General features: G+C 41.2%; 2 protein-coding genes across 3 annotated transcripts in view; both read left to right on the top strand.

Annotated features, from left to right (window-relative positions):
- Nucleotides 1-9,603, top strand: part of LOC119735125 (post-GPI attachment to proteins factor 4-like) — a 10,632-nt gene extending 1,029 nt beyond the window's left edge. Inside the window, exons 1-2 of one of the 2 annotated variants that reach the window (XM_038208819.1) lie at nt 3,716-3,777; nt 7,756-9,603. In XM_038208819.1, the coding sequence (XP_038064747.1) occupies nt 8,164-9,399 (1,236 nt within the window). In that variant the 5' untranslated portion in view covers nt 3,716-3,777; nt 7,756-8,163 and the 3' untranslated portion in view covers nt 9,400-9,603. Of the gene's footprint in view, nt 1-3,715; nt 3,778-7,755 lie in introns of those variants that run through there. The other variant, XM_038208818.1, reaches the window with a different exon arrangement.
- Nucleotides 9,604-15,058: 5,455 nt separating this feature from the next.
- On the top strand, nt 15,059-56,904 carry LOC119735972. Its single transcript, XM_038209951.1, has 18 exons — nt 15,059-15,225; nt 29,086-29,223; nt 30,685-30,780; nt 34,241-34,454; nt 35,493-35,598; nt 37,367-37,538; nt 39,660-39,771; nt 41,275-41,383; nt 43,461-43,605; nt 45,417-45,632; nt 48,086-48,259; nt 49,204-49,378; nt 51,752-51,909; nt 52,431-52,508; nt 53,359-53,459; nt 54,720-54,867; nt 55,215-55,276; nt 56,518-56,904. The coding sequence occupies exons 1-18, from the start codon at nt 15,175-15,177 to the stop codon at nt 56,681-56,683; spliced, it is 2,421 nt and encodes an 806-aa protein (XP_038065879.1). The 5' UTR covers nt 15,059-15,174; the 3' UTR covers nt 56,684-56,904.
- Nucleotides 56,905-72,089: the final 15,185 nt, after the last annotated feature.

Here is a 72,089-nt window from a genome sequence, read left to right as displayed (position 1 = left end):
ATATTGATATGTCTAAACAAGTGTCTAAATCTCCCCATGCACCCTCACACCCATCACAAAGGAGTTTACAGGTTCCTATAATACCCATCATCCACAAAACTCAATAAATTGATAAACGCTTTTGAAAAAAATTGTTTTGAATCAGTGATTTAAGAAAATCACTTAATTTCTTCTACATGTAGTCTACATCATTGGTTCAATGGTACATTAATACTGAAGACACTTTAAAGGTGCATTGCTTGATTGATACAGCTGAGATACGTTGTGTGTGGATATGAATAAAACTTGAATTATGGCACCTGTATATGGTATACAAAAAAAATACGACAGTTCTCCATGGGCATGTTGATTTCATAAAAAATGCTTCTAATTTCAAAACCGGAGGCAGTGATCCTTGTGTAACTGGTGGAGGACAGAAATCAGACCTCGCACCTTTAAAAAGTTTTATATAAATCTCAATCTAAATTTGTAGGGAGAAACGTTAGGAATAAGACTATCAATACGGGCGATTCCCAATAGTGCGCCTCCAAGAGTTTGCAACGCGTTGGCCAATCACAATGCGCAAAATCTGTCGACCCAACGCCCGTTTGGAAAAGGTCGACTGATTTCGCGCATTGTGATTGGCCAACGCGCTGCAAACTCTTGGAGGCGCACTATTTGGAATCGCCCGTATTGGGACTTTTTATACACCTTTTGATGGTTCATTTAAGCCTACACCGGCACAGTTGATTCACAATATTAGTGTAAACAGATCAAGGAACGATTAAGGCAAACGTGAGTGTGCTCTCTTTAAATTAAAAACCTTGAAGAAAAACTTTTAAACTCAGATCTGGACTTAATCAAAACAACAATTTTGTGTAATTATGCAAAACCTTAATTGAGTCGATGGTGATGAAGTAGGGGTATTTGAATGTGTTAACAACATATTACACTTTGTAATTAAGTGGAATCAGTTGATTTAAATGTTGAAATTACCCTCAATCAATTGATTTTGCCAAAAATAAGATTTTTACAAAAACGTGATTTAAATCAGTGATTTTTATAAAGAAAATCATTTGATTTAAATCGCGATTTCAATCAGTGATTTAAATCAGCCAACCCTGGTTAGAAAACGTGTATGAGAGCTGAGTATAAATAAAGAAAAAGGGGAAGAGGTACAATAGAAAATCCTCGATTTGCACCATAAACAAACGTGGGTGCACATGATTGTGCATGCCTACTCACCTTGTTCGTATACACGAAAATAAAACACATTATTTCTCCATGGTAAATATATACGGCATGAGGCTACTACTTATGCTTTGTCGTGCGTGCACATTCAACAGCGACTCTCAGACTAGTGATAGATCAAGAAACGGCCACTGCAAAAACTGTAGTGTAAATTTAACACCATTCGGTATCTATATAGGACAACACCAGTAAAATTTAACACCAGATGGTCCTATATAGATACCAATGGTGTAAATTTAACACTCCAGTGTTTGCAGTGCATGGTTGTATGATAACACCACAGGAATTTCTCCTGATCAAAATGCAATAGGCCGACATTCATTATAAAATAAGCTGCATAATATAATCATATGGAGGTAGATATAATATTTCCAGAGAGTCCACCCAGTAACTCGGGCGCCAAAATGCCTTTTCTTCGAATTTTATCCGGTCAGTTGTGCTAACTGCCCACCAAAGACAAATTGGAAAAGGGGACTTCTCTAGCGCCCCAGTACGTTATACTGGGTCAAAATGAGAAAGCAAAGTACTTAATGGATGAATTCATAAATCATAATAATAGCCGGTAGAAATAATGCATACTGCTAAAAGTGCCAAAATATTGAGACTGCATACAAACCCAACACAACAAAATAAGGTTCAATAGGAACAATCGACCTTTTTTCTCAGGGCACTGGCCAACTAAAATATATAACCCAATAATAACCCACAAAAACCAAACAGTCACCAAAAGAAAGTGGCGAAATGAAAAAAAAAAAACAGGTTAAAACGGTTTGGGGTTAGATGGGGTTAAAAAAAGAAGAAGATTGTTTGAAAAACCTACATTGTATGGGCCCTTAATTGGCCATTACCCTGCCAAATGCAACAGGATGCACCAATAGTAAGACGTTGTTGCAAGTTGTTGCATTTAGCAGTGTCCGGATCTGCATGCATTCCATGCCTGCATTCCGTTGCATTTGGCAGGGTAGGTACTTGGTACCAAGGCTGGCACTGCATCCTGTTGCATTTGGCAGGGTGCCTAGTGAATACCCCGTGGGGGTTGATTTTGCACAATAAAGCATTGTTATGCCCCAACTATGGCATCGTCCCATAGAGTTTTCGTTCCAATTATAGTTGGGAATTCCCCTAACTATTGTTCGGACTGTCCCAGCTATGATTGGGAACATTGCCGTACTTTCATCGTCATACTGTTTCATATAATATATTATGTCAGGGTGCAGACCGATAAATCGACTCCCGTTATATAAAAAACTTATTTACAAATACGCACAACTGTGTAAGGTGTTTGAGACGCCCATAACATCCATCTACATTTACATCTGGATTCTCTAGCAAAACGGTTGATTTGCATCCCACTAGAGTTGGTGTGTCGCGGAGCTATAAACAAAAATAAATTCTATAAATAATTTTTTTTTTTTCAATTTTCAAAGTTTCATAATCCCCATCATGAAGAGTGTGGTCAGCAACGGCGGTCTTGAAGTGGTCTGTTTTGGTATTGTTGATGATCGATTCAGGTAGAGCATTCCAGAGAGGTACGGTTGATGGGAAGAAGCTGGTGCTGTACATTTTTGCATGAAGACGATGGTATGAATACTGCTGTGATCTGCGATAGATTCTTCTCTGTAGGGTCAAGTTGTGGTGGATGTCAACAAGTCCACGGGTGATTTTATATAACATTATTGATTTGGATGTACTTCTTCTATGGGCCTTATTCACGAGTCGGCTATATTGAATTGAAAGTGAGGTAAATTCTTAATTGTTGGCACTTGCGCAGAGAAATTAAATTACTAGATAATTCCAGTCTGCTTCAATGAATAATTTAAGTTTGTAATTAAACATTCCCAAAATGTTTAAAGCAGATGAAAAAAAGACAGTAAAATAAGGCCGCATTATGAGTGCATAAACAGTCTGGCGCCATCCCATTAAACAGTTAACACTTAAGGAAATATGTTCAGGGAACTCGACGAAAATGGCCAACTCGTGAATAAGCTTAAGGCCCATTCGTTCAGTGGCCAACCTACAGTTCCTGTTACATTGCGGTGACGCTTGAATCTCTGGTATACATGTAGTTGTTGCAGCACATTCTTGCAGCAAATCTCTGGATACCCTTTAGCTTTTGCTTTTCTTCTTCTGTAAACGGGGCCCAGCCGCAAACACCATATTCAAGCTTAGGGCAAACCAAAGACTGGTACAGGCGAGATGTTAGTTCTTTGCTGCATGATTTGAGCTCCACCGGATGATACCCGTTGTCTGCTTGGCACTATACATGTACAATGTAGTTGTGATTTTGCTTATGTGAGACGACCAGCTGCAATCACTGCTGAAGATGAGTCCTATGTCAAAAGGTTGGATCTTGTTTGGAGTGACTCTCCATTGATATACTTACATGTATAGATCTGGGTGTTTTTGTTGGTTGTCATGTGCATGATGAAGCATAATTTATCTGCATCGAATTTCATTTCCCACTTAATAAACTTTCCCATCTCCAGAGAGCATTGAGGTCACTTTGAAGCGAGGCAGCACCGAATGGTGAATTTGTTTCCCGATACAGTAAGTCATCGTCTGCAAAGAATCTGGTTTTTGAAGACACGTAAAATGGAATATCGTTCACATAATAGGAGGAACAAAAGTGGTCCCGGAACCGTGCCTTGGCGTATATACGCCACGTTAGAAAGTTTGAAATCCAATTGTAAATGTTGCCAATAATCCCGAAGTGCTTTAGTTAAAGAAGAAGCCTTTGATGAGATACACTGCAAAAACTGTAGTGTTAATTTAACACCATTCGGTATCTATGTAGGACAACACCAGTAAAATTTAACACCAGATGGTCGTATATAGATACCAATGGTGTAAATTTAACACTGCAGTTTTTACAGTGTACGTGATAGAACGCTTTTGGGAAGTCAATTAATACAGCGTCGATCTGTTTACCTTTTGTCCGCTGATTTTGCAATGCCATCCTCTGTGATGAGCGATTGGGTGTCACAGCCTCTATTGTTTCCTAAAACCGTGTTAGCAGTCGGTATAATTATGTGGTGATGTTCAAGGTAAAACAGGGTACGTGTTCCAAAACTTTGCACAGAACGGACGTTAGTGCAATGGGGCGATAATTACTTGGGTCGCTCTTTATGCTCATGCCCTTCTTATAAACAAACACCGCAGTAACATTGGCAGTAATCCAATCAGGAGTTGGCCCCGAGATGAAAGATTGAAGAGAGCTGTCAGTAATGGTGCCAGTTCACAACCGCATTCAATGAGATTTCTGTTAGGTATATTATCTGGACCTGCTGCCTTTGATGGACTTAATTCATGCAGATGTTTCTGGATACCTTCAGATGTTGTATCAAGTGTTATGGCTCAATATCTGGGAAGATCTTCTGAAGATTGGCAAGCGTTGTGGTGTCCTGCGTGAAGACCGACTTTAAAAAAATATGAATATAAGATGTTAAAGCTAGAAATTAAAGCTTGCTTCATCATCTTTCATAAGCCGTTCACTTTTCGGGGGAAAAGCTTATGGGAGAATTTTCCATACAAAGATGATCACCCCTAAAAGTATAGCCATGTGGCCCATCGCCATTTTGAAATTGTGATGCCTGCGCTCCATTACAAAATAGAGCAAGTTCTTTAGGGCTCAATTTCATTCGAATTTCACAGAAGTACAAGTTCGCGTTCCGTCTTACATCCTTTTTGCAAACCTTTAAGTTCGTGGCCCAATAAAAACACTTGAGGGCGTAGACAAATCGCGAAGTTTGGCCCGCGTACTAATATTATGGTTGCAGACCAGTAAATAAACTGCCATAGACCCCAGTGATAAATACCTTCTCTTAAAAAATCAGGAAAAATACTCACAACTTTCCAGAGTATTCGAGACCAGTGATGTAGTGCCTTGATGCTGGGCCTTGGCCTTAAGGCTGCCTTAAGGCTGGATTTTAGGGCCTTGGCCTTGGCCTCGAGGCTTGAGGGCAAAAGCCTTGGCCTTGGCCTTGGCCTTGAGGGTTCAGGGCCTTGCAATTTTGAGTCAAGGCTCTTCAAGGCCCATAGATTTTTGCATTTTCCAGATAAATCTGTTCGAAATTTTGCTGTTACCATTTTAATCGTATAACCATGGAGGGGGGAAGCACCCTATAGATTTGTGTGTTGGGCACACTTCCACTTTTGTAGCATCACATTTTGTTACCATTGTAGTAGATTTGCTGCAAAAATATTCCGTACACTTGTGGGGCTAATGAGATGATCACTTTAATTGCATATAACTATGGAATATATCTGATTGGTTGTATATGTCTCCCTGATAAGTGTTAAAGATTTGCATGTATCTGTTTTAGATAATGCTGATATTTCTGACCATGTTGGGCCAGCAAATAAAAATTTCCCAAATCAGTTTCTTGGATCCCCCTTTTGTTACACTTGGGAGAATTGTGTGTCAATATAGAAGTAAATCATTATTTTGTTTAGTTAAACCATATTGAAGACCTGAACTTGTACTTTAATAGATACAGTGCAGTCATAAAACGGTGTAGGCCTATGCGAGCATGTTGATTGCAATTAAAGAAATGTTGTTCTTCGTAACGAGCAATTCGTGATGATAAGGGCGGATCCAGGGGGGCCAAAAGGGGCCATGCCCCCCCCCCCCCCAAAAAAAAAAACGAAACCATTTTTTGTGTGTGACGTCGTAATAAAGGCAGGCAATGAGTACACCACCATCTTTTCCTCAAAAAACATCGGTTAAAATGGTCAGAAATTGCCTTAAATCGCACCACAGAGCATCTCGAATCCAACATTTTTTCGGGGCCCTTAAGCGGGCCCCGAAGCCCAAGCCGTAATTTTTTGACCCACTTTTGTTTGGGTGGCAAAATTTCTTTGTCCCCCCCCCCCAAATTGTGTTCTGGATCCGCCCTTGCGTGATGATGTGTCACTCATGTGACTATAATTAGTTCTATATCAGTGGTCATTTCATAAAACAGGGCCTTGGCCTTGGCCTTGGCCTTGAGGGTTAAGCCTTGGCCTTGGCCTCGAGGCTTGAGGGTCAAAGCCTTGGCCTTGGCCTTGGCCTTGAGGGTCAAAGCCTTGGCCTTGGCCTTGGCCTTGAGGGTCAAAGCCTTTGCTCCAACACTGTTCGAGACACACATCAAATTAAAGCTAATTTCATCATCTTTCATTTTCTTTTCAATTTTTTTTGGGGGGTTAACTCATGACTTTTAGGAGAAATTTCCATCCGACGATAATCACCCCTTAAAATGATCTGAAGCCCATCGCCATTTTGAAAAAACGACGCCTACACTCCATTCTAAAATAGAGCGCTTTTAGGGCTCCAATTTCATCCAAATTGCACAGAACTTCAAGCTCACAGTCCTGTGCACAGCTTCCACCCATATTGTTTTTACAAACCCTTAAGTTCATGGCCCACAATATGCTCAAATGACGAAGAATGTGAGGGCATGCAAATTATGATTTAGCTGGCGTAGGCGATTTTGGACCGATTTACTGGCCTGCAACCTTATGGGCTTGTAGTTACTGGTCTGCACCTGTCAACGATTGAAGGAAGAGCGTTAGGCCAACAGGCAATTGCGTTCCCATTCAGCCACCACAACTACAGTTGTATACAGCTAGTGTTAACCACAACGACGTAAACGACAATGGGTGCGTTCCTTTGATTCAACCGGGTTGACACGGGTCGCCAAACTTTCGCAATAACAACAGCTGTACTGCAAAGCCTGTGCTCGTGGAGCAGAGTCAGTGGTGGAAATACGGCACACGCATGTGTTTGTTCATTCCCTAGAAACGGACAAATAATGGCGGCCGGACGGCGGAAATCTCAAGTGGGCTTAGAAATAAATTTTATTTGAAGTCTAAAGATAATCATTTATTGAGTTCATTGCGACTTGTGAAGCTATGATTTCATCCTAACTTTGACTGAAAAGCGCTTAATTTCAAACTAAAGCCCAGTCCGAAATGGGCGTTTTATCACTGGCTACGGCCATTGCTACGTTGTCGTTGCTTGGGGCGTAACGTGATGATGATGGCCCGCGGTTTAGCGTTCGATTAGCCCAGCTGTCGTTGCTAACCCGTCTGCCTTTACCCGAGTCGATCCGGATGAGCTACTCAAACGCACCCATTGCTCAACCCTCCCATGCAAGCACATATTCTGTACCTATTTTTTTCTTTCAGTCAAAATCAATCGAGTAACCGTTTTCAACAGTTAAGAGTTCCCAGCCTACATAAAGCAGGATAATTGCTTGACGTGATCTGACTGTATAAGAGACATGGTAGGGGAAGTGAATTGATATTTTGATGGTCCGTGACTGTTTCAATAGCAGGAAGGTGACCCCTGATCAGTTACGACAATCCGAACCAGGAGACAATTCAAGTTCATTCAGAATTTTTATTTAGGCTCTCGAGATATATCTTCTGTAGGACGCAGATTATTCAGTGTATACGTATATAGATTTCCCAAACAAACCTGTACAAAAGAAGAGGTTTCAATAATTAAAGATGCATCTCAACATTAATTTTCTCTTCTTGTTTCAGGTAACAGCCAGCCAGTTATAAGTTCTGTCATCGATGCGCCAAGTAGCTCTGTGTCAACACAAGACATCTCCATGGGTTTCCTTTAGTTGGATGCACGGAAAGTTACCTTCTATCTGATGTCTTTCGGAGGCGCGTGCACGTTTTTCAAAATAGGCAACACGTTCACTTATGACAATATTCCAAGTATTCATTGACAGATCACTGCTATTGTTCAAATGTTGAGATTTTACGGACATTTCCATGTACGCTCGTAGCGTGCTTTTTGCCAATGTCGTTTGCATGCCTCCCCCAAAAAATGTCACATCGTCCATAGACTGTGTGGGGTACGCCAGTAAGTCTATAACACAACTCGGTGTTTCTCTAATGTAGAGAACATGACACTAAAACTGGTGTCAAAAGTTGTCTAAAATGGCCATGTGTGGGTCAGCCAAGAGAACCCACAGACTTCAGTTTCGAACCGTACTGTGGCTCATAGTGCTCTTGTACATCTGTACCTTCTGCGTCATTCTTCCGCTCTCTTGCTGGAACCGACCATTCTCCCGCTTCTATTTGAAGTCTAGCCGCACCGTTGAGGGAGCCATATTTAATGACGTCACCCAAGGTCAAAGGGCAGATGACTATTTCGAGCGTCTCGATTCAGAGTCGTCGCTAGTGTTTCACACCAAACCTCTGGTGCAGAGGCAGCAGAACCCGCCCAAGTACGCCATCGGGGTCATCACTGTCAAGCGAAAATCGTCACAATATAAGAAGTACGACCCGAGATATCTGACCCGAGTCGTTGCCGAGTTCGACAGATTACTAAAGGCAGTTGAGCGGAGAGACGTTGTGTTACTCGTGTGCAACGCGGAGAGCGTGCCAGGCCACCACAAGGAGGCAGAGCGTCTCGCGAAATACGTGCACGTCGTGAGCAAGAGAGGACACGACCCACACCCGTCTGATGACGCCCGCGAGCAGGAAAAACGCGACTACGTCTTCTGCATGAGTCAGATGGAGACCTTCAACGCAGAGTACACCATACTAGTTCAGGACGATGCCTTGCCCTACCCACAATTCTTAGCGTCCCTGGATCGGCTCCTGGACACCCGCGTCGAAAATAAGATGATACATGGTAGGTTGGTGCCGAACCCGGAAACTTGGGCGGCGGTGAAATTTTACTTCCCTGAAAAGTGGCAGGGGTACGGAAACGAAGCCTTCCTCATCACTGAATTATTATCGGCCGCCATTTTTGGAGGCGGAATTTTACACGGACTTTTAAGACTCCTCGTTGGCTCGGATCTCAACTGGATTCAAACTTTCTGTATTTTTACCCTCTTGTGCATTTTCTGTGGTGCTTTAATGTTCGTTATTGGACGGCCGTACTTATTGATGCTACGTCGGCTTTCGGTCGATTTGTACTCCACGCGCGGCGCTCCCGAGTGTTGTATACCCGCTGTCCTGTACAGGACTCAATCGCTACCTCGCATCCGGGAACATCTCGGGGGCATCACATGCAGTAACAAGCGCCCCCTCGATATTGAAATCAGTCGGTTTTTACGCAGTGTCGGGGTGAGGCAGTATCTTGTCATGCCGAATTTGTTCAACCACATTGGCATGGTTTCATCTTTACACAATGATGTTAACAGTCCGCACTCATTTCTGGGTTGAATGCATGGCCTTGGAAAATCATGTGATGTCGTCTGCTGGATCCCTAAATAATGCCACACCCAAAACATCATTATCCTTTTTTTAGAAAGTGGATGCAGTAGAAGGATAACAAATGCTTAAGGGTGACAAGGTGGCACCCGTCGGAATATTGATCTGAAAGGTCCAAATGACAAGAAAATGCAAAAGGGCAATTCCACGGTTACTCACGTTACATTTTTTGATGTACTTTTGAGTTTCCTTGGGCTGTAATTAAAAAGGTTTAATAACTGTAATCCCCATGATAGATAGCGTAGACCTAGACCTACCTAAGCAATGAAGATGACGCCCAGAAATATGTGTTACGTATGATAAACAAGATGCACAAAATCGGTTACTCGCGTTACATGTTCATAACGTGAGTAACCGATTCTATGCATCTTGTTTATCATACATAACACATTTTTCTGGATGTCATCTTTGGTGCTTAGGTAGGTCTAGGTCTACGCTATCTACCATGGGGATTACAGTTATTAAACTTTTTAGTAAGGTAATTACAGCCCAAGGAAACTCAAAAGTACATCAAAAATGTAACGTGAGTAACAATGGAATTGCCCAAAACCATTTTGTGCAGACCCTAATTCACGGTCCACCTCCAAATTGGGGTTTGACACGCGGACTACACCTAAATCCAACCTAGGACATGGTAGGGCGGAGAGTGGTTGATTTTAGCTGCTTTGCGCCGAAATGGCAGCTTCGAGCTGTAGACTCCCAGGGAGATGGTATTACCAGACGTCTGGTGGATAGCTCCGAGATGAGCTATAGATACAAAGATCCCTGGTTCGAATCCACGTCGTCGCTGCTCATTTTCATTGCCAGACTATTTTTCTTCTCTGAATTTGTCGTAGAGATAATTATATTTTGAGGGGAGGGGGAGAGAACCAGAACCTAAGTGTCTTGCGACGATTCACCAAAGCAAAACTGAATTATGCATGATATTCTTTTGAGTAACCCACCTACGAAAAAAAAAAGTCGAACGCTGCGCTCATGCTCACAGAACTTTAATGTTGCATTTACCAACATAGTTGTACACTTGCTTCCAAAAAAAGGAAATGTGTGATGTAGACATTATGCCACAAGGCAGAGCCAGAGGGCAATGACTTTGCATTGCTAGGATCAGCATGAGTAAATCTTATGTGAATTATTTATCGTTGCTAGATTATTATAACAAATAGTAGCCGCTGAGACACCTGCAACCATAATCATCTATAAACCGTTCCAGCTTGGTGGAAATCGCCTTACTTGAAAAACTTCCTTTTTTTAAGGACAATGCTTAAGGATCAGTCATGGATCGTTAATTGACATGCATCAAGTCGCGGAACTGGTTGTTTAAATTTTCGAAAAGATTGAAAATCATGTTTCAGATTGTGATTAATAATTTATTTTTGCACTTCTAGGACGAGCTGCACTATTGAAATCAATGTCTATGATTGAGTTTAATAAAAGGAAAAAGTCCCAGAAATTAGAGCACATTGTGAGTGTTATTATTACGTCTATTTTTTGAGACGCAATTGGCCTTTTGAGATGTGGCAGACACAAAACGGAGCTCACTTTGGAGTCGAGTAGGTGACAATAAGGTCAGGCAGGCCCACTCTAAATTGCGCCCTCCTTTTATACTTTGGCTACCATTAATTTTCTTTAAAAAAACAAAATCATAGCATGTTGCCATAAACCATATATATTTTTATTCTATATCTATGCTGGTGACCAAGCCGGGCACGCAATGTTCTTTCATGGGACACAATAGATGTTAGACAATAGATGGCGCTATTCCATTTCCGCGGGACGTGCAGCGCACCAAGCCTCATTGAAAATAGTGTAGAATCAACAAAGTTCAGGGCAAAATAATGTGCAAGCCGACATCACTGGTGTTTCCCAAACAAAAATTAAATTAGAGTCTTGTCCTTCATTTTTCCATTTATTTTCAAATTTGGGTAGACTATAGCTAATTACATTATTTTTTTTAATATTCACTCCAAAACAAAATCACCCCCCGAAAATTAAGTGATAGTTCCCGGCCAAGCATCAGAGTGCATGTAGCCATTTTAAGTGGCATCCCTCCACTTTCTTAGGCAAATAGGACCCATTTTCAACCGTAATTCTATCAAGCCTGCCCTCAGATGGAAGCCCCAAAAGCAGGGAGTTGATCCTTGGGTATATTTACACAATTCCACCGTTTTTAAAGCCAAATTTCGACTCCCTTTTCAAAAGAAGTTGTAACGGCACTCGCATATAAATTCTCACTGTGGCTAAGATATACAGGCATTCGCGAAAAAAACCCTCAGTTTTCGTGAAAAAAAATAAACAGAAAACGTGACAAAATGAACAATTTAGCTTACACCATGGAGTCCCCCCGTAGCTATACGCCTCTGTTTATTACTATGATTGGTCATTGATGGTGTATCACCGAATTTTATAGGGCAATTTTCGCAAGATAAGTGTTCATGATCTGCATGCAGCTATACAGGGTGATCACACACAAAAACGACACCTGAATGTCGGGACTATTGTTTTAGTGAAGTTCTGCATGTAGCGCTTTCCAACACACATCCAGGCGATTTGTTTCTGTTTTGCTGAAAGGACACTTACTTTTGTGTGATCGCCGGCGTTGACACTGAGACGGTGGTTGTGTTTAAAATTCCTTGAAATTCCTTGAAAACTTGAAAAGAACATGAGTGATTTGAATGATTCTTGTACTAAAAGAAAGCTTATGAATAGGGCTAGCTTTCACATCCTAGATTTTGAAAATCCAGAACTTCAATAAAACAATGGTCCCAACCATGGGCGTCGCCAGGTTATTTCTTGAGGGGGGCCAAACTTCCCCCCTCCCCCGCAAAAAAATCCTGTATTTCTTATCATATTCTCGATTTATCAGTTTTCTACCCCCCCCCCCAACCCATTCTATTCTTTTTGTTTATCTCTTTTTTTTGTTCCCTTTTTTTTGTGTTGCTTTTCCGGGGGGAAGCGCCCCCCCCCCCCCCCCCTGTCGCGACGCCCATATGGTCCCAAGCATTGGGGTTTCGGGTTTTTTTTACTCACCCTGTATGAGCTAGTCAAATATATAGGCCATAATTATACAGATTCATTTAAAAAGGTCTAACGTCTAAAAAATAACACAAGGAGGGGATACGAGTTGCTACGGAGCTTTTAAAGGGACATAGATGAAAAAAAAAAATTGAAAACATCTTCGTTAGAAAGAAAAAAATCTGCGTTCGAACGAAAAAAAATCTGCGTTCGAACGAAAAAAATCTGCGTTCGAACGAAAAAAATCTGCGTTCGAACGAAAAAAATCTGCGTTCGAACGAAAAAAATCTGCGTTCGAACGAAAAAAATCTGCGTTCGAACGAAAAAAAATCTGCGTTCGAACGAAAAAAATCTGCGTTCGAACGAAAAAAATCTGCGTTCGAACGAAAAAAAATCTGCGTTCGAACGAAAAAAATCTGCGTTCGAACGAAAAAAATCTGCGTTCGAACGAAAAAAATCTGCGTTCGAACGAAAAAAATCTGCGTTCGAACGAAAAAAAATCTGCGTTCGAACGAAAAAAATCTTCGTTCGAACGAAAAAAATCTGCGTTCGAACGAAAAAAAATCTGCGTTCGAACGAAAAAAATCTGCGTTCGAACGAAAAAGCTGTTTGCTGTTTGCTGTTTGTCCTCCCTGTGCTGCCCCACCACTTATGTGGGTGATTTTTGTGCGTCAAAACATTCTTTGCCCTGAAAACTGTTGTACCAAACATGTAAAACGTATCAATCATGATGTGACTCATATCATGCTCTTGTAAGTGCAACAGTTTCTCCACATTTAACTGGTTATCCATGGGCCACCAAAAAACATGTCGGGCTAGCCATGGCTATCAGAATAGCCCGACATGTTTGTCGATTGCTATGAGTATGAGTAGAAATCAGCTAATTAGTGAATCCCGTATCTGAAAGTTAGGAAGCAGAAAGTACATGTACATGTACAAGTGTTAGACTAGTAAAATAGGATTATTGAAAGCCAGAAATGATCATATCAACAATATATACATGTCAGTCGCTTCTAAAGTTTGGAACTATTACAAGGATTAGGAATGAAAATTTATACTGTAAAGGATTTGTGGATAGACAAATTTCTGAAAATCACAATGACGACCAGTTATATTTTTTTAACTGAAAAATTTGAAAGATAATTATATAGCCTTTTTTAATTATTTTTTAAAAACTTGCCTCACTTTATAAAAAGAAACCAAAAAGGCAAATTACTTTTAAAAATGTCTCATAAGTGTGTTGCCTCAGGGGGGGGGGGGGGGTGTGTTGTAGCTAGTATTGTAACAGGATAGGAACTCTTAAAAAAAGGACAATTAGCTAGATCTTCATTGCAATGGTTAAACTTCATGACCAACTAACAGCAAGCCCTAGTAAGACCGTTTGAAAGCTCATAGACTGCTTTAAGACCAGTTATTGAAATTCCTGTACTTGGGCCACGGACCTACATTGGGCACATATGTCATGCATGTAGGACCTGAAAAAACATGACCAAATCACCCACATAAGTGGTGGGGCAGCACAGGGAGGGCAAACAGCTTACAGCAAACAGCAAACAGCTTTTTCGTTCGAACGCAGATTTTTTTCGTTCGAACGCAGATTTTTTTTCGTTCGAACGCAGATTTTTTTCGTTCGAACGCAGATTTTTTTTCGTTCGAACGCAGATTTTTTTCGTTCGAACGCAGATTTTTTTCGTTCGAACGCAGATTTTTTTCGTTCGAACGCAGATTTTTTTTCGTTCGAACGCAGATTGTTTTCGTTCGAACGCAGATTTTTTTCGTTCGAACGCAGATTTTTTTCGTTCGAACGCAGATTTTTTTCGTTCGAACGCAGATTTTTTTCGTTCGAACGCAGATTTTTTTCGTTCGAACGCAGATTTTTTTCGTTCGAACGCAGATTTTTTTCGTTCGAACGCAGATTTTTTTCGTTCGAACGCAGATTTTTTTCGTTCGAACGCAGATTTTTTTCGTTCGAACGCAGATTTTTTTCATTCTTACGATGATTTTTTCAATTTTTTTTTCCACCTATGTCCCTTTAAAAGCTCCGTAAGTTGCCGCGTTCTTGTTTTAGTCCAATTAGTTCCCTGACGATTTGCCCGTCATCATCGCCATAGGCCTATTGCCCATGGCCAGACCTAGCGGAGACTAGCCTAAAGCTCGGAACATCGCCCTCACATATTATTTATTGCTTTAAATTTTGGACTGCCAAGCTGAGTAGATGAAATTCGAAGAATCTGTGTAATTTTTCCGCACCCCGACCCCTCTCCGTTAACTGCACTGATGGTGGTTGGTTATTCATGAATGACCCGGGTTTTTTTTATCAAACGTCGGCTTTGTTTTCGTTTAGGCTATATATGATTGGAGGCCTTTAATTGGAGCGGCTCCAGCTTAAATAATACTGATCGATGTTCTGCTCCAGAAACATCAAATAAGAGTATGATAACGACGTTTTTATGTGGTCAGGTCAGAAAAGCTTTTTAAATGACTCTGGAACTAGAAATGCATATGGAGCATAAGCTGGTATGAGGCCTGGGTTTAAACATACCTAGTATATTTGGTACCCAGACGCACATTATTATTTGTTGGAGCAAAGATGGAATTGGCACCACGCTGAAGGTGACATTGTACACCGGGCGTACACGCAGGTTGTGGGCAGTGTTTTTTTTTGCTGGAAATTGCGACCACAAAAGCTGGTAGATTTTGCGCATTAATCAAACAATGTTCTCCATTGTAGCTCTGCAGTCTGTTCTACCACTTGAAAAAGAAAAGGTAAGTTGAAACTCTGGCTTGAAATGTGTTTTCTTAGGGTCGTTGGAACTTGGAATCGGAGGAGCGCTCAGAAATCTAGGCTGGGGTCACACGCCGGACTTGTAGTAACTAGTATGTTCAAATGAATTGTCCGCCTCAACACAACACTGTATCATGCACGGCTGCCGGGGAGCTCCGGAGAAGAGCGCAATTAAAACTCGGGTCTTTGGGACCTTGAAAATGTCGTTGTTGAAAAGCTTTAACTTTTTGTGTAATGACCTGTCAGCCATCAGAAAGCGATAATAATATGTCCTAAAAAGTCAAATTTAGCAGGGAAAATATTGAAGCACACCTTTCAATACTGAGAAAACTTAGGAGAATTATTCAGACCATTCTCATACTAATTTGCTTGACTCTCCATGTATTTATACTACTACTACTACTACTACTAGTACTAGTAGACTTTGTACACAACCGCTGAAGTGGCGTCAGGTTGCAACATTTTTTTCACACAGGGTGTGAATTGAATAGTGATGTTAAGATATGGAATTCTTTCCTATTTTACAAATATATTTTCAATGTATGTATTGTCTTTTTGTAAAAAAAATGTTGCAACCTGACGCCACTTGTTTCTTCATACGCCCTATCATCTCAATCATTGTCAATGAAGGTCAGTCATTGCCAAGATGATATGGATATTAAGACATGAATCTGGGACTGAGAAACATTTCCAGTTTTGTTTGGAAATACTTTACAAATTTGCTCGACTCGACATGTTTTACTAGACTTTGTACACAACCGCTGAAGTGGCGTCGGGTTGCAACATTTTTTCCGTCTGTTTTATTTGTTTCAAAACAAACTGGGAAAGAATGTTGCATCCTGAAGCTACTTTTTTTGGATAAAATGTTGCAACCTGTTGCAAAAAATGTGAAAAAGACATGAATCTTGGACTGAGAAACGTTTCCAATTTTGTTAGGAAATACTTAGAAAATGTTCTTGACTCTCCATAGTCTTTGTACACAACCGCTGAAGTGGATACTACATTTTTTCCCTTTTGTTCTTCATGTATTAATTATTTGTTATCTCAATGAAGGTCTGTCATTGCAAAAATGTTGAAAAGACATGAATTTGGGACCGCATTTCCAGTTTTGTTTGGAAATACTTTGAAAATGCACTCAATCATAAACTTTGCACATAACCACAGACATGACAGAAGTGGCGTCAGGATAGCCTTCACTTTCTTTCCTAAAATTGTTGCTACATGTAGGTCATATGTGAAGGCTTATACATCATTTTTTTACGGCTTCTTTGGACACAATTTGTTATCAGCAAAAGAGTTCGAGAAAATGGAAAAATCCACAATGTCTTAAAAAATCTGCCATGCATCTTAGGGAAAGAATGGGAGGGGGCTGCCTCAATCATTTTTAAAAAAAATGCAGACATTTTTTTTTTTAAACTCGGCTTACACTGTACCTACAGCCTGCACACAACTGCATAAATTTGAAGCTAAATTAGTATTACCGGCAATCGTGTAGTTAAGGACCCCGTTCCATGTAAGCGGATGAAAAGAATCCTCTATGATTTGGGACTTAATACCTAAACATTTGGCAATGATACAAGGAAGAAGTTGTCACTTTACATGGACATATACATGGAATCATCTAAATAGGTCGCTAAGATACGGTACCATGCTGAATATCAGCTAGCTTAAAATATTGTGGAAAGCTGCAGGGTTTCCATTAACCCTTACCCTACTAGACCCTCCAACGCATGCCAATATGTGCCTCAAGAAAATCTCCTATGTTTTTTGCATGGCCCTCCAATATCTGCCATGTCATTTCAAGGGTAACTGGACATGCTGGACAGGCACTCCAATACATGCCACAGAGAACAATGAGAGTCCTCTGATAACAAAGTGAGTGCCCCCAGCTGGTCAGTATCAGGCACCCTCCAGGGCCTCCAACTCCTGCCAATTGGAGCCTTCACTGTTAAGACAAACTATCTGCCAATAAACTGCAGCTGGAGGGCATTGGCATAACCAACTGACATGCAGTAAACTACCCTCAGAGAGTAAGGGTTAATTAACCTGAAGTTGTAAGGAAACAGTGAGGTGTTCTAAACTAAATGACTACAGAATCTGTACATGCTGTATATCGTAATTAAACCTACATGTACATGTATCTCTTTTTACTGGACCAAGTCCGCCAAAATCATTTGCTTTAGGCTAAAAAAAAATAATAAGTCGGTCTCTGGTCAGCGCGCGCGTCGATCTTTTTTTTTTTACAAAATGCTCCGCGGTAGCTCCAACAGCGCACTCTATTTCCGCACCTCAATTTTATTTTTACCAAAGAGCACCAAGGAATGGGAAATTGCACCAAGGCAAATGATCGAAAGCACCAAGGCAAATTATGGAGGACACCAATGTACATGAGGACACCAAAAAAGCAAAAAAGTTCCCCACCTTGTCTGTACAATCCAAGCTTGAAGAAAAAAAAAAAAAAGCGAAAAAAAAAGCTGCGTGGCCGTGTCAATTCCGGAACTTTGGTCTGACCAGAGACCGAATATTTTTTTTTTTTTGGCCTTACATGTAGGTCTCAGGCCCAAGTCCATCATACTCCATCAATTGATATTTACATGTAGTCAAAGCAGGCATGCAGGACCAAGTCCCCCAAACTCAACCAAAATGGATTTTGATGGAGTTGGGGAGGTAATGTTTAAAGTACTTGACAAAATGTATGTAGTATTTAGAGCAACAGTTGGTGTAAAATTCCAGTGTTGTACATGTAGTCGAGACCCTGCAAGACCATCGCAAGACCATCACAAGACCTTCAGGCTCAATTCAAGTCACAAGCTATGCAAATGAACAACAACAAAGGCATTCCTATGTCACTGTTAAGTCAGTTGCTGATCCAGGGGGTGCAGAGAGATGTCCCTCCTCCCTCCCCGCCCCCTTTCAGTGACCAAAATTATTGTGAACTAAGGTAATTTTCCACTTGAGAGAGCCCCTCTGCTCCCTCTCCCATGTAGATGTACATGCATCTATCCATAGATAAATCTATCTAAGTTTATTCCAGCCTTACTCCTGTCGTTTACTTTCCCAACACCAGTTCATTTGAGAAAATCAGTCACCAGCATGGCGATGGGGAAACCGACAGATGCGGCAGCGAAGAGCGCCCTCTATGTGTCCGCACCAGGGAAGGTGATACTCCACGGAGAGCACGCCGTCGTCTACGGTAAGACGGCACTGGCGTCGAGTCTGAACCTACGGACATTCCTGAAGCTGAGGCGAGTCGTCAATGGGGCCTCCGCCTCCTTCAACCTACCGGACATCGGTCTGGAGCGGACTTGGAGCACTGAAGACCTCGCCAAGACCTTTTCAGATCATCTGCGAGGGAGAGCACCTCTGGATGCCAGTCCACCCACTGCTGCACTGTTCAGTAAGATGAAGGAGTTTGCGAGCATCTCTGAAGACGGGAGCACCCGGGATCTTGCAGTGCTGGCAGTCTTGTACCTGTACTTATCCATCTTTGGCACGGGTCCCCCGTCCCCTCTTCCTTCTGTCGAGGTTCAGGTGACCTCTGAGCTCCCGACCGGAGCAGGATTGGGATCCTCTGCTGCCTTCTCTGTGTGTCTGTCAGCGGCTTTCTTACTCCAAGGAGGAATGGTTGCGTCTCTGGATGAAAACGGATCCGGGTCGCCTTTATGGAATAAAGACGATTTGGACCTCATCAATCGTTGGGCGTTTGAAGCCGAACGGATAATCCACGGTAATCCGTCTGGGATCGACAATGCCGTCAGCACCTACGGTGGCGCTCTTCGTTACCAAGGCAAGGTCATCCATCCCCTATCCAAAGTCCCCCTCCTACGCATCCTGCTGATTAACACGAAGGTACCGCGCAGTACCAAAACTCTGGTTGCCGGTGTGCGCGACAAATACGAGAAGTTCCCAGCAGTCATTGGACCGGTGCTGGACTCGATCGAGGGGATTTCTCAAATGTGCCAGTCCCTTTTTGAAAAATTTGCCCTGCCAAATGAAAAAGAGGCGGGCACAGCAGAAGTAAGCAACCAACCAGATCCTCCACAGCTGTCAGGTGATCAGGCCGCTCCAATTGGAGAAGGGACTGGGGTCGCAGCAGACCAATCGTCCGCCTTGTACCCTCAACTGGAAGAGTTGATTGATATGAATCAGAAGTTTCTGGAGATCATCGGGGTTTCGCATCCCTCCCTGGAGCGCCTTTGCTCCCTGACGTCCAAGTACGGCCTCCACTCCAAGCTTACAGGTGCGGGAGGGGGCGGGTGTGCCCTGACCCTGCTGAGGCCAGACACGGAGACGGACACGGTGAGGCGTGTCAGAGAGGAGGTGGCAGCAGTGGGATACGACATGTGGGAGACCAGCATCGGTGGAGTTGGTGTGGCTGTGCATTCCGATTTGGAGCAAGCCAAGGATATGGGATTTAATGTGCCTGAGATATTTCTTAAGGAATAGAAGGCACAAAAACGTAGACCAGGGCCCAATTTCACGGCGCTGCTAAGCACAAACATTTGTAGAAAAGCAGGTTATCAGCCAAAACTCCATGTGTTTTAATGCTAAGCAAACAACAGGTGAATACTAATCACGAGCAATATAAACGTCACGTGGAGTTTTGGCTGGTAACCTGCTTTTATAAGCCAGACTTTTTTTGTGCTAAGCAAATTTTGTGCTTAGCAGCACCGTGAAATTGGCCCCAGAACTGTGCTTGTATATTTCAGCTTGAATATGGACTGCTAAAAACTGGCACACTTGCGCACAAAATCTATGAGTTATTGTATAAACATGTATGTTGGGTGAATCCACAAACCTACATGTACATGTATGGTGAAAAATTGGGGAAAAAACACAGGAAGTCCTCGGCCAAAATGTAATGTGTTCATTTAGAAACAAACAGTTCTCAGCTGTTTCATGTGAGTGTAGTATGCACTACCAGTGCAAATTTTGAATTTAACCCTAATTCCCTAGGCCTTTTTGCTAGGATGTAACCTCAATCCTGCAAAATCCTCCAACTGCCTCCTTGTAGCAAAAGCATATTTTGTACATCTGCAGCCCTAATCCTGCAAAATCCTCCATTATTTCTTGAATGTGGTCCTTGGAAAGGATGGCCAAAATGCCCCTAACATGCCAAAGGGGGGATGGATTTTGATGGAGTTGGAAAGGTAAGGGTTAATTTGAAAAAAAAAAAGGAATTGAAAACACTTTATAATTGGGTTTAATGTAGCTTACCGTACATTTGAAAAATACAATTACGGTATGCTGACCCAAGGCAAAGTCAGTTATTGAGGTTTGAGTAAAATTCATCTGATGTTATTAAAATATACAATGTACTTCATTGTATATTTTAATCTATTCTAATTTTAATCTATATTTTCATACATATACACATTGAATGTATGTATGATGTACATATACATGTATGAATTAATTACATTCACATAAGGCCAAAAAAAAAAAAATATTCGGTCTCTGGTCAGACCAAAGTTCCGGAATTGACGCGGCCACGCGGCTTTTTTTTTTTTCAAGCTTAGATTGTACAGACAAGGTGGGTACTATATTGCTGTTTTGGTGTCCTCATGTACATTGGTGTCCTCCATAATTTGCCTTGGTGCTTTCGATCATTTGCCTTGGTGCAATTTCCCATTCCTTGGTGCTCTTTGGTAAAAAAAAACCAGGAGGTGCGGAAATAGAGGGCGCTGTTGGAGCTACCGCGGAACATTTTTGAAAAAAAAAAGATCGACGCGCATGATTAAAATCGATGCGCATGATTAAAATCGACGCGCGCGCTGACCAGAGACCGACTAATTAATTTTTCGGCCTAATATTCATGTTATATGTACATGTTGTGTACTTGTACAAGTACAAGTACATGTATGTACATGTACATGTACATGTACCTTACATAAAGTTTGCTTTTTGATGAGAAAATGTTTCAACTGTTATACTGTACGACTGTAAACCTGGGCATGGTATACAGTATTAATGTACATATGTACATGTACCACTGACTACATATTTAGTCTCCATGAAAGCATCGGAATTGTGTATGTATTGGGAGTAATTGCAGAGTACCCCGCCACTCGGAAATACACCCTAAAATCTCTGGCTACGCGGTTCGAATCACTGGAAAAGAAACAATTTAGTACATTGCCAGCTACGCAGATACGGAGTGGGGGTCCATTATGTGAGAACGAAGCAACACAAAAGGAATGGGAGTTGCTGAAAATTTTAAGTCCAAACCAACCACCCTGTTGCCGGCTACACGGTTACGGTGTGGGAGTCCCCTTGAATATGCATGAGAACGAAGCAACACAAAAGGAATGGGAGTTGCTGAAAGAAATTGTAAGTCCAAACCAACTACCCTGTTGGCGGCTACGCGGATATGGAGTTGGAGTGCAGTGGAGCATGACACATACAAGTAGCGCTGAGAATGTTTATTGAGGGCAATCAACCGTGACTCGGTAGCCAGCTACGAGGTGGATAGATCGAGTGGCGGGGTATTCTGCAATTGTGCCATTTATTGTGTTCTTTTTGTGCACCTCAATTTACCGGCAGTATCCACTTGAAAATAAAATCTGATAGTTAAATTAAAGGGAATATACATGTACATCATTTACTTTTGCTGTAATTTTCAGAAATGGATGGAATTGGGGGGTTGGAAGTATATAGCAAATATAGTTATATGTACACTGACTTTTTTGAGGTTTTGGGTTCGAAAATGCTATAAAAACCAAGAAAAACAATCGTTTTCCTGTAGTCTGGTTCCCTGACTCCATTTAAGAAGAAACAGAGCAGTTTACATTTTTTTGGGAATTGTAAGGTCAGGGAACCAGTCTAGCCGGCTTGTACCCGTTCATACATGTAGGTGTGTAATCGATTGCAAACAAGTGCGATGGTCAACTGGGGCCAGTATTTGAAAAAAAAGCCAGTGTTTTCCAACGCTGATCGGCCGATCAGCATTGGAAATTGATACAAAAATACCACTTTTCTTGAAAATGACAGTATACCAGGTGACATGATTTTACAGGATGCTTTACACTGTCATTCACTAACAGTCCAGCAAGGTATTTCAAAATGATTTGGTAGTTTTATTGTTGATGTTTGCAAATGTTGTATTTTCCCTTTAAAATAGTAAATCAACCGATAGGTTATCTGGTGGACTTTGTTTTTTTTTTTCCCTGAAAATAACTTTCTGCATTGAGGCCACCAGGTCATTCTATAAATTTAGAGACTTGACTCCATAAGATACACATATCATACAATGTATGTATGTTTATAACACCTCACCCACAGATTCTGTGTCTTGATTGGCCGAGAGCGAGTCACATGATACTTTCTATTTTTGCTATCTTTCAGTGCACGACCAAAAGTACTATACCCATAGCAACCAAAGTACTATTAGCAACCAAAGTACTATTTCCACGGCACAGTATTTGTGTGTAAATGCATGCTGGTGTGCGCGTTGTGCGTAGCGCATATTGTTCCAAAGAGAGCGCGTCGCAGAGTTGGGTTCAAACATTTCGTGAAGGGGTAGTTTGGAAGAGAGAAATCCATTTTCCACCAATTTTGTATTGAAATAGAAGTTATTTCAACTGTGTTCAGATTTAGATAATTTAAATTATAACACCTCACCCACAGATTCTGTGTCTTGATTGGCCGAGAGCGAGTCACATGTTACTTTCTAATTTTGCTATCTTTCTGTGCACGGCCAAAAGTACTATACCCATAGCAACCAAAGTACTATACCATTAGCAACCAAAGTACTATTTCCACGGCGCGGTATTTGTGTGTAAATGCATGCTGGTGTGCGCGTTGCACGTAGCACGTATTGTTCCAAAGAGAGCGCGTTGCAGAGTTGGGTTCAAACATTTCGTGAAGGGGTAGTTTGGAAGAGAGAAATCCATTTTCCACCAATTTTGTATTGAAATTGAAGTTATTTCAACTGTGTTCAGATTTAGATAATTTAAATTATAACACCTCACCCACAGATTCTGTGTCTTGATTGGCCGAGAGTGATTCACATGTTACTTTCTAATTTTGCTATCTTTCTGTGCACGGCCAAAGTACTATGCGCATACATGTAGCAACCAAAGTACATGTACCACTATACCATTAGCAACCAAAGTACTATTTCCACGGCGCGGTATTTGTGTGCAAATGCATGCTGGTGTGCGCCTTGCGCGTTGTGCGTAGCGCGTATTATTCCAAAGAGAGCACGCCGCAGACTTGGGTTCAAACATTTCGTGAAGGGGTAGTTTTTAAGAGAGAAATACATTTTCCACCAATTTTGTATTGAAATTGAAGTTTATTTCAACTGTGTTCAGATTTAAATAATTTAAAATATTAAAATCAAGCAGAATCTGTGGGTGAAGTGTTATAAAACAAATACTGAATGCTTTATCTCGTGGTGAAGTAAAACTAGCCTCCCTCAGTGATCCATAGACCATTCTATTTTCCCTCGGCTTCGCCTCGGGAAAATAGAATGTCCATGGATCACCTCGGGAGGCTAGTTTTACTACACCACTCGAAGCATTCAATATTTGTATAATATCATAGCCAAGCAGAATCTGTGGTTGAAGTGTTATAAAACAAATATTGAATGCTTTATCTCGCTGTGAAGTAAAATTAGCCTCCCTTGGTGATCCATGGAACATTCTATTTTCCCTCGGCTTCGCCCCCGGGAAATAGAATGGTCCATGGATCACCTCGGGAGGCTAATTTTACTACACCACTCGAAGCATTCGATATTTGTATTTATAGCTCTAGGCATGCAACTTTTCCTCGGATCCGTTGATTTCCTCCTTTTTTTTTACTCATGAATGCCCTAACAAATTGAAAAATACTGTTCAAAGTCTTGTTTGGTTTGGAGTTTACTCATTTTTTCTAAATTCCCAGTTGCATGCCTGTGTAAATGGTACAAAGATTATCAGGGGCAGTGTTAAAGATATAGTCCATCATTTGTAATTTGTGCATTTTGTTCGTTAAAAGCAACAAAAGTGCTCAAAATCTCATGAAAGATACTAAACAACTACATGTAACCTGATGAAGTTTCAGCTCAGCTTCAGCTGTATATTCCGAGAAAAATAGCATTCTACGATCTCAATTTCAAATCAAAAGTTGCTGAATCATGTTTTGAATTCGTTTTGAATTGTAGCTATACGCGATGTCGCGCACTGATCCGACGAATTATAGCAACCGCGTGCGCCTATGCGTCATTCCAATGCTTGCGCGCGCTGCGCCGAATAACAAAACGAACTACTTATTTACATTTTCCTACGGTGCGCCTTAAGACGCACCGTTGGAAAGGCCTTCTTTCGTTGATTACATGTACTTCAAAATGACAGCTTGCCAGAAAGATTAATTTCACAGGGAGTTTAGTCCACAAGTTTACTATCTTTCAACCAAGTATGTTTTTCAACACTAATACGCCAGTTACTTTTTCGGATGGCTGCAAATGATGGACTTTATAGCTTTAATTTTTTTCTAAATTCCCAGTCGAATGCCTGTGTAAATGGTACAAAGATTATCAGGGGCAGAGTTAAAATCTATTAACCTAACCGCCCTGAATCCTCCAAAATCATTTTTGCAAATTGGAGGAATTTGCAGGATTGAGGTTACATGGCAAAAGTGCGTCGGAGTACGCAATGTGTCAAGGTCTTGGGCCGGACCTTGTGTTGTTTATGCTCAGCCGTGCACACATTTAGTCCTTGATTATACTCGACATCCTCCACACTGCTCCAGGATGTCACTGCCTCTGCCTCAGCCTATCGACAGTCATCATGGTCATACATGTAGCTGGAGGATTTTGCAGGATTCAGGCAGTGGTCACCCCTCCATTGACCATATTCAAGAAATAACGGAGGAATTTGCAGGATTGAGGCTACATGTACATGTGCTATTTTTCCATGAGGCCAATTGGAGGATTTTGCAGGATTGAGTACATCCTACGTACATCCTAGCAAAAAGGCCTAGGGAGTTAGGGTTAAAGTCCATGAGATGAACTTCATTTTGTGCAACTTTCTATCATCAGCGACACCATGAAGTAACGCCCAAGTGGACTTGAGTGCCCATATTTTACAGAACCGACTGATTTTCTTTTTCACAACGTTTACACTCATACATGTACCGGTACACTGTGCGCCCAATCAGTCATTTTTGTTTTCACGAAGTAACACTCATCTTTATTTCACCAGTTTGGAGGCTTTTTATTAAAATTTTCTGTAATCCTACAAGAATACGGATTAACCCTAACTATCCCAAATCCTCCAAAATCCTTTTTGCAAATTGGAGGAATTTGCAGGATTGAGGTTACATGGCAAAAGTGTGTTGCTGATTTCAGAGGATGCACTGTGTCAAGGTCTTGGGCCGGACCTTGTGTTGTTTATGCTCAGCCTAGCATAAATTTAGTCCTTGATTATGCTTGAAATCCTCCGCACTGCTCCAGGATGTCACTGCCTCTGCCTCAGCCTATTGACAGTCATAGCCGGAGGATTTTGCAGGATTCAGGCAGTGGTCACCCCTCCATTGACCATATTCAAGAAATAACGGAGGAATTTGCAGGATTGAGGCTACATGTGCTATTTTTCCATGAGGCCAATTGGAGGATTTTGCAGGATTTAGGCTACATCCTAGCAAAAAGGCCTAGGGAGTTAGGGTTAATTACATTCCTGTCAAACGATTTAGACTTTGTGAAACCAACATTTGTGGCGATTTTCACAAAGTAACACTGAAGTGGACTTGCGTCAGTGGGTGTTACTTCATGGTGTCAGTGACGAAATGTATGAGAATTATTTGACTTCCTTTTTGGGTTAATTTTATTGAAAAAAAAGTGCACTTTTTTAAACATTTCAAACTTTCCACGCTCTTTCCGACAACTGAGGGTGCCATTGCTGTGATGTCATTTCAGGAAGACACTGTTTAGTTTATGGGTTTTCTGCTCAAATTGGGAACCCAAACATGTATGACATGCCATGTACATGACACAACAATGAATCACCAAAGAAAAGACAATTTACGACAGAAAAATATCCAAAATTCTGCCAAAGTTTGGTGCTGCAATAGCTGTAACATTGCCTGAAAAGACATTTTATTTCTTTCTGGTAATGAAACCAAGGGTCCCTCAAAAGTGCCTTAAGCACTGTAGCCCAGAAGCCTGAAGAAACCTGTAGAGAGAAGACAATGAGAAGAAATTACAGTTTTAGAGGTGGGAGGAAAAGCCCAGAGGAATATTCTGAGGAAAACCCACGGAATCAGGTATAGGGACTGAAAACCCAATCCACATATTGGCCCAGGCGGGATTGGAACCCGGGTCACAGCGATGGAAGGCGAGGAAAGTACCGCTACGCCAACCTGACTCCCCTGTCAAACGTTTTTTTCAAGGACTGCATTTTAAAATTTACATTGCATTTAACTGTTCACATCACACATTTGCTCATGAAATTGGAATTGACATAAAATTTAAAAAGGCACCAAAACACACTTGAAAATGACAAAATGAAAATTGGCAACAAGGTTACCATGGTTACATTAACATTGTAAATGGGACACAAAAGTGCGTTTTCAAGGACTGCATTTTAAAATTTACATTGCATTTAACTGTTCAAAATACATTGTACATTGCACATCGTACTGGTATGTACATGTACGGTAGTCTGAAATGAAGGATGGAGACTGCAGCTCAGTTTTTAAATCTCGGACAAATTTAAAACCATTAATTTCATACCTTGTGTACTATGTTTAAAAATGTATGTCTGTCCAAAAATAATAAACAAATAACTACCACATCCTTGTGATTCCTAATCCTGGAAATGGAATGAAGAAGATAAGGAATATCTGGCCCCTTGGAACATTTTTCATGGCATACAATGTAGCACCATCAATATATCGTTATTATTGGATTACCGGTATTCGATATTATTATTTATATCAGGCTTCCAAGTTCCAATGTTGAAAATACATGTAAATCAGCGCATTGTATGTTTTCGTAAAGAGTACCCGGATGACTGCAACATTACATGTATGTCAATAAAAGTACCCAGACATGCCAGATGACTGCAATAATATTACCAATCTTAAAGGGAAAATACAACATTTGCAAACATCAAAAAATAAAACTACCAAATCTTTTTAAAATACCTTGCTGGACTGTTACTGTTAGTGAATGACAGTGTAAAGCATCCTGTAAAATCATGGCACCTAGTATTCTGTTATTTTCAAGAAAAGTGGTATTTTTGTATCAATTTCCAACGCTGGTCGGCCGACCAGCATTGGAAAAAACTGGCTTTTTTCAAATACTGGCCCCAATAAGCCATTTGCGTGTTACCTATAACCTTTGGGATTTACATTTGAAAAACGTCTGGTACAATGACTTGCTCAGAATGCTTGGCACATTTTAACTGTGAATTCTCCAGACCACAGACACTGTTGCTAATCACATGATTCGGGGCAAGCTCTTGCGTAGTTACGTAAGAGACGCTCAGCACCAATACATCGTTCACAATGGGTGAGAATGGCACAAAGACACCAGACCATGCCGGAGCTGGGGGTTGCTAGCATAAGGCTTGCCCCGAATCACGTGATATAGTAACAGTCTCTTTGGTTGGGAGAATGCCAGGTTAAAACGTGCAAAGCATTGTATTAAGTCAGCGTTCCAGATTTTATTCAAATTTAACACGCAAATGGCTTATTGACCATCGCACTTGTTTGCAATCGATTACACACCTATGAACGGGTACAAGCCAGCTAGACTGGTTCCCTGACCTTACAATTCCCCATTGTATGTAAACTGCTCTATTTCTTCTTATATGGAGTCAGGGAACCAGACTACAGGAAAATTATTGTTTTTCTTGGTTTTTATAGCATTTTCGAACCCAAAACCTCCAAAATGTCAGTGTAACTATATTTGCTTTATATTTCCAACCCCCCAATTCCACCCATATCTGAAAATTACAGCAAAAGCAAATGATGTATACATTGTATTCCCTTTAATTCAGGATTTTTGCTTGTTTGTTACAAGATAAGAAAAATTGTTTCTATTACTTAGATAATTAAGTCTACATGTGTATGTAATTTATTCAGAAATGAGAACTTCCTTGAGATAATTTGTAAGTTACGTAAGTAAACATGGTAAATATAAAATGTTTATATCTCGGGCACAATAAATCCCGTGTCCTTGGCTTGTTCCAAATCAAAATAATCAAAATATAAAATGTTTGCTAGTTGTGCAACTCTGTAGAAATGAAACATACATGAAAAAGTTAAATGTAACATATAAAAACCCTGCTATTTTTGCAGATAGGTGAATCAGCTGAGTATAGTTCAGTATGTGGATACGATTATGGGAATTGAAATCTGAAAAATGTAGTGCACACATGTAGGCCTACTATTGTAATGTGGAAAGTAGTATTGTTGGGTATAAAAAATAAAATCTGAAAAATAACCAAAGCCATGTTGTGTTAATGTAATTTTTTACAGAGTTATCTACGGCATACATGCATAAGTGGCTTATCCATCTGGGGGTGTGTGTGTGTGTGGGGGGGGGGGGGTGTCAGGAATACTTATTCCCCCACCTCCCCTCCCCAACCCACCCCCACCCCCGTGACATTTTGTTCTTTGTTTTTGTTATGTTTCCAAAAATGAACATGCACGCACTTCACAACAACGTCCAACTGCTAACTTCCCCTGTGTTTGACCATTTCTATAAACAAAGAAAATCAAAATGGAGCACATTTTTAGATCAAGTACTCATTTAACCCCCCTCCCCCCCCCCCCCACCCTCTGGACTAAAACGCTCCATATGACAGGGGCACATTGCCATCAAGTTCATCCTCAAGTCTTCATCCATCTTTTCTCAGGATGTGGACGACCTGTTCAACAGTGATACAGCAGCCGGACAAGTCCATTCAGTGTGGGGAAGCACCGGCCACCTGTTTGTGTCCCTTAATGAGGGGCTGGCCCTGAAGGCATTCGACACAGCACCAGTTGATCAAAAGGTATGGCTGAGAAGTGCTACTTTCACGTTTCACACCCCCGTCCCCCCCCCCCCCCCAAAAAAAATATTATATTTTTTGAATTTTAAAGTGCTATTTAAAAATTGCTATTTGATAAAAACCAGGAATACCCTCACCTGTTTAGACCAGTTTTAGTTCATTTGAAGCCTGACCTCTCTTATGGGCTCCGTGCGCCAACAAAAGAGGGCGCATTTTTACCTCTTTTGGGAGGACGGGACACACAGCGTGCGCGTACTGTACTGTACTGGTTCGCGCGCGAAGTACGCACGGCTTTCTGAATGTGCAAAAGCTATAGCCACCGGGTCTTCACGTGAGCGCATCGACGGCGCGCGCAGCTGTTTGAATTCAACTTGCGATGGTCCCCGAGACTAATCTCCGCCTCCAATAACTTTGATACATTTGAAATACGCAGTGGATGGATCGGGAACCAGTCTAGGTCACCCCCAACTCTCCTTTTCTGGCCGTTGATGGGGTACTTGTGCACGGAGCCCATATTAAGGTTCTGATGTATGTTCTTGGCTTACCAAACAGACGACTGTCTTGCAGGACAGTTTCTCACGCGTTTCGTCACTCTAAGAAAAACTCCACAATACTCAAATGCTGTGTCTACACAATCATTAGTTCAAATCACTAACGTAGGCATCTGTCTAACTGTTATTCATGAAACGTGAGGCTTCAAACGTCTAACGTGAAACGGGAAACGGTAGAAAAACTGTTTCTTCGGCTCGTATACTCAAAACAACTGAATATTCAATTTGAAAATGCATTTACGCACGTCGTATACCAAAGAACTAACTACGCAGCGTATCACGTCTTCATCTGTACATGCGAGAGGCAGCGTTAAGCGCAAATCTTACACCCTCAATTAAAGAGGTTGTGGAATGCTCGAAGACATTTCCGTCATTTTTCGGGTATGTACATGTACATGTATGTAGCCTAAGGTGTGATGAACTAAAACCCACTTTTGTGTCTGTCATGAAATGAGTACAAAGGGTACTTTTTGAAAAATGTTTTTCAGGTCCTGTTTCGACCCGAACGTGCAATTTGTGTAAAATTTGTCGTTGGGGGCAGCAAACAAAACATAGTAAATCGTGACGTACGGTACTAAACAGGACTCCCGATGCAGCGTAGTATAAACGAGTCCTGTTTAGTACGTCGCGATTTAGTATGTTTTGTTTGCTGCCCCCCATGACGACTTTTACACAAATTGCACGTTCGGGTCGAAACAGGACCTGAAAAACAGCTCTCAAAAGTACCTTTTGTACTCATTTCATGACAGAAACAATAGTCGTTTTTATTTCATCACACCTTAGGCTACATATACGAAATGTCTTCGAGCATTCCACAACCTCTTTAAATCAGTCTCACTTCCCCCTTGGTGAACCCACAAAGAAGTAGAAGCCAGTGCATCTGGTACTGTACAATTCTAATGTTTCATCCCAGGTACAGAAAGGGAAACGTGCCCTCGCTGTTCATCAGACGGCATCTGAAATCATAGATGTCTGTGCCTTGAAGAAAAAGAATGCCCCAGTCTACATTGTAAGTGTCTATAACATGTGTTTCCAATACAGTCGAGTCTCGTTAATACAAACCCATTCGGACCTAGCCAAATTGTTTATGTCAGAATTTTGTATTAAAAGGAACATCAGTCCCCTTCATTGTGCACATAAATGCACAGTCGGGACCAAGGCTTTATGTTTGATATAACCAGAATTTGGTATAAACAGAGTTGGTACTAACGAGAGTCGACTGTACTGCCTGTTTTCAACGCACGTGTGGCATGTGTGGAAAGAGTTAGTTTTCATGATTCCCTTCTTCGTCGCATTGCACCACAATCTTATGTGATTGTTTTAATTTTTTTTGGCTGGTCTGAGAAAACCATCCCACAGTCATGACAGTACTACTACCGGTACCTGCAGAACTGCAGTACCGTTCATGCTTAGAAATACACGTCATGCATAATATGGGAAATTTCATGTACATGTATACTGGTGCCAGCAATTTTGTGTTTAGGAAATGAACAGATCAACACATCAGAAACGGAAGTCTAGATTTCTATTTCTAATTTATGCTGGCACAAGCATTTATTTACTCTAACTCCTTGGGCTCTTTTACTAGAAAGTGTCCCGAATCCGCCAAAATCCATCAATTTTGCCATGCGAAAAACTGTTGGTGGCCAGTGTGTCCATCAGAATCCCCCAGGTTGCTGGGAGTTACCGGTAATCTATTGAGATCCTGAATTTGCCAAAGTCCCCCAACAGCTCAATATAGAGGTATCCTGAATCCATCAAAATCCTGCTGTTCCGCTAGGGTTCCAATCCTGAATCCATCAAAATCCCCAGTTTGTGCAATATGGAGGTATCCTGAATCCGCCGAAATCCCCCGAAACAGGGGTGTGGATTTTGATGGATTCAGGTACTTTAGGGTTAATACTGGCTACCATTCATGCCATTACTATTGAAAATCTACTCTGTATAATTACACCTATTGTGCTTGAATGTCTTGGACAGTTAAAAAAAAAATTGGAAAAAAGGAAGCATATGAGAACATTGGGGTTTTTTTTTCTGTACTTCTGAGAATGTCTTTTGAATCTCTGGCAGAAGCTTCTACATGTCACTTCGTGGTCGGTCGGTTGGTCTGTCCCCGGAAAATTGACCAAAAACGGGCCCCCTAATAACTTCCCATAAAATATAAAGTACCAATTGACCAAAAATTGACCAAATGCAATGCCGTCATCAGTAAATGCACTCTTGGTGAAAGCTTTCGGAACAGGCCCTAAGCTTGGTCTGGATCGATGCGCATGTGCGTCTATTTTGAATGTGAAGTGAAACATTCAGAAACCAGGCCAGAGCTTATTGTGCACTCGCACTTGTTCATTTCTAGCGGTATCTGAAGGCAATGTGAAGTTCACCATATGACTTCCCAAGCTACAAAATAAACTTGTTTAAGTCCATGGTCCAGGAGTACAAAGGTATTATGAAGTGGTCCCCAAAGAGAATTTGTGTACTTGCCCTATCTGATAAAAACTCAGAACAACTGGGGTCAATCAATATGCAAACTTAGACCCTGATCCAGGATTTATAAACCGACCTTGTCAATTCCTGTTAAACCCAACCTCACTAGTACATTTTTTTCTCCAATTTTTAATTGTTAAAAAGAATTTCCTGAGTTGAAAAAAATTCCATCTAGTGACTTGTATATGTTTATGAGCCTACCGGTATTGCCTGTGTAGTCACTTAATCCACAGGCTGTACTTGCTGCACATGCGCAGTGTGAGACATCCGCTAGTCTTTGCATGTGGGCAACATTTCACCAACATACTCTGGCGTTACGGTGGCATAAAATGTCCGAAATTTCTATCGTGAGTTTTCCCAAAGTTAAACCCCACAAATGTATACTCAAAACAAGTTCCCAATAAAACTTACCACATAATCAACCGGGCTACATTTTTTTTATTTAGGAATATTCCTTGGCTTTTCAATCATATGGCATAAGGAGCAAATCAATAATTGTGAATAGAAAAAAAAATGTATCACCTGCAAGGGAACATTGACATTGCTGACTTCACTTCCATAGGTCTCACTTTAATATTCCTAAAAACTCAGATTTTTACTGGAAAAAAAATAAATATCGTAATCAACAAAAATCACTGCTTATGAAAAGACTACTAAGTCATTTGAAAATGGAGCATCAATAGACCTATTGAAACAAAAATTAGAGTAAGAAAAGACTGACTATGTCATGCTGCGTTTAAACCTTAATAGAGGGACAAAGGCTGATGTACATCGTTCATGTAAAGGCAATTCATAAATACCTCAGACAGTTTAGCCATTCCTATTGGTCGAGAGCCCGTCACGTGGCCGGTCTTAAACGGATGATAAAGACATGGCTAGCTTTTCCTGTGTCACATAAAATGTGGACTCCTAAAAATCCAGTGCCTCTTACCGTTTCATTGGTTGAACATTCACAATCCTCACGTAGGCATGCGCAACACTACCAGTGATTCCGAATTTTATAGTTCTAAATTCAAAACGCAACGCCCCAGGTGCGTTCTGCGCGACATTGCGCAGAATGTGCTACGCGCGCGTCAATCTCCATAACAGGGTTGTTTACATCTTACTCGCCAGCTGAACACTCCATTATTTTGCTAGAGGGATGTTTCAAAAAGCTGTAGTGAAATTGTTGATCAAAATCGGGATTTTTTGAACGAATTACGTGATTTTTTTTTACCGAAAAGGTATTTATGAATGGGAATAAATATGTGCTCGGTCGGTATTAATCACTCTGTTTAAGACTGCTTAGAGTCTGGGTGCTGATAATTACCCTCGCCTCCAGCTCGGGTAATTATCAGCACCCAGACTCTAAGCAGTCTTAAACAGAGTGATTAAAACCTCTCGAGCACACATTTATTCCCTTAATAAGTACTAGGTGTTGCCACGTATGTTTGTGCCTGCCATTTGGTTTGTCTATTGTGCCCAGCTATCCCACTAGATGCCAATGAAAGTAAAAAAAAAAAAAAAAAGCCGCTTCGCCGCACCACTTTTGGGGCAAGCTCCAAACCAGAAACTGTAGACTTTTTTTTTGGCCTGATCCTCTGTTATTTCTTGAATGTGGTCCTAGCTTGGAGGGGTGATGACCAATACATCAATCCTGCAAAATCCTCCAGAAATCACTTTCAATACAGATGAGACAGAGCCAGTTACATCCTGGAGCAGTCATGGCAGTGCGGAGGATTTCAAGTATAATCTACAATGTAGGCCTAAATTTATGCACGGCTGAGCATCTATTATAAAGAACACAAGGTCCGGCCCAAGACCTTGGCACAGTGCATCCTCCAAAATCAGCCGCACAATTTTGCCATAGCCTCAATCCTGCAAAATCCTCCATTTTGCAAAGAGGATTTTGGAGGATTTGGCAACGTATTTTTTTAGCTGGTAATAAAGGGACTAGCTGAGTTGTGTTTAGGAGCGGTTTGTAATTTGGCCCTCAAAATTTTCAGGCTCACAGAAATGGCACTCTCAAAGCGTGGTCGTACTCTGACAGCGGCGGTTGGGTGCATCTGGGCAACATCAGCCTGTGTGTCAAGCAACAGGCAGAGCTGCACACCGTCACTATTGATGAGGGCAGAGGTCGTGTGATCTGGGTCGAAGGTCAATTGCGTAGCAACCAAGATGGCTGCCACTACAGCATCTGCACCAGAACAATGACATTTGGTGAGTCGAGGCAGAAAACATGCTCAATGAAATACGTGCATTAGGTTTTTCATTCAGCTGTGATTTATTTTTCTGTGGATGATGTTGTGTTTTACTATACCCCCGAGGACAATGCTTTGTGTTTCCCTTTGTCCCTGTAATATAACACTCTCCCATAGACTAAGCACATAACCATACGTTCAAGGACCATTTTCAACTGAAGACCCAACGCCCGAGGACGGAAAAGATCTGTTGTTCTCCCTTTGTGTGTCTCGGTCCTTGGGGTTAAATGTAGTACATGGAGACGTATTCCTACTACGTGTAAAAAAAAAACATGTTCTACTTTTGATCCTAAATAACTTTGTTGTTTACTAATGGAATCAAACCAAAATTTTAGATCATGTGAACAGGCCATGACAAATTTTATGGAGTAACTTTCATCACCTTTGTGCAAGATGCTGAGATTTAAAGGGGCACTAGGTCCTGAAATCCCTGAAAATGTTATGTTTTGGATTTTTTACTTAGCCTATTTCGAACATCTGGTTGAAAGGAAACCAACCTTATGTCTTACCGTTCCCGAGAAAAGAAAAAAAAAACCCGCTTGTTTACATCATACATGACGGAGTACAGATATGTTTTTCGTGTCATTCTCAGTGTGCGATATACACGTTGTGTGTCTCGGGAACAGTGGTGACCAATCACCAAAGCAAAAAAAAAATGGTTTCTTCAACGTCTGCAAAAGGCGAACACTTTACGAATGAAATCACAACTAGCATCCAAACAACTCGAATTTATGGGGTCGCAAAAGTGGACCCCGAAATTCATTCTCGCACGCATAATACAGGAATAACACAAAAATTGCCCAGTTTTGAAAGGATAGTTGTGTGAATGTTTATATCCTACTTTTAAATGTTCTTTCCGATTAACATCATCTTGTTCAAAGCGCGCTTTGTAGCCCAATTGGGCTGTTCCAGGACCCAGTGTGCCTTTAAACGCCATCCGAAAAAAAAATCAGTCTTTGGCTGTGTTTCATTTCTTAATTTTTGTACTTGCTTGCAGAGTCCACGGATGTTAAGCACAGCGTCGGGCCAGCACTGACGCTGCTGCAGAACTGCCCGAAGTGTGCCCTCTATTGTTCCCCTCTTGCGGTCAACATTTGGCCCAGGTACTATATGTATTTTTTGTGGTATATGTACAAGGGTATTACCTTTTTAAAAAAAACAAACAACACATTCCAATGTCAGGCCGATGTGTGCGAGGCGGGTACAAAAATGGAACGCATATCTCCAGAAATATCAGTAACCTGCATTAACCCTAACCCCTAGGCCCTTGTTGCTTACAACCATCCTCAATCCTCCAAAATCCTCCAAAATGTTGCAACTCCGCCTAAATTTTTCAAAATTGTCAGACAGTCCTGCCTCAAAATGCATTCATCCTCAATCCTCCAAAATCCTCCTCATCCCAAAATTTTGCACTCGTGTTTAAATGAAGGATAAACCAACGCCAAATCCTTCAAAATCATCAGACAGTCCTGCCTCAAAATGCATTCATCCTCAATCCTCCAAAATCCTCTTGTGCTTCAATCACCATTCATCCTCAATCCTCCAAAATCCTCCTGTGCTTCAATCACCATTCATCCTCAATCCTCCAGAATCCTCATTTGATTCAATCACCATTCATCCTCAATCCTCAAGAATCCTCCAAAACCGCCAGGAGGATTTTGGAGGAGTGAGGTGGGTTAGGGTTAATGTAGAACCCATGATATATGACCAAAATGCAGTATGATTGGTAAAATCTGTTCCGCTTTTAGAAATGTGATCAGAAGATGTGAAAGCTGTTCAAAAATGTGTGTTTCACACATTTTTTTTTAGTGTGAGGAGAGGACACTTTTTTACCCTAACCCTGCTAGACGCAACACAGTGCATCAGGTGGAAAAGTCTGGTGCACTTGGATGCATTCAGCTACCAACACCAGTGCCAGAAACTGCCACTTCTGAGATGATATTCCCATTGAACAATATGTCACAGTTGTACATGTATGAGACTTTTGGCCTGACTGCCTGATGGATCTTGCTCCACTGGGCAGGCTTGTCACTTAGACAAATGCATGTTGCTGCATTGAGCAGGGTTTCTAGCCAAAATACCCTGGAGGGTTAGAGTTAAAGATCAGTCACATCAACTGTTGAAGATTATATATACCCTGTGTAGCGTGAATATCCGACTCCATGAAATGTGGACTCATTGGTAGTACTGCGCACGCGTGAGTACGATACTATGCTATTTTTAGGATCGTTTGGGGAGAGTGACCTGTCACGTGCGAGGGATTAACCAATAAAAGGGGAAAAGGGGTCCGATTTTCATAGGAGTCGGATTTTCATGTGACACTGGTATTTGAGACAATCTACAACATCGAAAATTTAAAAATTGAGAGTTTCAGCTATGAAAAAAACTATAAGTTAAAAAGTTGCACCTCCCCTTCAGCTTCTGCCAAAAGCCAGGGTGTAAAATAGCGTCAATGAGAGCCGCAAACAGAAAAGGCCCGTTTGCTTACATTATGGTACAGCTATACATGTATATCATGTCCACAAAAATCAAAGCTGCTCGGCCTGTATTGGTTTCCACGGCATTAAATAAACACGATGTGTGGATGCCTCTTTTGCCATTGAATTCTCAAGCTTCCCAACATTTTATGAATTTTGCCTTGAAAAGGATCTCTGTGTACCCAGTGAATTATTTGAAGCATATTTCAATCATATCTTTTAGTTTTCCTATCTTTACTGAAAGTTTAATAATATTTTATATCCCAATAGACGGCACATGGGATTGCTTTTTCATAAGTTTTGGACCGTTTTCATTTTTCAAGTATTGAAATTATTATTATTTTCTTTGTTTTGTGTACATTTTATCATGGAGGCTGTTTTTCTTATACCGTAGTGACCCCTGTCCAAAGGGACTGTACTTCACTTGGCACTCGGACGCCTACCTTCTCAAGAACCAGCTGGATACACACATTCTGGGCCATGGCCGTTGCTTGTCTGAGGACCGGGCCAGTGCCGCGGTCGACTTCAAGACTGCTGCGTCTAAGCTGCGGCATATCTGGGCACGGGTAAGGTTTGTCGTCAGAGGTACGGGAGTTAAAGCTACAGTCCATCATTTGCAGCCATCCGAAAAAGTAACTGGCGAATTGTTGTTGAAAAACATACATGGTTGAAAGATAGTAAGGGGACTAAACTCCCTGTGAAATTATTCTTTCTGGCAAGCTGTCATTTTAAAGTAATCAACGAAAGAAGGCCTTTCCAACGGTGCGTCTTCAGACGCACCGTAGGAAACTTTAAATTAGTAGTTCGTTTTGTTGTTATTCGGCGCAGCGCGTGCCCTCATTGCCACGACGCACAGGCGCGCGCGGTTGCTATAATTCGTCGGATCAGTGCGCGACATCGCGTATAGCTGCAATTCAAAACAATTCAAAATATCATTCAGCAACTTTTGATTTAAAATTGAGATCCTAGAATGCTGTTTTTCTCGGAATATACAGCTGAAGCTGAGCTGAAACTTCATCAGGTTAGTTGTTTAGTATCCTTCATTAGAGTTTGAACACTTTTGTTGCTAATTCAAACGAACAAAATAACAAATTACAAATGATGGACTATATCTTTAAAAAAAAAAACAGGCTGGAAAAATTGGAATTGAACGTTGCTAGCAATGCTCCTAACCCTAAACCCTCCTCAGTCCTTCAAAATCCTCCTGGTGGTTTTGGAGGATTTTGGAGCATTGAGGATGAATGGCGTTGAAGCACATGAGGATTTTGGAGGATGGTGTTTGAAGAAGAGGAGGATCTTGGAGGATTGAGGATGAATGGTGTTGAAGCACTTGAGGATTTTGGAGGATGAATCCAGGTGTTTTAACACGAGGATTTTGGAGGATCGAGGATGAATGGTGTTTGAAGAAGAGGAGGATTTTGGAGGATTGAGTATGAATGGTGTTGAAGCACATGAGGATTTTGGAGGATGAATGGTGTTTTAACACGAGGATTTTGGAGGATCGAGGATGAATGGTGTTTGAAGAAGAGGAGGATCTTGGAGGATTGAGGATGAATGGTGTTGAAGCACATGAGGATTTTGGAGGATGAATGGTGTTTTAAAACGAGGATTTTGGAGGATCGAGGATGAATGGTGTTTGAAGAAGAGGAGGATTTTGGAGGATTGAAGATGAATGCATTTTGAGAGGCAGGACTGTCACGGTGTGACGATTTTGAAGGATTGATGAGGCACTGGGTATCCTTCAGTTGAGCATAAAAAGTGCCAAATTTTGGAGGATTTTGGAGGATTGAGAACATTTCCCAGCAAACAGAGCCTAGGGGGTTAGGGGTAATCCCTAACTCTCCTCAATCTTCCAAATGTGGCAATCTTTGGGTAGGGGGACTTCAGATGATTTGAGACACTTGAGGTCAAAGGTCATGTAGGGCTCAAATGAGGTCATTGTTGATTTGGTTAGGTCAACTGAAAAGTGCCGTCACATGAAAAGTCAGACTTCACTCTCAACAAAACTTGGTGGCAATCATCTTTGCGTAGGGGGACGTTAGGGTGCAGATCAGTAAATTGGTCCGAAATTGCCTACGCCGGCCAAATCACGATTTGCATGCCCTCAAAATCTTCAGTATTTGAGCATGCTGTGGGCCATGAACTTGAGGGTTTGTAAAAACTATGGGTGGAAGCCGTGCACAGGACTGGGAGCTTGCAGTTCTGTGTAATTTGGATGTAATTTGGACCCTAAAAGCGCTCTATTTTGCAATGGAGTTGCAAGGCATCTTTTTTCAAAATGGCGATGGGCTTCAGGACTATTTTCAGGGGTGATCATCTACAGATGGAAATTTCTCCTAAAAGTCATCAGTTGAACCCCCGAAAATTGAAAAGAAAATGAAAGATGATGAAATAAGCTTTAATTTGATGTGTGTCTCGAACACCTTGGAGAGTTGTGAGTATTTTTCCCGAATTTCTGAAGTAGGAGCATTTACCATTGGGGTCTATGGAAGTTTATTTACTGGTCTGCTACCTATAATGACTTGAGACATTTGAGGTTAAAGGTCATCTAGGGGTCAAATGAGGTCGTTGCTGATTTTGGTTAGGTAAACTGAATATTGTGCGTACTAACTGACTGTATTAATACTGCCAGCATGCCAGGGGGATCGCGCAAGTTAAACTTGCAGTATTTTTTTTTGCTTTTGCAGAAATCCACTCAGCCAGAACTGCAAGTGGTTGCTAAGGCCTGCCATCTGTCCACCGGTGTGTTGTTTCTTGTCTCCAGTAATGGACATGTGCACATGCTCAGTGGAGCTGAAGGTACAAAGGTCAAGCAACTCAATAATAACAAAAACATTTTGAAGCTGCAGAAAGAAAGTTGTAAAAGTCTTCTGTTAAACCTTTGATAATGACTTTAATATCAGCTATACATCAAAATTGTCTCCAATTTTCTGCCGCATTTTGATGAATTCAAAAGTGAAGAGACTACATGAGTTTCCATTACTTTATTGTTTCGTCCTATTTTGGCTAAAAGACAGGCATACAAAAAGAAAACAATAAATCTGACATTTCTGTCCAGCAGCTGATTTCTGAGAAACAGTGCGTAACCTACACCATGTGTAGAACTTACGCAACAATTTTTGTGTGCAGCTGCGCAATAAACTTACGATCGATTTCACAAAAGTTGGCATATAGCTGCGTAACATTTCCAATAAATCTAAACACCATGGACGAGGATAATAACAGCGTTTGTGTATCTGTTTTTGTACGATTTTGTTCGTTCATGAAACAGTCGTTGAATCATGTACCTCTGACCGCCATTTTGAAAATGTTTTAGTTCAACTTTCTTTGGAATTGACGGCAACTCTCAAAATTCTGTCACGAGTAATATAGCAATTCTTTTACTTCAAACAATAAAGCTGTAAGTGTCTTGTATCAACCTGGATAAAGGTGTGAACTAAACAGGATCCACAGTGATCACCATTTGCTGGTAAAACAGGCCATTTTTAGTCGTTACGCCACAACTTACGCCACCTAAAATGATTGCACAAGTTAAAGGGAATGTACAACATTTGCTTTTACTGCAATTTTCAGAAATAAATGGATTTGGAGGATTAGTATGTTATAACAAATATTGTTAAACTGACTTGCTTCATGTTTTGGGTTCGTAGATTTTTGAAAATCCAAGAAAACCAACCATATTCTTGTAGTCGGGCTCCCTGACCCCACTTAAGATGAAACGGAGCAATTTATAGACTTTGGGAAATTGTTAGGTCAGAGAATCGGTCTAGCAGGCTTGTACCCCTTCACAGGTGTGTAATCAATTGCAAAGAAAATGCGGAATAACTAAATATGAAAAACTAGGAGCTTTTTTTGAAAAAAAAAACCAGTTTTCTCTAACGATTGGTCGGCCGACCAGTGCTGGAAAAGATACCATTTTTCTTGAAAATGTCAGCACACCAGGAGCCACGATTTTACAGGATGCTTTGGACTGTCATTCCCTAACAATCCAGTAAGATATTTCGTGATAATTTGATCATTTCGTTTTTTGATGTTTGCAAATGTTGTATCTTCCCTTTAAGCTAAAATTTGTTGCACAAGTAGCGGACTTGCGCACTATGAAACTTTCATGAAGTTGTCATATTAAACTGAAATGTTGCGCAGTGTGAAATGTTATGCAACTTACGCTATAAGTTATGGTGCAAGTGGAGTTAGGCCATTGCAAAGTTTTGTGAAATTGGCTGCAGGACATAATTTTATATATTAAATGCAGGAGCTGCTGTCTAACAGAGAAAATGTTTGCGGTAATTTTGTTGTTCTCAGAGTCACTGAATGCGTTGAAGCTACCTGCCTCTGTGAATGTTGCTGATAGTACCGGCTGGTTTGCGTACAGATTTGTCCTTGGAGCTCTGTTTAGAGATCATGTGATCAGGTACAAATTTTTACATTTAATCCAGTTTTTTATTTCAGTTCTTTGAAATACGCCAACACATTAGATTTTAAAGTTCTAAATTCAGAACACCACCGTAAGTTCTCTAGTAATGCTTGTTTACTGTCATCCTAGGCCAAGTTCGGGCAAGGACCATTAGTCGACTAGTGGTTGATTTGTGAGGTACCTTACGCCTGCGCACTAATAGCAAAGTGCGAACGTTTCTAGTCGAACGCTGGTCAAAATGTCATTGCAAAACGTCTGGATCCTGGCTCCCTGCTGTACGTTATGAACGCGCGCGGCTGTGGTTACCAGCGAAGCAACCAACCCCAGAAGGTTGGTTCCAAATAGTCGACTAGTGTAGTTAATCATCGTCGACTAGACAGAGTTCGGGCAAGCATTAGTCGACTAATGGTCAACTATAGTCCTTGCGCGAAGTTGCCCCTAACCTTGGAAACCATTGGTCAGGCCATGGTGGGGTGCTGTGGTCCAGTGGTCACAGTGTTTGACTCATGTGCCGTGGTACGTGGGTTCGAATCCTGACCGCGGGAACATGGTGCTTGTGCTCTTGAGCAAGGCACTTTACCATTATTGCTTCGTCCTTCGGATGGGCCGTAAAGCCGTAATTCCCGTGTGTTAATTGTGTAATGCACGTTAAAGAACCCAGTAACACTTGTCGCTAAGAGAAGGGGTTTGCCCCTGTGTTTCTGGCAGTGGCTGCAATATGCGCCGCAGCACCTTGTAAACCCTAATAAGGTGCTACATAATGGGTCTCATATTTCTCATAAACTTACCTGTCTTCAATAATAGACATAATTTCCAGCGCCTTGAGTACCTAATTGGTGGTAGATATGTGCGCTTTATAAGACTACGGTATTGTAAGTCATAGCAGACTTTTGTAAAGTTGAAATCTCAACTTCCAGCTTGCAAGGACTGGGGATATATTTCCCAAAGATTAAGAAGTCCAAAGTGTTTTACTCAGTTACACATATTCCTCCGAAACATTTTGGTCCAAATTAAAGCTGGTCCCAGAGAGCCAGTCGTCATACATGTCATACCTGACGGACGATGGCCTGTCCCTTGTGACTTTACTGCTGGCTAGTGAAGATAGTTGGGCAGTGCTATCTTGTAGGATTACCTGGTAACGTTGGTTATAATGGAAATATTTGTTTATTCTCTCTCTGGGTACCGACATACACGTACAACTGCCCTTTAATGCCACAGCAGCTGCCTGATGTCACATCAACTATAATAAAAAAAAATACAGAAAAGAAGTAAATAATAAGTGTATAATGAACAGCCAAAATTAGTATAACATAGAGCACGGAACAAAGTCCCAAAAGTAAGGTAGTATGGAACTCCACCCCAAGAGGGCGCTGTTGCCTAAAACGGCAACGTACGTTACGAACTGACCCCCTATGAAAATGAAATCTATCCAAAATCACTCCAAATTTACAACAGATGTTCAGCCTACGAGTTGGAATAATTAGATAAAGTTGTGATAATGATTGTGCAAGGGACTGGGCCAAGATGTGGGCAAAAGTTATGCCCGAGTCTAACAAAGTGTCACGATACAAGCATACAATAAAATGCACTACCTTTATAACTGACAATAAAACCCATCCCTTGACAAAACATCGCCTATTTTTACCTCCCAAATTTCCCTTTTAAATCTTCAACACTACAAAAAAGTCCACTATATACAGAGCATTCAGAAAACCCAAGGAATCTCCTTACCGCTGGTTTGGGATCCAGGGCCCTATAAACCTCGACGAACTAAAATGATTTCTTCCAGTAAGTTCTATGAAACTGATAAACGTGGTTTTTGCGATCCCTTTACTTCCGGGTATCTAGCGCCCTCTGTTGAATGTCACATATGCGAAATCCATCCCAAAACACTTGTAATTGGCAAAATAAAGCACAGTCTGTAGATCAGATACATAAAAGTGCTTCCAGTGAACAGCCATTCTAAATCAATTTATTGGTATTGTGTGCCCTCTGGCAACAGCTTTACTGGCCTTTCCTTGTTTTGTTATGTACAGTTAAAAGATGACATGTTTGGTAATCTCTTGGCCCGCAGGTTAATGAGTAACACGTCAGGCGATTTGCTGCAGGAGTTGGACTTATCGACGGTCTTCGCAGACGCCGGCTTCAAGCTGTGGAGCATCATGGGAATGATACCAAGAATCGGATTCTGGAGTTCAGAGGGAATATGGGTTCTTCAAGTATGATGCCATTTTTTTTCGGGGTAGAGGGTAGAGGGAGCGAGGGAGGGGTGGTAATGGTAAACGTCAAGGGGGGACGAACCTGTGCTCACAGGAATGGAGTGCCCGTTTCTCTTTCGAAGCGATTGGGCCAGACTGGAGTGCATGAAATGTTGTTGTGGGGGGATTGCCACACCTCCTCCACAGCGAGTCTGTTACCTTCCCAACACTGAATACTGCTGGTACCCATTTAACACCTGGGTTGAGAGGAGTAATTGAGGTAAAGCGCCTTACTCAAGGGCACAACTCGCATGGCCACGACGATTTATAGGTTAGCCACTTTTTGATGTGACCATGGCAGGAAACTGTTGAGCAACTTGGTGGCATACCAATTAGCATCTTTTGGTTGTTTTCAACATACCGGTACCTCTTAAGTAAAAGTAAAGTCTGTCACTAGCCAATGTGGCACATCAGGCCGGCGTTTATCTTCGGTTTTCAGTGGCATGAAACGACTGAAAATATGTCTATTCCCCCTGGATGGGATGCCAGTCCATCGCAGGTTACTCCCCAGCTAATGCCGGTACCCATTTATACTCCTGGGTGGAGAGAGGCAAGTGGGGTGAAGTGGCTTGCCCAAGGACACAACATATATCCAGCAGCTGGATTTGAAGCCTTGACTCTCTGATCAGGAGTTACGAACCCTACAGGTCGGCCTTTATCTCCGGTTTCCTTGGCATGAAACGATTGAGAATATTTCTTATATTTCTGTTGTTCCTGGAGGGAATGCCATCGCAGGTTCCTCCCCAGCTAATGCCGGTACCCATTTATACTCCTGGGTGGAGAGAGGCAAGTGGGGTGAAGTGGCTTGCCCAAGGACACAACATATATCCAGCAGCTGGATTTGAAGCCTTGACTCTCTGATCAGGAGTTACGAACCCTACAGGTCGGCCTTTATCTCCGGTTTCCTTGGCATGAAACGATTGAGAATATTTCTTATATTTCTGTTGTTCCTGGAGGGAATGCCATCGCAGGTTCCTCCCCAGCTAATGCCGGTACCCATTTATACTCCTGGGTGGAGAGAGGCAAGTGGGGGTGAAGTGGCTTGCCCAAGGACACAACATATATCCAGCAGCTGGATTCAAACTCCTGACCCTCCGATCAGGAGTTACGAACCCTAACCGCTATGCCACACTCCCCATATACCTCTTAGAGGGAATATACAACATTTGCAAACTTCGAAAAATAAAACTACCAAGTTTTTACAAAATACCTTACTAGGATGTTGGTAAATGACAGTCCAAAGCGTCCTGTAAAATTATGGCACATGGTGTAAAGTCATTTTCAAGACAATGGTATTTTTGTATACATTTCCAACGGTGGTCGGCCGACCACCGTTGGAAAAACCTAACTATTTTTCAACTACTGCTCCAAATTTACCTCTTTTTTTTTCAGTCCAAATTGTGTTTGCTATTGGTTAGATGTTCAAGAACGGGTGCACTGGCCAGCTTCACTGGTTCCCTTACCTTACAATTTTCCGGCATCTATAAATTGATCGATTTTATCCTCAGTGGAGTCAGGGAACCAGACTACTGGAACAATTGTGTTTTTCTTGGTTTTTCCAGCATTTTAGATCACAAAACTTCAAACATGTCAGTCATGTCAGTGTAAAACAATATTTGACCTCGCCTATTGTACTAACCCCTTAAATAGTTCATTTCTGAAAATTACAGCAAAAACCAATGATGTACATTTCCTTTAAAGATAGTGCAAAACTTTAAGTTTTTGTAAAACTCGGCCCCTTTACCAAGCTCTTAATCTCATTTTTTGAACAGATGGATAATATCGAGAATGTGGCATCAGCAATGAGCTCCCCAGAAGCCGCCTCAACCCTGCGCGATTTCAGCGAGGATAGACTGGCTGCGCGGACTGCTCTCCAGGGGGCCTATGAGGCTTACTCCGGCCGGAGTAACGACGAGGGGCGAGGCAAGGGAGTGGCTGTCCCTCAGCAGGGGTTTCAGAATCCTGGCCTCATGGTGTCTGTACTCCAGGTGGGCTTTTTTCTGCACTTGTTGTGTGAAACTTGTAATTCAATATTGGATTTTGCCTTCACCAACATTTGACAATTGTTGACTGCATGCTGTGATGTGGGATACGACGTTTTTTAAAGCTATAGTCCATCATTTGCAGCCATCCGAAAAGTAACTGGCGTAATTACTGTTGAAAAACAAACTTGGTTGAAAGACAGTAAGGGAACTAAACACCCTGTGAAATTATTCTTTCTGGGAAGCTGTCATTTTGAAGTAATCAACGAAAGAAGGCCTTTCCTACGGTGATTCTTAAGAAGCACCGTAGGACAATTTAAATTAGTAGTTCGTTTTGTTATTCAGCGCAGCGCGCACAAGTATTGGAACGACGCACACGCGCGCGCGGTTGTTATAATTCGTCGGATCAGTGCACGACGCCGCGTATAGCTGCAATTCAAAACAATTCAAAACATGATTCAGTAACTTTTGATTTGAAATTGAGATCTTAGAATGCTGCTTTTCTCGGAATGTACAGCTGAAGCTTAGCTGAAACTTCATCAGGTTAGTTGCTCAGTATCCTTCATTAGATTTTGAGCACTTTTGTTGCTTCAAACGAACAAAATGCACTAATTACAAATGATGGACTATATCTTTAACACCTGAGGGTGCTGTGCGCCTTGAGGGGGTTCAAAATGGCATGCCCCACATCACAGCAGTCAACAATTGTTTTGTTATACCGTGCCAATAACTCAAAAAGATCGATGGTTGTTACTTTAGGCGAGCCATCAGATAACAGACCGTTCGGGTACCGGGTCCGGTACGCTAATTTCTTTCACCCCAATCGGTACGAAGCCAGAAGCCACCCGGTCACTGAAGCGTGACGCCCCAATCGGCCCAAACTGGTGATTCAGGGTTTCACAATAGGCAACATAAATTGAAGTCTGGCCATTGTTGGAGGATTATTCGGTACCCTGGGATTACCAGCGGCAACTTCTATGAAGCTCATCACAGTCATTGTTGCCTACTGGAGGATTAGCGCTTCCCAAATTGGTGGAGTTAATCCAGGCCAATTGGTTCCATGCAAGGTCCCAATCCTTTCAACATACTGGGCGGGCTCAATCCCGAACGGTCTGGGGAGGGATTCTAATTTGTGGGCTCGCCTTATGAGAAATAAATAAAATCACTGCGATGTAACCGTTGATAACTAAGGCGTCTGCACCAGTAAACAGGATGTCATAGGTTCGAGTCCCACCCAAGTAAACATGATTTTTTTTCCCACAAGACCTCGGACAGCACTGAGTATATCTGTATACAGTGTTTACAACGTATGCAGGGTTAGTAAAAAAATAAAAGCGGAACCCAAACCTCCAAAAATATATTTCATATTTCAAAAACGATGCAGCACCAAAAATAATAATGACTGGAAAGCCAATTTCATGAATAACTTAAAGATTAAAAAATTACTGAAATTGCTCGATCTTTAAAGAATATCACCATTTTAATGGAATGACCCTAAAACCTGTTTCGGCAAAACCAAAACAAAACCAAATTTATTGTGTGTTCTGACAGTTTGAAACAACAAAGAAAATGAAACAGAGTAAGTGTTTCAACAAATGTCAACAACTGAAGTACACAATATCTTTATTAACAACCCTGGTTAGGCAAATAATGTGATTCATGAAATTCACCTCTTTTTTTTCAAAAGACGGACCATCAATAGGTCTTTATTGAATATTTTTTAACTTCTAAACTGAGGTTTTATCACTGGTGATGTTTGGAGACAATTGTGACGACGATTCTTGAAATTGCATTTTTGGACGAAAGACGTTTTAGTGTCATTGTGTTTTAATGGTATACACTTTGAACGAATTGAGCAATTTAAGTAGTTTTTCATGAAAAAGTAGTTTTTGAAACTGCCTTTCCCGTCATTTTGATTTTGGTGCAACATATCTTTTTAAATATGAAACAAAGTTTTGAGGATTGGGTGCCGCTTTTTTTTACTCGCCCTGTGTCAGCGAAGGGGAATCCAAATATATGGTGGCACGGGTGGCTTGTGCGTAAAGCGCTCGCCTCTCACTAAGGTGACCACGGTTCGAATCCTGGCCGTTGATCGCATGTGAGTAGAGTTGTGCGTTGGTTCTCTCCTGTGCCACGAGGGTTTTTCTCCGGGCCCTCCGGTTTTCCTCCCTCTGGAAAAATCAAACACTTACGATCTCAGGCTGTGCTCCGTGGTCATATATGGGTCAATGTGGCCGGCAGCCAAAGGCGCCTTTACGTGCCAGCGGCTTGACCACGTTGTAGCCGCGTCCTTCGCAATTCAGCATCCCAGCTGCGAGTAAGGATGATTAGCCTCCCAAATTATTATTATTATTATTATTATTATTATATAAAAAAGTGAAATATTCCAAACGAAAAATTACATCATATTCTTATTTTCTCAAATAACCTTGAAATTCTAAATTCCGATCCTAATAAAGGGAGCGGATGCCACCCACAAGCCCCAGGCCAGCCAAGCACTCCAGTCACTCTACGAGAGGAGAGACGACGGCGCGGAACAAGAGACGAGATTAAACGATACCATCGGACCCCTGCTGCAGCAGTACTGGGCGCTGCACCGAGAAAAGCTGGGCGTCTGGGATGCGTCGTCCGATGTACGTGATTCTTGGGAAGGCCTTCGATTTTATACACGTATATGATTAAAATGTAACTGCAGAGGGTGAAATTATAGTCAAATGCTCTCCAACTATTTGCCATACATGTATTTGACTGAATGAAATTGGATGAGTTTGGTAAAATGTGAGGCGTTCTAGCAAAACAAGATGGAACTGGGCAAAGGCCGTAGCAAAGAAAACTGAAAAAAAAATGGTGGTGATTTTTTTTTTTTTTTTGATTTTCAGATTTATATATGTAATCATTGATATGTCTACCACAAATATATTAAAGAAATAGTACCAAAATCGTAAATTACATGTAAATGTGTTTTTTAACCCGAACTGCCCTGAATACTTCAGAATCCTCTTTGCCAAAGTGGAGGAATTTGGAGGATTTGAGGTTACATGGCAAAAGTTACTGATTTCGTAGGATGTACTTTGTCAAGGTCTTGGGCTAAACCTTGTGTTGTTCTTGCTCAGCCAGGCATAATTATAGGCCTGGTTTATGCTTGAAATCCCCCGTACTGCTCAAGGATGTCACTGGCCAAACCTCAACATATTGACAGTCACTGCCGTAGGATTTTGCAGGATTCAGGCAGTGGTCACCACTCCATGGACCATATTCACAAAATAATCGAGGAATTTGCAGGATTGAGGCTATATGCTATTTTTCCTTGATGCCAATTTGAAGATTTTGCAGGATTGAGGCTACTTCCTAGCGAAAAGGCCTAGGGAGTCGGGGTCAAAGAAAACAATTGGCATCTTTCATTTTCACAATTGCAAAACTCAGAACTTCAGACTGAGGCTGTATGTAATTTTAACATGGAGACAGTTGGAGATTTTACAGGAATGAGGTTGCATCCTAGCAGAAATGTCTAGGGAATTAGGGTTAATAAGATGACTCCTAACATGAACATGTTTCATCTTTCGTTTGCATCATCTAGGAAGCACAGAAGCCATTCACAATTCAAGAGGCTGTTTTGAAACTCTTGGACAGCTCCTTGACCCTCTCGGCCAATCGCAAGAGGTCTCAGATGACTTATCTCAGCCTGAACGCTCCGGTGGCAACGCTCGCCTGTTTGCTGGATGCCCTGAACATCGGCAAACTGGATGACAACGGTAATGGATTGAGGACTTTCACTAAATTGTGGAAGAAATTAAACTTAAATATTCCTTAATGCACATACATGTACAGTCAAACCTGCCTTAGCGACCCACTGTACACAACGACCACCTGTCAGTAACGACCATTGAAAAATCCCGCGCTGACAAATTCTGTTACTTAAGTCCTGTATAGAACGACCACCTGCTTAACGCAGCCAGCGCCCACAAATTTTGCTTCTGTAGGAAAGCTAAAGTCTGTACAGAACGACCGCAAGCCATGAAAAGCGACCGCAAGCCATGAAAAGCGACCGCAAGCCATGAAAAGCGACCGCAAGCCATGAAAAGCGACCGCAAGCCATGAAAAGCGACCGCAAGCCATGAAAAGCGACCGCAAGCCATGAAAAGCGACCACAGAATGCCCACTTGCTTCTGTACAATGGTTGATTCCTTACTCAAAAGCAAAAGCAAAAGCCACATAAACCACTTCAAAGGATTAGTAAATCTACCACAGGATTTCTAGGACATTTTCAAGCTTAATCTGGGTCTGTGGTCACATCAACAATGCACCTATTGTCAGTGCTGCAGCAGTGGCATGGCTTTCCCTAGCGCTAGCTCCAATCAACAAAAAAATGCACTGGGCATGTGCATGACTTGTGACCTGTCAGTCTCCTTCTCTCACATAATTTTGTTATCATTAAAATAAATTTAATTAAAATTTGTTGTCATGTTTTCTGAAGAACAAAAAATAACACAACATACTCAAGTATTTTTGTTTGTCAATTTTATTGTTCAATTTAATTTTTAAATCGTGAAATAAAGTTTAAGTTTGTTTGTGCTCTAGATCGACCTTTGAGCTTTTCAGCAAGTTTGCTGGCATGGGCAATTTTGCTGTGTTTACACAACATCGCATGCGTAGATAACTTCTGCTCTGTCATTTAAAAGGCGAGTTTGTTCCAATAATGCTTTTGAAATGGAGAGAATATGGCTCCAAATTCTTCAAGCCCGAATCCTGAAAGGAATTATTGAAGTTAGCTTTCACTTCAATTTCAAATGAAAATGGAGGTCATCAGTGCAGCTGAACGTGTGATCGTCAAGAGATCGTTGTACGGCCCTACTTTTACTTGTGGTTGTGATGGTATTGCTGCTCCAGCACAGCTAATTCTCACATAATATTAGGCACAATTGCAGAATACCCCGCCACACACCTATCCCACCTCGTATCCGGTTACGCGGATACGGAGTCACGCTTGGATGCTCAACCAAAACCACACTCGTGTGCCAACCCGCATCCCCGTATCCGCGTATCCACTTCCCGGCACCTACTTTGGACTTAGACGTTTTTCCCCTGCTCCCCATTCAACTCACGTTGTCTCCGCCTTCGTTATTTTCCAACATGGATATGGATGCTTCGTTCTCAAAAATATTTTCCTCCGCTAAAAATAAAGTCCACCCCGTATCCCTGTATCCGCGTATCCACTTCCCGGTACCTGCTTTGGACTTTTTCTACCCTACTCCCCATTCCACACTGACACACTCACTCATCAATTGCCCACACCAAAATAGGCCTACTTTAAACTTGGACGCTCTTGCAAAGATCTCCGATAGCGTATCCATTCATTTCAAAAGGGTCATTTTCGAGTGGCGGGGTATTCTGCAATTACTCCTAATATTAACATAAAAAATTCAAAACATTTTAAAATCATTCACAGTTTATGACTTTTAATTTTTATTCATTTTTTTAAGCAAGAGTTACGTATATAACTAAAATAAGGAAGAACATAACGTTCGATAAGGCAGGTTTAGACTGTAATGACCCCCGCGTTACGTTAGGGAAGCCAAAGGGAGGGCAAATATTACCAACCTGTACAGAGAGACCACCTGTCTATAAAGACCGCTTTTACCGTTTCCCTTGAGCGGTCTTTCTGTACTGGTTTGACTGTATATGAAACATTACCAGTTTTAATTGGAAATCCAACTTTTTTTCGAATTCATTTCCAAAATTCTTATTTTTCTGCTGATCTTTTCCCCTCCAGGCTCAAAATCTGATTTTTTTTTTTAATTGAATATAAATGGAATTTCAAAACGGCACTGCGACATCAGATTGTACAGATTGTACGACTGAAGCCAAGATTGGAGTAGTTTATGGCTGAAAATTATTATTATTCTTGTTATTTATTCAGCATTAAAAAACACATACAAACAACAAACATTCACAAAATATTAAAACAAAAAACAAGCCATAGGCAAACTCTGTTCAAAATAATCTTGAAGCAGGAAAGCTTTCAGCCTTTCTATTGGTCGGTAGTGAGATGTTTATATAATTTATAATTAATGAGGTTATATTGGCCCCTGAACATGAATACTAAAGTTGTTTCCATTTTGTTGCAGGTCACATCGAATTCCATGCAATCCCATTGGACGAGGAGGAGTTGGATCCGTCTCTCCCGCCCGTCTCATTGGCTGTGAAGGCCCCTGAATCTGAATCGGGACTGCCGTTGTTTGAGATTGTTTGCAGGCTGATGTTTAGAGAATGCCCTACTCAGCTGGTAGGCTAAAAATTCACTCTACGTTTCACAATCTTCTTTATCGTTTAAAGTTCCTGCTGTCTGGCTATTGTCACCAACAGTCAGATCATAGTTTCAAGTAAGCACTGTGACTAGTCAAATTCAGGCAACCGACAAAAGCGGGCAAGTGGTAGGCACAGCTGGCTTATCAATCACCTACAGTCAAAGCTTAGTTGTATCACGTTACATAAACAGCCCCAGCCAGTCCTGCTATGTAGGCTGGGAACTCTTAACTGTTTAAAAACTGTCACTTGATTGATTTTGACCGAAAAGACAACTTTGCACAGTATGCTTGCATACATGCAGGAGGGTTAATACAAATAAATTTAGTAGCATAACGTTTGGATCCATTTAGAATCTAATGAATTTGTCTATTATCGAGAAGAGTATCACCAGTCACCGTAAAGAAAATGACAACAGATAATTCTGTTCCAATGTTCGGTTCACACAGGTTCGACACATACCTCACCATTGTGTCAAACGTTTTTTGTCTTTCCGTTTAGGTTGAGTTCGTGAACATGTGCCAGCAGGCAAGGGACAAAGTGTTGGACGTCTCGGCCTTCTCAAGAAAGAAATCAACAGTAAGTCCTAGATTATCACACTTCCCATCGGTATACATCAGCTTTTACAACCTCCAGAGTCCTGACTCGACCAAAATATTGGAATATGAGGTGTTAAAGTTTAGAAAAGTTAAAGTAGTAAGGGTTAATCCCAGTTGTGCCATTAAATAATGTGGGTCTTAAATTTATACTTTACGCAAGCACTTACTTTTTTAACCCTAACTCCCTAGGCCTTTTTGCTAGGATGTAGCCTCAATCTTACAAAATCCTCCAACTGGCCTCATGGAAAAATAGCATGTGCCTCAATCATGCAAATTCCTCCATCATGCAAATTCCTCCATTATTTTTTGAATATGGTCCGTGGAGAGGTGACCACTGCCTGAATCCTGCAAAATCCTGCGGCAGTGACTGTCAATATGTTGAGGCTTGGCCAGTGACATCCTGGAGCAGTACAGAGGATTTAAGCATAATCCAGGCCTGTATGTATGCACGGCTGAGCAAAAACTGAACAAGGTCCGGCCCAAGACCTTGACAAAGTGCATCCTATGAAATCAGTAACGCACTTTTGCCATGTAACCTCAATCCTCCAAATTCCTCCACTTTGGCAAAGAGGATTTTGAAGGATTCAAGGCAGTTAGGGATGATACATTATTTAAGCCTTTTTCTTGGGGGGGGGGGGGGAAGACATGTAAATCTGACTTCATTTCCTAGGTAAATAGGGCTAAAGTTATACACATCTTTTTGAACAGTCATAATCCTCATTTCTGGCTTTCCATACTTCCATAATTCCATGATGTTAATCTTTGTATTGTAGCAGCAAACTCCCCTGTGAATTTCATATGGATTTGTCTGCGTCTGTCATCGTCTGTAGGTTCAGCTGTGTGATATTGCACTTGGCAGCTTGCCAGGACCAGACCATTCTAGAAATCAGGAGGGTGCTGTACTAGCCACAGCAAAGCTAATGCAACTCAGGTAATCAAACAACCATCGTGATATTAATATTTGAAAAAAGGAACTGACTGGAGTGGGGTTGAACCTTCGGATTGCCATTCCGGTGCTCTACCAACTGAGCTATCCAGCCCTGTATTGACAGTTCCCCATTTTGTCAGTGTCTTTGTTCAAGGGTCGGTATTTTTTTGTTTTAATGGTAGATTTTTGAGGGTCCAAGCCGTAAACATGGTATATTTTGATACAGCCAAATCTCAAATAACCAGAAGTCAATCATATGCCAGAGGGAAGTGTGGCCTGGTGGTTAGGAGTTGTTCCGCGTTATCAAAGGGTCAGGGGTTCAAATTCGGCTGCTGCCGTTTTGTTGTGTCCTTGGGCAAGCCCCTTTTCCATGACTTGCATCTCTCCACCCAGAAGAATAAATGGGAACAGGCATTAGCTGGGAAGTATCTTGCAGTGGGCTTGCATCCCGTCCAGGGAGAATAGAAATATTCTCGGTCATTTCATGCCTAGGAAACCAGAGATAACACCAGCCTCATTAGCCCTATTGGTTCAGGACATACCTGACTTTACAGTCATAAGTCAACTGCATGTATTTTCAGTTTTAATAACAAGCTATTAACGAAACTGTGACAAAACCATTACTTTGTTACTGTTCATTTCCTAAATATTACTTGTTAGCCAGCTTGTGATTTGGCTTGTGATGGATTTGATGGACTTGTGATTTATTCATGATTGACTTGCGATTTAACTGCATTGACTTGTGATTTGCATTGATTGACTTGTGATTTGCACTGATTGACTTGTGATTTCACATGTTTGACTTGTGATTCGACATGCTTGACTTGTGATTCGACATGCTTGACTTGTGATTTAAACATGTTTGACTTGTGATTTGAATTGAATGACTTGTGATTTGACATGGTTGTCTTGTTGGTTGATTTGTGATTTATATTGATTGACTTGTGATTTGACATGATTGACTTGTGATTTGACACGATTGACTAGTGAATTGACTGGATTGTCTTTTGATTTGGATTGATTGATGTGTGATTTGACATGGTTGTCTTCTGATTTGACATGATTTACTAGTGATTTGACTTGTGATTGACAATTTATTGATTCGATCACATGTCCATCTTGAAAAGTCTGACACGGCAAGGTATAAGTTCTTATCCTTCGTTTTCCAAACAGTGCAATGTCTCACGGTTCTAGTTCTCGGTCTTCATTTCCAAACAGTGCAATGTCTCACGGTTCTAGTTCTCGGTCTTCATTTCCAAACAGTGCAATGTCTCATGGTTCTCTGAATGCATTGAAGCTCCTCCTGAAGCACAAGCTGTGGTGTGAAGCCATCTGTCTAGTCCAGGAGAAGGCTGACAACACGCAGACCCACTCCGAACTCTTCCATGTCCTGCTGATGTCCATACTGCAAGTACGTAAGAGTGTTGTTTTTCCATGTCCCTAAATAGTGATAATAATAATCATACAAAATGATTACAAGATGCGCAGATTCTAAGTATGAAAAATCATTCAGAGATGTCAGTTCATGAAAAGTCACTATTTGTAAGAGGACAAATTGGTTACACAGGTGATTCTTCATATTATATTTGAATAGAGATGGGTCTTAAGTTGCCCTCAAAGCATCAGGTTATAGACTTTCAGAGTTCCGTCGCCAGATGAGTCTTTTTCAATTTTGCTTGAAAACTATGCTGTGTTTTATTGATGGGGGGAATACCTTTAGATACGGAATGTGTTTAAATTGTTATTTCTTTGAAACAGGATCGGGAAATAGTTCCAGAGTATTACGAAAGGCTGTGGGCTTGCCTACCTCAGAAAATCAGGTGTGTGTTTTGATGATATGTGACCGGCTCCACAAAAAAGGGTATCAAGTCGCACTGAGCATTATCGTGTAATGGCCTGCTCAACATTGAGAGGGTGAAAATTTTGTCAAAATGTGATTTTCATTTTTTGTCATGAATGACATCTTTAATACCTACAGTTTCAGGTTTCATTCACAGAAATGTTGATTTTGATGAACAAAGTGGAAAAAACAACCATTTTGTGTACCTCGTTCTGTTGTTCTACAACAGAGCCAGCTATTTCAAAGCCTGTTTTCTCAGTTGTGTAATTTGAACTCCATGGAAGTAATTCATATGCAAATACGTCATATCCCAAATAGTCCATCCCAGATTGGGATGGACTATGGAGCTCTATTATATACCAAATGAAGCTTACGTTGTGGGCTTTCCAACCGTACTCAATTTTACTTTTTTGCGACATAATACCCTTTTTTGTGGAGCCGGTCTCATTTTAGCATTTACATAAGAAACAAGTGCAAGTGCACAATAAGCTCTGGCTGTCTTCAGGAGAGTGCCTAAACTCTAAGAAAATAAACACATATTAAAGTATGAAGTGCAAAATCAATGAAGTGTGAAGTTTCTTTTCAGAACCATTCTCTTAGTTTTAGATATTTTTCCCACATGGTGTTTCCGCAAACCTTTCATTCATTAGTACCTACACCACCAACATGCAAAGCCTCAAAGCTTACTTAAAGGTACAGTCCACCATTTGTAATTTGTGCATTTTGTTTGTCTGAAGCAACAAACTTGCTCAAAATCTAAAGAAGGGTGCTGAACACCTAACCTGATGAAGTTTTAGCTCAGCTTCAGGTGTAGGCTATATTTCGAGTAAAATAACATTCTAGGATCTCGCTTTCAAATCAAAAGTTGCTGAATCATGTTTTGAATTTGGCCTGAATTCAGCGTCCGAGACACGTTCTCACTGAGCCGATTGCAGCTACGCGATGTCGCGGTGTGTGCTTCGTGTTAATGATTGCGCGTGCTTCGCCGAATAAAAAAATGAACAATCTTTAGACGCATCGTTGGAAAGGCCTTCTTTCGTTAATTTCTTCAAAATGACAGCATGACAGAAAGAAGAATTTCACAGGGAGTTTAGTCCCCTTACCATCTTTAAACCAAGTATGTTTTTCAACAATAATTATGTCAGTTACTTTTTTAGATAGCTGCAAATGATGGACTGTAGCTTTAACTTGATAATCCTTTCTTTTTCTGTTCTGTGTCAGCTCCCTGGAGTTCCTGAAGCTACTGACCACCCACCACCAGCCCAGCAATCCCAGAATCCACCTGTGCCAACAGGTGCTGTGTCGACCCCAGGATGACCTCCAGATAGGCATGGTCAGGGATCAGCTCATCAGTCTGCTGGGCCGAGAAAAGGTCACAGGTCAATGAACCGTCAATGTTATTCCAAAAACAAAATTGTCTGAAATAATATGTGTATGTATTTTTGATTTTGATGGTGCTTTTGCAAATAGTGGTGTGATCCAGATGTTTTTGCTTTAATTGATGTGCAATCCAATCAGTATTCGTTTTTGGTTGTGAGATTTGCATCCCATGCAGATGTGATGTGACAAGCCAATATTGCATGTGGCAAGCCAATATATACGTGTACGTACGTGTACCTTCCATGCTAAATGTGAGGCGTTTTGGCAAAATGAGACGGAATTGGGTACAGGCCATGGTGTAAAAATATCAAAGAAAATGAATGGGGTGATTATTATTTTGGTTTTTTTTGTAATCTCAGATTTGTCATGAAATATTTTTTAAAAAATAGTGAAACGAAAGTGTTTTCAAAGATCAAACAATCAGCATCTTTCATTTTCACCACTGTATAAAACTCGAAACTTAAAGGCCTTTTCCTTAATATTCTACAATTTTGACATGTCGATAAATGCGAACTTTAAACAGCCATAACTTGTCAACGGAATGTCTGATTGAAGTGCAACAAAGAAAATTGAAAGGAGATTTTTACTCTCTGTTGTAATACACTCAAACCTCATTTTGAACTCTGCCCAGTTCTGTCGCATTTTGCCAGAATGCCTCGCAAATAACAAAACTGCACAGGTTTATGAAACCGAAATAGCTCTTGTATGGTACTTTATTGTATTGTAGTACTCTGATAAATCCATAAAACCATACAGTGCTTGGGCGGTTCGTTCGCGTGGTTCAGGGTGGCATGGGTGGCTTGTGCGTAAAGCGCTCGCCTCTCACCAAGGTGACCACGGTTCGAATCCTGGCCGTGGATCACATGCGAGTAGAGTTGTGCGTTGGTTCTCTCCTGTGCCACGATGGTTTTTCTCTGGGCCCTCCGGTTTTCCTCCCTGCGGAAAAATCAAACACTTACGATCTCAGGCTGTGCTCCGTGGTCATATATGGGTCGATGTGGCCGGCAGCCATAGGCGCCTTTACGTGCCAGCGGCCCGACCACGTTGTAGCTGCGTCCTTCGCAATTCAGCATACCAGCTGCGAGTAAAGGATGATTAGCCTCCCAAATTATTATTATTATATTATTATTAAAATGCTTTGGGATAGTACAGGAACCAAAGGGTTAAATGGTACTGAAGAGGTTTATAACTTGGTTGATGTAAGTTATAACCACTTACCGATCGTGTGTCAGTATCAATATATGTCCAGACTCTGGGGACTCCGAGTCCAGTCGTTAAGCACAGCACAGCGGTGTGAAAACTGTTCCCACGCAAGTGCGATGAACATCGGCCTACCGGTACAGCCAAATGTGTAATCTCTACACACGTGGCTCCGAGAAAATTCATGCAACAGTTCAACGAAATATGGTCCAAATCGGTTTGAAAACCTCAGCGAGTACAGGCCACAAAACTTACAGGATAACAGTCAATATTTATAAAGATGACGAATGTAACAGCTTTCATACCATAGTCTTGTAGAATAACTTGAGGCAAAGCTTAAGAAATCACTCAACAATTACAAAGTGTCACTCGTTTTCGAAGACCGATTGCAAGGTGTAAAGAAGCCTGTAAACGTGTACGTGTTCTACATAACAACCGAGGATCGACACACGAAGGGAGAACAACATATCCTTTCAGTCCTCGGGAGTTGGGTCTTGTATTGGAAATGGTCCTCTGTAGTAAGTTTGTGTGCTTTGTCTATGGGAGAGTGTTATATTACAGGGACAAAGGGAAACACAAGCATTGTCTTCGGGAGCATTTTTCCGTGTGCACTGCATGTAGGAAATCCTCTGGCATCCAGGCTTCAAATGTCGTGTGCTGAGTACTTGTATTTGTAATACAGGTATGTGTATACCAGGTCTTTTGTAGTAATAGTGGCTGTGGATGGACTTTATAATATTGGTAATCAATCCAAATCGTACAAGTTAATTGAATTTTTCGGCAGATTTTTGTTAAGGTTTGCTAAATAGGTTTTTTTTGTGGACTGATCTTCAGCCCTTTAGCTCTGAATAACTTTGTCATCGTGGTTTGAACTTCACAAAGTACTGTATAGAGTTCATCCTCAGAATTTGTTGCTGCTTCCGATGATTTTACGCCCTTGATGTGTGACAGTGGTAGATCAGGGCAAGAGGGGGGAGGCTAGCTAAATCCCCTTCCTTGCTTTATACCCCCTACCCCAATTAGCCCTTTATATATAATATATTTATATTAGCCCAATTAACCCTTCATAATAAGCCCCTCATGGAGGCTGCACTCGCCAGCGAAATCACACAAACCCGGAATATATCACACACGAGACCAGAAATTTTGGTCGTAGGAATCATTATAATTGATAATCTTGGCAGTCCTAATTTCATCTCACAAGCCCCACATAAATTTCAGCAACAAAAATAAAAGTTGCATTACAAAAAAAAAATGTAAAGGGCCACACCCATAGCGAAACGGGAGGCCGGCTCAGCCAGGGGCCCAGGACGCTCCACACAATTTACCAAATAAATAGAAAGGAAAACACAAAGTATAACTTATAAGAAACGCTGAGGAACTCGACGGACGACGGGTACAAATTATACAAAAATAACAACCAGCTGGTCAGGCATAGTGTTTGTAGCCTCATCAGATTGCATGGCATTTGATGAAAGCTGAGGTGCCCCTTTCTGTTTTCAGATGGTCTTCTTATGATTGGTGGCTTGGTGGGACCCGATTCAGGCCAGACGATTCCTGACTGTTTGGGTATCTTGGAAGCAGACTCATTGTGCTGTATGACACTTGATGGAAGCTGGGGCGCCCCTCTCCGATGTTGCTTTGTCTTCTTCGGCTGGGTGTGATGGGCCATTGTTCTGATGTGGGTAGTCTGTTGGTTCCAAAATGGACCACTCTTCCAAAATGAGGGGCCTCTCTGGCACTATCATGGAACAAGATGAAATGAATGGCAACACTCATTGCGTGTAACCATGGAGCTATAAAACACAATAGTCAATTCAGCAATTTTTTTCAGCACCTTTTACAGGCTTGTTAAAAAGATTACTTGCGTGCAACTTTCTGGTGTCGTTGTTGTAGCCCCGAATTCTCCCAGTTGTTCCTTGTCGTCTTGGCACATCTGCCAAGAAGTAAATCTTGCGTTCCGGGTCAACTGGGCTTGGTGTGCAGTAGACATCTCTACCCGTGTCATCTTGTGCCCGGTTCAGACGGTAGAACTTCCGATTCTGTGACACACCATTTTTCGTGAAATTTCCAGATTCATTTTTACACGTTTGCGTATCAAAATTTCAACATGAAATTTCACAAAAATTAGACATCTGAGAAAGGCAGCACTTTCTGACTAGCCTATAAAGAGGGTGAGTATGCTTCTAAAGCCAAAAAATCCTACAAACTAAGCCTAAATGTAAAAATCAAAATTTGGCAAAGTCGACACGATTTTTGTACATGTGGATGTGTGGCCTATGTTTACGGAGGCAGTCCAGTAAATAGGCCACATTTATGGGGCTATGTGTCTTCATGCCTACTTGCAGCCACTCAGCGATATGAACCGGGAAAATACAGACTCTTTGCCCAGCTCCTTGCAGTATGTGGAAGTGATGCACAGATGTTTAAGAATTCATTAATTACTTGATCGTCAAGCCAGTTCTTATCACTCAGTGGCTTCACGAGTTCCACAAATGTCCCATCTCTCTTCCGTGTACTGGCCTTAGCCTTGGCTTTTGAGAATTTTCGCAGTAGACTGTTTTTTCTCTCAATTGAAAACGCAAGACAAAATGTGAAAATGTAAGAAGGTGCAATGCACTGAAACTAAATAAGCTGTGATTACGTGTCTTTACAATCACTAAACAAGCCACTCACATTCACAATTAATTTGCTGTTTCCTTACAGCTTACTTGTTCTTCACAACTGTTTGTATCTATACTCTTGACAGGAATTTAAGTCGCAACAGTGGAAACTGTTCAAGCATGGGTTTTGTTGTACATTTTTTAATATGGTCATACTGAAGTGTCTATATGCCCTTTACAGAAAACGCTTTAAACCCAAATCCCCCCTTCCATTTGACATGCACATGTTTCTGGTCTGTAAAATGACCAGCAAATAGTAGCATAAGTTAGCATATGTTTGTTCGGCTTTTTTTCTTGTAAGTAGAACACTGGTTGGACATTCAGATTGTGCAGACATCACTGGTACTTGCTGGTTCCACCTCCGCGTGTTGATAATAATAGTAATACAGTTACTTATATGGCACTTTTAGCACATCAAAGCGCTTTACAAGGAAAACTGAACAATAATCAAGGAGATCAGATATCTGGAAATGTACAGATTACTGTGGGGATTTGGAAAACAAGTCTGAAGTGATGGTGAGTCTCAGATGTGCTAGGTATTTCTCAACTTGAGTTGAATGGCCGTTGATTTCAACTGATGTGAGGCTTTCAAATTTGTCAATTAGACCTCCAAGGGTAGCCTTAATACACTTGTTGTTTTCAGGACATCTAACAATGGCAAGTAAATAATTTCCCTGTTTAGATTTGCAAGTATCTTCACCAATGATTGTCAATGAGAAGTTGACAGGATGGGTTTTTTTTATCCCTGCACGTGTCCCATCTCCGCTCAATTTAATTTTCACAGTGCCATTTTCACAAAGATGGGCCTTTGATGGAATGCTCAGAATGGACACGAGTGCTTCTTTAATCGAGCGTACAACTCCAGTGAACTTGTGGCTACCTTGTTGAACATTCACATCAGTTAGAGGACATTGCTTGTTGATTTCTTTCTTTCTTTTCTTCAAGGCACCAAGTCTGGGCAAATGTTGAAAGCGTTGTGCCATTTCATTGTATCCTTTCTGAGAGATGTTAAACATTGTCTAACACAAACATCAACATCAATGTCATCTTGGGACATGTCTGGACTTGCACTCTTATCATAAAATTTAATTTCAGTCAAAAGTCTGTTTTCATCTTTCAATGTCAGACAAACTGGTGTAAATTGGGTATTTTCAGATGCATCTAAGACAGATTGTTTTATCGTCTGATGTTTTCTGAGTGGTGCCGGTGTTTTTGTGCACGTTTGTACACCAATGTTTTTTTGGCCCGTCCTCGTTGTCCTTGCTTTTGTTTTTGTCTGGGTTTTTCATACGTTTCAATTTTCTGAAGCACTCCTCTTTTTCATCTTTATTTTGATCGAGCTCAGCCTTGAGTGTATCAAGTTCATTCTTAAGTGTTTGTCTCTTTGCTTTCTGGTCACTGAGGTCATTTTCAAGTTTTTGTTTTCTGGGAGTACCTGTTGTATGGGGTAATTTTAGTGTGTAGCTAGACAATTGCCACTGATCAAGTTGCTGTTTCAAAGATACATGTAATCCACCCTGCTTTGCCTTTTTGGATGCAAGTGTCAACGTTTTCTTCAATTTGCATTGCAATGTTTATGACAATGGGGTTTTGCCCACCTTGATTTGTAATTGTGTACAAGAACAGGTCGTTCACATCGAGATTCACAATGTGAGGGCAGGCAGCACTGGATTGTGGAGCAGCTATTAACAAAAGCAATGAAACATGCCAGTATTACTACAACAAGAATAGGCAGAGCCGTTGTCAAAACCAATGCAAGTCTGCAAGTCAAATTTTCAAAGTTTGGATTAATTTTTTTTCTGAGGACAGATACTGCAAATTTGAACAATATTCAATGCTGGCTATAAAATATGCAGAATAGTATCACTGCACTTTATCATCATGATCATACATGTAACTGATGAGATGAATAATAATTTTAAAAAATTTAAAAAAAAACCTTAATACAGGTAAATCAACCATCTGCGTGCATATTTGTTCCTGATTTTGGGTGAAGACATTTATGAAAATGATGACCTTGATTGATCAAAATTAACCATAGCCTCTTACAGTTATTGGTCAAGGCAAAATAATAACAAAATGCACGATAAAGAATCCAGTTAAATCACACTTTCATGTTCACACTTGTTAGACAAATACCTGGGAGACTAGGGTAGAAATAAACACTATAGCACAATGTCAACCAGTAAATGTTCAGGAAAGTAGATGTTTATCTTCACGATTTGCTAGTCCACGTACAAATGTGACAACAAGCACAAATCCCCAATGGCTGAAGATTGGCTGTCCATCAACAGAAAATTCCCTCAGTGGTTGGCGTTCACTCAAGCGAAAAAACAGTTTGTCTTCAGAAATAAATGTAGGCGAAGTCTTTATACTCGTTGACTATACGGAAATTCCATCCATTTCCTAAAAACTGGTTTAAACTCTTAAGATCAGGTTTTCTAGCCCAGACCTGAGGGTGGATTCTGAATTTCCCTGAAACCCATGGAGCAAGTTGGTTGTTGCTTGGTCCATACATGACACGCTGCATGTCAAGGTACTGCAGCTTTACAATGTCATGTAAATGATTAATCAGATCGGGCAATTTTGAAGGTTTCCAGTTAGTTTTGAGCTTCGTTATATGGTTGAAAGCCTCACAGGAATTGTTCTTCCTGTTTATGGGGGTAGAGTTCTTACTCAAACGGGGAGCAACAACATAGTGACGCAACAGTGGCACCAACCTGTATCTAAAATAGGAAGAAAACAATGGTAACTCTACTTCATTTATTTCACCGACGTGTACCACTTTGACTTCAAAATCTAAAATGTCATTAGCACTGAGTGGGCCATTGGATCTGAAGGAGTCGTTCAGTATCTTTGATTTACATTTATCGTCCACAATAACGACGTAGTGACTTAACAGTGGCACCAACCTGTACCCAAAATAGGAAGAAAATAATGGTAACTCTACTTCATACATTTCAATGAGGTGTAATAATAATAATAATATTTGTCTTCAGAAATATAGGCAAAGTCTTTATACTCGTTGACTATACGGAAATTCCATCCGTTTCCCAAAAACTGGTTTAAACTCTTAACGTCTGACAACAGATATTGTCCACGTTTTCTTTGGGGTGCCAGAATTTGCAGATCACTGAAAATGTCCTTGGTTATCTGCAGTCTAAGTTCAACCAAACTGTCAACGTTCCTCTGGCAGTGGAGTGCCTCCTTAATTGCAATCCGAAGATTAGAGAAAAACAGGCGTCTCCCAGATTCGTCAGAAATCAACAACTCCTCGGGAACATCAAGGATATCCGACGCAATATGCCACTCGTCAAATTTGGATGGCCAACCAATGTAATGTACAAGACAATACAGTTGCTCATTCTCAAACTTGGTGTCGATGATACAAAGCTCAAAAAACTTTCCTGTCGAAAGATCTTTGTAGTTAATCCTTTGCTGCTTTCTCAAAGAACGTGCCATCACTCATCAAACCTGGAGGGCAAAGGACAAGTAATTTAATTTTAATTAAAGTTTCTTGCATAGTCGGCACTGGATATCCGTCACAAGGTTGTAACACATGTTTATTGTTAGGCCTACTTTCATTCTCCTAAATCTTATTGAGGCTAACAGTAACATTCACAACATTTGTCATGTTTGTTTGTGAGTTTTGCCTCGTCGTTGTCTCGAGAATTCATTTTATTTTTAAACAGTCGTGACCATGCATGATGACAGGAAAAGATCAGAACCTGTCTAGCTGCGGTCAGGGTGAAAATAAGAGAGAAATAATTCTACTTTGCACGACGAGAAAATCTGTGTGTTGGAAATGGATGGACTCTCGATGCCATTGGCATGATTGTTTCATTACACATCATCGTCACTTACGCCCAACGATATTTCATGACAAACTTGGTTAAATCTCTCAGTTTGAAGCAGGTTTTCTAAAAAAAAATAGAAAAAAGGCACTTACCTCATTTTTGATGATGTACAGTTGTATGTATGCGAGGTTCTTCCAGCTTCTGGTCCGGTACAGCGTTCATTATGTCTTGAGATGATATGATCTCATCTTGGAGAGGCACAAACACAGCCTTCTGTATGCTGAATGATGCAGCATGCAGAAGAGTGTGAAGGCCAAACTCTTCCATTCCATTTCGAATCTGCATTAGCTCCGCCCATCATCTACCGAGCACAACATGTGACACAATGTGTTGTTGTATAACACCGTATGTATCCTCATTGATGGGCATGAATCCAAATCCTCTGGACTCCACAGGCTGCAGAATGATGTGCCGGTAAACAAATTAATGATGCTTCAAGATGCAGTGTCAGAGGAGACACATGTACACTCCGAGATTAAGAGTCTTTTCACCGGACATTATCAGCTGCAAGGAACTTTTTTTTTTGGGCAAACATGCTGACGGATCTTGTGGGAAAGTGGCATGGGGTCCAGGGCCCGCTTAGGGACTCCGGAAATAGTTGGATTCTGGATGCATATTTGGCAATGCTACATGAAGTTGTAACCCCCTCCCCATTTGGTCCTGGAGAACCATGCTGGTATGTCAATTTTACTGGCCACCCAGCTCCATGACCATTTATTTATTATGTCTTTTCTCCAACTCTAGTGCAGTTGCTGCTGAAGTCATGTAAATGATTAATCATTAAATTTACATGTATCGTCCATAACATCTTTTTACGTCATGGGTACAGAATTCTTACTCAAACGGGAAGCAATGACATAGTGACGTAACAGTGGCACCAACCTGTACCCAAAATAGGAAGCAAATAATGGTAACTCTACTTCATACATTTCACTGAGGTGTAACAACAACAACAGCATGGTCTAATTATCATTATATTTAGCTACAATTTCGTTATAAATATCTAGGGGATCAACGGGTTTTTTTGCCCTTTCAGGCTGTTGATCTTCTTCATCCATTTCATTGCTTGTTAAAATTGCTAGAGGTGGTGGCTGATTAAAGTCTGGCGTTACAGACAAAACTTCTTATGCCATGTCGTGGCGGTGTTCCTCCAAGTGGTGTTTCGCAATCTCCCACTGTTGCATCATACTGCCGATCTTTTCTCCAATCCACTTTCTAGTCTCGTTGACCATACTATTTGCCAAGATTAATGCTTCTTGGCTATATGTTATGTCAACTGTCTGCGTTGGGTAAACCATCGTCTAAAAAACAAACAAACAAAACAAAAACAAATTAAGCATTTATACTCGACTCTGAAGCATCCCCTTTAACTTTTAGACTACACCTTTAACGCACCTTATAACTAAGTGCGTTACTGATTTCACAGGATGCATTTTGTCAAGGTCTTGGGCGGGACCTTGTGTTGTATTTGCTCAGCCATGCATAAATAAAGTCCTGGATTGATAATTTATTGTTTATTTAGTACAGTGACTGTACCGTTGACTCTTGTGCCTCTTGCAGTTAAGTGATGTTCAGTGGTTTAGTCAACTTTCTTTCCCAGTTCCTCAGTCGATAACACATTGTTCCCTAAAAAGTGTTGCCTGATAAGCTTCTGCCACAACATCATTGACGCCTTTTGATTCTCTGTGTGTAATAAACACCTCCCAATGAGATGGGAATTTGCTCATTGGGTGAGCCAGCCCATACTTTTCCATGCGCTGAATTGTTATTGTTAGGTGCACCTGTGAGATTGACAATCTGCCCGATAGCAGGATTGTTTGTGTCCTGCAAGGACTTTTGACTGCTTGTGTTCATTACGATCGTCTTTGATATCTTCATGCTGTGGATTTTCGAGGCTATCTTGACATAATCCAAGAAGGTATCGGTTAACTCCTTCGGACCCTCTCTGATTCTGTGACGAAGAATCTGTCACTGTCACTGGAACAGCTGCAGAGAAACGGAGGGTTCACCCTTTCCTCCACCTCTCGTAGTATGCTGGTGGTAGTAGCACATGTTTAACACTATCATTCACTCGATGGTCTATATCATTATATTTAGCTACGATTTCGTTATAAATATCTAGGGGATCAACAGGTTTTTTACCCTTTCAGGCTGTTGATCTTCTTCTTCCATTTCATTGCTTGTTAAAATTGGTAGAGGTGGTGGCTGATTAAAGTCTGGCATTACAGACAAAACTTCTAATGCCATGTCATGGCGGTGTTCCTCCAAGTGGTGTTTCGCAATCTCCCACTGTTGCATCATGCTGCCGATCTTTTCTCCAATCCACTTTCTAGTCTCGTTGACCATACTATTTGCCAAGATTAATGCAACTGTCTGCGTTGGGTAAGCCATCGTCTAAAAAAAACCCAAACAAACAAAACAATAGTATGCTGGTGATAGTAGCACATGTTTGCATAATGACGATGTTCCCCAGTCCCTGTGCATAACCACCCTTTGCCAAAATGTCCAATTCATTCCAATTGGATATCAAGGTTTCTTCTTCTGACCTTTCTGGGTATAAATCAAGTGAGTAAACATCGGCTGTCCCATTTCCCCGGAGCACCTACTGACCAAGGTGCTCCCAAAATGAACATCCGTACATGCCATTAAACTGCACCATATTCTGTAACTAGCGGCCATGCCACAGAATAAGAGCTTCTTTCCATTGGAGTATGTCTCAATCATGTGACAAACAGATCTTGTCCAAGTTATCCTGAATGTACTTACTGTCTGACGGACGCCGATATGATGAAACAGGCTGAACAACCTCCCTGTTGCCCCCTGCCACCACATTTCCACTCCGACCCCAGCCTGCCAGAACTTGTACACCTTGGGTCTATGTGCATACAGGACGTTTGCAACAATGTTGCTGGTCTTCCCATTCCATACCTCGCGTGCATCTTGTGTAGTGAGATGTCTTCGTTAAAAAAAAAGAATAGACAAACAACATGACAGCATGGTCATTGGAAATTTTATTATTAATTTATTATTTTTGGCAAGAAAACGAAGAAAATGTATGCACAATAGTTTTGTCACATCGTAATTGAATTCTGCTGGCAAATACCCGTAAACCATCAAGTACTCTTGTTCAGTGTGTGCAGCGTACCCATTGCACTAAGTGGCTTGACGACAGCGGTGGATTTAGGCTTAAGTGGAGCTAGCCCAAGTATCTGGAAATCTTCACCCTGGACATTAATGTTGATCCGCCTCATCTCCTTCTTGACCGACAAAACAGACGACATCTTCGTTCGCCATGGTTGGCTTGTTGCAGATCCAATGTCCTTTGGGGGAGGAAGCGTAGAGGGACGCAACTGGGCTGTTTCTGCTGAAGTTGGCTAGGGCTTCTTCACCCGCATTGGTCTTCGTACCAGCCTACGCAGCTCCGGAGGCACAAACCTTACAATGGTAATTGTATGGTTGCAGGAGCATTTTCCAGGAGTTGGTGAAAGCGTCCTGGCATGTCTCTCCAGATGGCCCTGAGCCACCTCACCAAGTAGGGAGTTCCCGTCCCAATTTAAGTGTAGGCCATCCCTGGCAAAAATGCCAACACTGGAATTCATCGCTGCTGTCAAAGAAGTGACAATCAAGCTGCCCACAAACGTTCCCCAACTGAATGTTGTGACACATTCGTGAAACATCCAAACTTTCACTGTTCTGCCAAGGAAGGATTCCACTGCAAACCATCTTAGCATTTAGAAAGAGCTCACGTACTGTGGTGATGAGGTAACGGAATTCTCGCAAGTTGCTTTGCAGGAAACCCCACTCAAGATCATTTGTCTCGACATGAATTACGACAGTGTCGGGCGTAGTTGTGTATATGTCACGACACTGAAGCAGATACTTTCGAAGGCCCAAAATTGTAGTACCATGACGAGTCACTACCTGCACATCAACTAACCTAGTAGTGATGTTCTCTTTGAGATACTTAGTTAGAGAATCTCCAAGGATAAGAGCTTTGGCCTTTCGTACATGTCGTATAGGCTCCCGACATGATGGCGCTGGCTGTGGTGGGACTGGCCATGGTGGTGGATGGCCTGACCTATAAAAAAAATTATGGAAGATAAAAAAAGGAACTATAAAGTTTATCAGAAACTTTATCGCAGACAATGAACTAACCAGTACTTCATTACTTTACTGTACATGTACAAAATTTTTATGTTTTTTTTCTCTGTGTATTTTTGCCCAAGTTCTTTTTATCTTACAATTGTTTTTCAACCAAGTGTTAAAGTTTGCTGAATTTACCTTCCCCTTTTCTTATCCCTTTGGAATGTTTTAAAAGAAACTTCTAGCCAATTACCGAAGTTTGCAGCGTTGTATAAAACACAGTTTTCCCCTCGTTTATATACTTCATTACAGTGTTTTACGCAATTTTCTAAATAGATTAAACTATACCGTTCATGGTCTACCACGCAGGGGATAACACTATCATTCACTCGATGGTCTGTATCATTATATTTAGCTACAATTTCGTTATAAATATCTAGGGGATCAACGGGTTTTTTTACCCTTTCAGGCTGTTGATTCTTCTTCTTCTTCCATTTCATTGCTTGTTAAAATTGGTAGAGGTGGTGGCTGATTAAAGTCTGGCGTTACAGACAAAACTTCTAATGCCATGTCATGGCGGTGTTCCTCCAAGTGGTGTTTCGCAATCTCCCACTGTTGCATCATGCTGCCGATCTTTTCTCCAATCCACTTTCTAGTCTCGTTGACCATACTATTTGCCAAGATTAATGCTTCTTGGCTATACGTTATGTCAACTGTCTGCGTTGGGTAAGCCATCGTCTAAAAAAACCCAAACAAACAAAACAAATTAAGCATTTATACTCAAATCTGAAGGGTCCCCTTTAAGTTTTAGACTACACCTTTAACGCACCTTATAAAAGTGTTAGTTCAAAGGAAGGTCAACCATTGTGCTGGCCAGACTGCACAGAGCTTGCGATACAGCCAGACGCAGTTGGACTCCCATTGTGCATGAATTTTGTCACACGCAATATAATAGTGTATTATTTGCACACATACACGTAAGTTTTAAAGCTAAAATCAACTCTTAATTGACACTGTGATCAATCCAAGCTACTTTTGTAGACTTTTCTGTGTTTATTGACCAGTTTTGGCTGTTTTGTATACAGACATTCTGGTGAGTCATTTAACTTTACTACAACATGTAATATAGATGTCTTACTAAAGCATTACCTTTGAAAACAAAAGATGGATCTCCCTGATCTTCCTGTTCGAACTGCTGGTTGTAAGGCTACAGACGTACTTTGCAGAAACCAATCTTTTTAAAGTGTTAAATAGAGCTCCGTCAAACAGTATATAGGCCTAACCAACAAAATGCAGTATCAGAGACAGCTTTGATGCGATGTGCATGCGATGGTCCTAGCTCTATGGTGCAACTCACCGTTGTGACGAAACACCAAGCCTTTTTTTGGCCAAATTTTCCCCCTTTAGAAATAGATTTCTATATTTGGCAGTGATTGACTGATTACGTGTTATTTTGTAATACCAAGTTTTAGATTATTACAATAATACCCAGTTTTAGAACTGAGTCATCCTGATTATAAGTGGAATTTCTTTTCGTTTTTTGTACGATATGCTAATTGGCTCGTTGCAGCGCTTACGTCAGGTTGTGCAATCAAGAATGTTTACCTAATCTCCTGACGTAGGCCTATAAACAGCCCGTCTTGAATGTGTTGACTGGGGCTCTGTAGAATTTGTCATAACAGCGCGACCTTCATTGTTATGACAGCCTGACTTTAAAACACGAGGGGCAACTGGGGTCACTTAAGAGTCGAGGCAAATGTAGACTCGCGCACCAGTCACTGTGAGTCTGTGTTGAGATCTCCAAAAGAGGCGACAGTAAATATGAAGGGCCTGGCCTTATTTCGAGACTGAGATATTGGGAGGGGGCGGGGGCGGGGAGGGGGAGGGGGCGGGGATCATTGGGAGGGGGGAGATGATAGGATTTGGAATAGTGCCTGTCCATCTCCCTACTAATGATGTGCCGGTAAACAAATTAATGGTGCTTCAAGATGCAGTGTCGGAGGAGACACATGTACACTCCGAGATAAAGAGTCTTGTCACCGGACATTATCAGCTGCAAGGAACTTTTTGTGTGGCAGGCATGCTGACGGAGCTTGTGGGAAAGTGGTGTGAGGTTCAGGGCCTTCTTAAGGCCTCCGGAAATAGTTGGATTCTGGATGCATATTTGGCAATGCTACATGAAGTTGTAACCCCCTCCCCATTAGGCTCTGGAGGACCATGCTGGTATGTCAATATTTCTGGCCATCCAGCTCCTTGACCGTTTATTTATTATGTCTTTTCTCCAACTCTAGTGCAGTTGCTGCTGAAGTCCTTTTTGTTCCAGGTCAGGTTTTGTAGCCCAGACCTGAGGATGTCTTCTGAATTCTCCTGACACCCTTTGGAGCAAGTTGGTAGTTGCCTTGTCTATATATGACACACTGCATGTCAAGGTACTGCAGCTTTACAATGTCATGTAAATGATTAATCAGATCGGGCAGTTTTGAAGGTTTCCAGTTTAGTATTGAGCTTCATTATATGGCTCATAGCTTCGCAGGAATTGTTCTTCCAGTTCATGGGTACAGAATTCTTACTCAAACGGAGAGCAACAATACAGTGACGTAACAGTGGCACCAACCTGTTCCTAAAATAGGAAGCAAATTTGGTTACTCTACTTCATACATTTCACTGACATGTACCACTTCAGCTTCAAAATCTACAATGTCATTAGCACTGAGTGGGCCATTGGATCCGAAGGAGTCGTTCAGTATCTTTGATTTACATGTATCGTCCATAACATCTTTTTACGTCATGGGTAAAGAATTGTTACTTAAACGGGTAGCAATGACATAGTGACGTAACAGTGGCACCAACCTGTACCCAAAATAGGAAGCAAATAATGGTAACTCTACTTCATACATTTCAATGAGGTGTAACAACAACAACAGCAACAACAACAACAACAACAACAACAACAACAACAGCAACAACAACATAAGTTTATATAGCGCCAAATCCATTTAAATAAAATGCTGCCAGGCACTTTACAGATATGATACAATAACTAAAAGAATAATAACAGATACTATTTAAGATGAGGTATACCACTTTGGCTTCAAAATCTACAATGTTATTAGCACTGATGAGTGGGCCATTGGATCCGAAGGAGTCGTTCAGTATCTTTGATTTACATTTATCGTCCCACACCAATTTTTTTAGACTAAATTCTTCTCATGATTTTCCTGTAAATGTCTGGTACACAAAACAAAAACTGCTTCTGGAAAGCATATTGCTTTGCCGCATTTGTTAAAGCTTTCTCTTCGTCTGAGCCGAGAATTAAATTATGATCCTCAATGAGTTTTGCTCATTCTTATGTCTAGTACACTCTGCAGATGGGAAAAACTGTGATATGTATTACAGCTACCGTCCCAGTTAAAGTAAACTGGCCGTAGCATAATTGGTGGAGTATGTGTTGCAGTCCAAGTTACAAGATTTGGATGTTGGAAAGCATATTGCTTTGCCACAGCTTGCTCTTCATCTGAGCCGAGAATTAAATTATTAACCACAATGAGTCTTGCTCATTCTTATGTCTAGTGCACTCTGCAGATGGAGAAATAAATATGATGTGTATTAC

This window comes from Patiria miniata, unplaced genomic scaffold (genome assembly GCF_015706575.1).
Source record: "Patiria miniata isolate m_02_andy unplaced genomic scaffold, ASM1570657v1 HiC_scaffold_29, whole genome shotgun sequence".
NCBI classification, from domain to species: Eukaryota; Metazoa; Echinodermata; class Asteroidea; order Valvatida; family Asterinidae; genus Patiria; species Patiria miniata.
The sequence above is the reverse complement of the archived record's forward strand: the minus strand, read 5'-3'. Positions and strand labels throughout refer to the sequence as shown.

Bases quoted from the DNA above. Each gene is read 5' to 3' on its own strand.
- LOC119735972 (XM_038209951.1), top strand. From the start codon at position 15,175: ATGTTCTCCATTGTAGCTCTGCAGTCTGTTCTACCACTTGAAAAAGAA. The intron at 43,606-45,416 runs GTATGATGCCAT...TTTTTTGAACAG, and splicing joins AGGGAATATGGGTTCTTCAA to ATGGATAATATCGAGAATGT. The intron at 48,260-49,203 runs GTACGTGATTCT...TGCATCATCTAG, and splicing joins TCTGGGATGCGTCGTCCGAT to GAAGCACAGAAGCCATTCAC.